This window comes from Microcebus murinus, chromosome 5, assembly GCF_040939455.1.
Source record: "Microcebus murinus isolate Inina chromosome 5, M.murinus_Inina_mat1.0, whole genome shotgun sequence".
Lineage (NCBI taxonomy): Eukaryota > Metazoa > Chordata > Mammalia > Primates > Cheirogaleidae > Microcebus > Microcebus murinus.
Window position 1 is genome coordinate 15,108,928 of NC_134108.1, and position 72,089 is coordinate 15,181,016.

Here is a 72,089-nt window from a genome sequence, read left to right on the forward strand (position 1 = left end):
AAAAACTATAGACAGTTTAATCTTGCTCTACTTAGGCAAGACGAATTATTAGTGGGTGAATCAACTCTCAGTGTGAATTAGACTCATTGTGAAAGTTGCCTTCGACTTTCGTGGGCGTGCCATCTGTGTAGTTTCGTTACACACAGAAGGGTTCATGCTCCAGGTTTAACGCTCTGCTCTCACAGATGTGGAAAGCCTTATTTTTGAACAAGGGACCCTGCACACTATGCAGCTGCTCCTGCTTTTAGGTCGTTATTAAGAAGAGAAAGTTTCCAAATGGTAATTTAGTAGCTTTTGCTTTCTGTCTAATCATTTGTTAATTTGCATGGCAGCTGAAACCCTCTTCCATAGGAGGCTGGGGTTTTAGAAACTCTCTTTCATCCCTCTTAATTGTGGTGGGCAGGGTCACGGGAGTTGGGCTAGTCTCAGTGGCTTTCACAGCCAATGGAAATATAATATAATTTTCCCTCTTCCAGCCCCAGTCCGTTGAGAACCCAGCAGTGGGTTTATGGCCACCTCTCTGAGCCTGCTTTTCTATACCTCCATCCTCTTCCTAGAAATAAAACAAATGGTGAGAATTTGCTACTTTTGGGGATGCGGTAAGTTCAGCCAACATAAGCCTGCATTTGTGGCCACAATTTGAAAAGAAAATCCAAAAAAGTGAAGAAATATGAACATGGTAGGCTATGCTCCGGCCCCAAGGACGGTTGGTTGGTTTGAGACGTGGGTGGCTGGGACAGGAGACGGCCACCAGCGGGACTGAGTCCACGTGAGATGGCTGCTCCTCCCCTGGATCGGAGAAGGATGTGGGATTGAGCTCATGAATATTTAATTTGTACTTTTTAATGGTTTGGTTTTCATCATCTTTGTTACTTAAAAAGAATTCTGACTTCATTCCCTCCCAAAATATAAATAAAGGCAAAAAGGTGCTGAGAGAGCATTTCAGATGGCTTCCTCATCATATTGCTTGTTTTAAAACCCAGCACTAAATGCGCCCTGGGTATCCTTGAGGTTAAGAAGATGCTCTGAAGTGCCCCATCCTTCCTCACCACCCTCCCCAGTTCCTGTGCTCTGCGGGGTCCAGGCTTCTCTTACTGGAAGAATGTCTGAGAGATCAATTACCACAAGAACAGGGCTAGTCAGACATCTTTAGTCTTCTCCCGAGATATTGAGTGTAATTATCTAGAGAGTTCATCAAGTGGACAATAGTTATGCTAATTCTCCTGGAACAGGGACAATTGGTGAGAGATAATTATTAGCCTGTCTGCCAAACTAGTGACTCACGGGCACAAGTCCATGCCCAGAGTCACAGGGGAGCCACACAGAAGTGACACAGAACGAATCAAGAATAAGCACCTCTGGAATAAGCCACAGATGGTGGTAACTATGGAAGAAAAGGCGATATTTAACCATCTAAACCCGCCCCAGGTGACCTAGCCCTCCTTTTGCCCCAGTAGATCAATCACAGCTGACATTTATATGGTACTGCACTGATTATAAAGTGCCTTGCAGGTACATTATCATATTAATATTCTCATATTCCTGATCCAAGAAAATGCAAAAGGCTGACTTCTCACTGCAGATATTCATTATGGGTTTGAAAAATAAATAGCGAAGATAAGACCTTTAGTCATATATATGGCGCTTGCAAGAATGACGCTGGCATGACAGCAGCACCCGCATCCTCTGCAAAAGCACCCGACACGCAGAGCTTCTGCGTCCTTCTAGCTCCTTTCTGGGTTTTCTGCTCCTCCACCTCCCAGCCTCTATCCTGGCAAGCTGTTCCACGGCCTGCCCACCACTTCTCCCCTCCAGATCTCAGTCAGTATTCCCTTCCTGGTGCTTTCCCTTCCCCAGCTTTCGAGAGCTCCCACTAAGGCGGGCGTGACTAAGCAAGGCCCACATGCACCCTCAGCTGCGGCCCCTCTGCTGCCTCGGCCTCACCTCTCGCCTTCTCTGCCTGCGCCTCCTTGCCCTGAGCACCTGCTCAGAGGGGACAGTCCTCCCCACAAACCATCTGTGGTCTTTTGCCCCATGCTCTGCCTGGAGCACCCCTGCTGCATGGGTCAAAGGGCGGCACACTTTTGCTGTCAAGGGCCAGATAGTAACTGCGTGAGGCAACTCGCAAAAGCAGCCACAAACATACATGCACAAGCGAGCATGCTGTTCCAAAACAGCTGCGTGCACAGAAATTGAAATTGGAATCAACCTTCTCTTGGTTTTCTTTTCAATCCTCTAAGAATGTGAGAAGTACTCTGTACTCATGGGCTGGATAAGAGCAGGCACAGGCTGGCTTTGGCCCATGGGATGTAGTTTGCCAGCCCTGACCTAGTCTATAGCTCGTCCTTCACTGCCATGACAAATGTCCCCTTCTTTTAGAAACTTCTCCAGATGTTGGGTGTGTTGGGCAAAAGGCCCTACATCATAGATAGGGCCAGAGCATACTCTGTGGGACCCAGGGGTAGGAGCTGTCATGAATGGGATTAGGGGTCCAGGAAGCTGCCTTGTCCCTTCCACCACGAGAGGACATAGTGAGAAGGTGCCATCCATAAATCAGAAAGCTGTCCTCACCAGACACAGAATTGCCGGCCCCTTGACCTTAGACTTCCCAGCCTCCAGAGCAGTGAGGAATCAATTTCTGTTGTTTATAAGCCGTGCAGTCTATGGTGTTACATTACAACAGCCAAAACAGAGCACGACAGCATGAAATGCACCTGGAGACACGTGGACACTCTGGGAAGGGCATCGGCCCTCCCAGGGTGGGCATGTGAAGAGGAGGGCGTTCCCTGCCGTGGGTTCCTCTAAGGGTCAGGGCAGTATTCCTGCCTCAGCATAACCAGCATTACCCCAAAGCTGCAGGCTCAGAGTGGCCCATGGGGCCTGGGGCTCTGCATTTAAAGCAGGTAGCCCAGGTGATTCTTCTACTCATCCCAGTTGAGAACCACGCCGCCCTGCTTGAACACAGACTACTCAGTGATCTTTTGAGACTGATTCAGGCTGCATCAAAGTGGGGGAGATTGGGGGAACAGCTGTCCAGCACCCACATAGCTGTAGCAGGGAGTGAAGATAGCCCAAGGGCTCCCAGAGCTCCCAGACAACACACCCTAGCATGTGGCATCAGCAGTGCAGTAGACCAGGGTGCATCAATGCAGGGGAGCTGAGCCGCAGTGGCAGTGGCTAGAGCAGTGGCAAGACCCACGTGGGAGGCAAAACCCAAGAAGTTGAGGTATGGGGTGACAGGGGGTGGTCACTAGGCCAGCAGATATAGCACAGGCCTAACGTGCCAGTTAAGCAGTCTGGAAAGGTACATCTCACAGGGTCAGATGCACAGACTCTGAGTCAGCCTCTCTGGGTCTGAGTCCCAGTTCCGCCTCTTGCTAGCTGGGTGGCCTTGGGCAGGTTACTTGTCTCTCTTTGCCTTGGTGCCTCATCAGTAAAATAGTGATAATAACAGTTCCTACCATTGGCCCGTGAGGAGGATGAAGTGAGTTAATACCCGTGAATGAATGAGAACAGTATCTACATCATGATACCATTATCATTATTATCATCAAAAATCCACGAGCCAGCAGGACCTAAGGGACGTTTATGTTAACAAGGTAGTTAGTAACAAAGTACTTAGTAAACAGTTGTTGAACTGCATGGAACTGACTTTAAGCTGCAACCCAAGCCCCTCACTGCCCAGCATGTACATGATCCAAAACTGACTCAACCCTCCTCCTGGGATCTCAACCCTTCAAAGAGCACAGTTGGCTTCAGGGAGGCTTAAGAGCCAGCAGGAATGAAACACATCCAGTTTTCAAAATGAAACACATCCAGTTAGTATTAAAATTGATTTTAAATACTAACTCTGCCATGTAGAGTATAGCCAACCTGTTTATACTCTCCAAGACTTCGTTTTCCCATCTGGAAACATGGGAATAACTTCCAGCAGAAGATTTAAATGAGTGACATTCATTCATTCAAGAGTAAATGATCTCTTCTCCTCAAAAAGAAAAGCAAGCTAGCTAAGGTTATTTATACACTAATGAACTTACCTGGTTGGGTTGGTGCATTTTTATGAGCGTTAAAAAAGCAAAATCTCTTTGAATCAAATATGTTTCTAACTGGTGGGATAGAATCACTGGGTCCCCTCCTCTGCCTTTTGCCTACTGTCAACCCAGCACCCCACACCCTACAATAGAACAGAGTGGATGGATATACTGTGTTAGTTTGTTGTTCCTATAGTATAAATTACTCCTTAATTTAGTGGCTTAAAACAACAATAACTATTTATTATATCACACCTTTCTGTGGCTCAGGAAACTGGGAGCAGCTTAGCCGAGTGGTTCTGGCTCAGGATCTCTCAGGAGGTTGTAGTTGAAAGGTCATGTAGGGCTGCAGCCATCTGAAGGCCTGACACTAGAGGATTTGATTCCAAGATGGCGCACCCTCATGGCTGGCAAGTAGGTGCTGCCTGTTGGAAAGAGACCTCATTTTCTTATCATGCAGACCGCTCCCTAAGGCTTATTGAGTGTCCTGACAACATAGCAACTGGCCTCTCCCAAGAGCATGTCACCCAAGAGAGAGCAAGGGAAGCCACAATGGCTTTAATGACCTACACTCAGAAATCACACTCCCTCATTTTCACAGTATCCTATTGGTTGCACAAGTCAACCTTATTCAAGGTGGGAGGGGAGTGTGCAGGGGTGAACACCAGGCACAGGAATTCCTGGGGGCCACCTTGTAGGCTGGCCACCACATAAACAAAAGACTTAAAGCCTGGTTTCTTAAGGACTAGACTAAATCAACTTTTAAAATATGCTGTTTCATTGAAAAACTCCCTTGGTCAAGACTTCACCAAGATTCCTTTGTCTAGACAAATGCTGGAGAGAGAAAGCTATTTCCCAAGACCAGATTTTGCTTATTCCTCGTGGGGTGTGGTATGCATGGGAAGATTCTGTTGGAGGAATTTACTGTCTTCTCAAACTATTGCTGGTATGTGTGTGTATGGTAGACACCAGAATATTTTACACCAATACCCAGGTTCTCTTCTTCCTGGGATAGGTTCTTGGGACTAAGTCTCACCAACGGAATGTAAGCAGAAATCTCCAAACTGAGAGAATTAAGAGAAATGTGACTTATTCATCCCCCCCTTTTTTTTTTGATCACCAATTGATGGGATGCAAAGTATTGGTGGAGGAAACCAAGGTGCTAGAAGATAACTGAGCAATCAGCTAGAAAGAGCCTGGATCCCTGAAAGGGTGTGTGGAGCAGAGTTCCCTCCCTGCCTCCTGAGAGATCCACGTTGAATTGTGAAGAGAGTAATAAATAGATCTTTACGGTGTTAAGCCACTGAAACTTTTGGTTTTTTGTTACTGCAGCCAGCATTACTTGCTAAGGGGAATACCAAGTATAAATGATATTTAAATCTTTGTTATCCTGGGATTCAATTTAATTATTACAAAACTGAATCTATGTTTACTTTCTTTAATATTCATGTTTTCTCATAGAACATACCGTTTTTTTAAAGAATAATAAGAGTGCCAAAGTCCTAGAACATAGTTTTAAGGTGCAAATCTATAATGTCACAACTTATTACAAGACATCCGGGTCAAAAGAACAGAGAAGATGGTGCAGTATAAAAATAAAAAGTTAATGAGGGTTATAAAAATATAATACTATAAATTGATCCAATGTATTAAAAAATTAAAGGCACTATACCTCTTAATATAATAAATATCAAAGTCCCACAAGGTATTTAATTAATAAATATCAAAGTACCACAAGGTTCTTTTTATATTCCAAAGACTGGGAAGAAAAGAAAGAGAGAAAGAAAGAGAGAAAGAGAGAAAGAGAGAGAGAGAAAGAGAGAGAGAGAGAGAGGGGAAAAGAAGAGAGAGAGAGAGAGGGAGGGAGGGAAAGGAAGAAAGGGAGGGGGAGAGAGGGAGAGAGGGAGAGAAAGAAAGCAAGGAGGAGAGGAGAGGGGAGGGGAGGAGAGGGGAGGGGAGGGGAGGAGAGGGGAGGGGAGGGAAGGGGAGGAGAGGAGAGGAGAGGAGGACATCATTAACCATATAATTCCAGAATTAGAGGTTGTCTCTACAGACCATAGTAACACACTTAGAAATACTAAAGTCTCCCCGGCACATCCAGGGCTGTTTCTCAAACCCTTTCTGTAAAAAACTAGATCACACCCTTGTTTCGTAATGTAGACTACTTGTTTTTGTCCTTCCCCTGAGGGAACTGAGTGCCATAAGGGAGTTGAGGAACGCATGGCCGGTGTGTGGATTCCCACCCCACCCACCTGCCACGCTCAGGTATGCTGCCCTTTCCTTGGCATGGGGCACTCCAGCGCTGCCACCGCCTCGGTGGGGCCTCTCCACGTTCCCTGCGACCTCAAACCCAAGCATCTCTTCGTGCAGCTGCAGGGGCCCAGCGCCCGGGAGCTCCCAGCCGCCACCTGGGCTTCAGAGCTCTCTGGTTGTCCTGGCTTCAAGCTTCCACTCAAGGAGCCCCCTGCTGGCCACACATTTGTGGCATGGTGGCCACAGGATAAATAAATCTCATTTTTCTCCTGGCTGCTAAATATCTTCCACTATTTTCGTTTGTTGATTCTGGACTTGTTCCAAACTTCTCCCAGGGGCCTGAGTGTGTCGGAGGTAGAAGGGACATTGGTGGGGACCCAGGGTGGGCCGGGAGGTGGTGTATGGGCAGTGACTATGCACACAGTGCTATTTACAGCCTCACTAACCTGCCTGGTCTTGCTGCCGCGGCCTCTGACTGTGAGTAAAATGTTTCCCCTATTTTTCTAAAGAGAGAGAGAGAAAGAGAGAGAGAGGGAGATGACAAATAAACCTGAATAAAGAAAATAAATTTTACTTTGTGTCTTGGGACATTTCCTTCCCTAACATCTTTCTAAAAACTGGAGTTCCCTAATGCAATGCATAAGAAAATGAGTGACATCTTTTAAGGGGCTAGGAAATGTATGTGCTGTAAAACAATTTCCCGTGCGTTAGAGATGAGTCATTTTCCTCTATCAGTGTGTGTACAAAAGACAAGAGACTGGGGCCGCTGATGTAACTGTGTGAAAAATAAAGAAATGGGTAGCAAAGGGATAGTCAAAATACTTGAATTGAAAACAAAGAGAAGTGAGCCTTTTTACAGTCTGGCTCCAGTCACCGAGCGGTTGATTTGGATGACTAACTCTAACACATCTGTATTACATGATCTGGAAGACATAAATTACTAACACATAGCAAACTTCTGGGGAGGGGAATGTAAACTATAGTTCTTTAAGTATCTGATGAAGTTATCTAGCAAGACTCATTTTCCTCCTCCCTGCTGAAGTCATGATCACATCCAGCAGGACTGTGCCACCTAGTGGTTTCACAGTCACTGCCTCGGGTTGGAAGTGAATTCAGCAGGGATGGGTGCTTTGAATTTCCCGTCAATTACGACAAAAGGAGATTCAGAGTATTTCCATAGCATCCACGCATAGCTATTTCCAAATTACCTAAGCCGATCATGGATTGAAAGTTCGTGAACTTCACATGAATGCCTCATTTCAAACCGCTGATTTTATCATCTAAGAGCATCCGCTCAATGTCAAAATGGGTATCGTGGCTGTAGACCAGACACCAACAGGTTCCGTGGACTCTGCCGTCACTTCCCTCCAGAAGTTTATCTGCAGAGGAGAGAAGTTGCAGACTTCTCCTCCCCTCTGTCTGTAAGGTGCCAAGAGATAGGAGAGTACCAGGAGTAACTAATAAGGCTACCGAAGAAGAACCTCAAACTCAATAGCCACCTTCGAATAACCAAGGGCTGATGTTCTTCACACAGCAACAATATTGACCTCCCCAAACTTCTTGCTCTGAAATTTTGGTGAAATTTAATATTTTTTCTCTAAAGTTGGAGCATCACCACACCAGCTGTGTGCTCTCCTACTTTACCTGAACTCTCCCACTCTCTGACCTGTGTTTTCGAGGCCACCAGTGCCCATGTGAGGTTGTCCCCAAGCTGCAAAGGTCCCCAGTTCTGTGCACTTCCCTTCTCAGCCACCTACATTCGCAACTGGGGAGCTCATCGTGAAACGCAGCACAAGAGCCAAAAGAAACTCAGGAAAGAAAAACTAAAAGCAATCTCCAGATTAGGAAGAGTCATAGTTTATCTCGCAAGTTGCTTTGAAATAACTGCATATTTCATGCAGATCTATATAGACATATGAATGTGGAGAATAGTAAAACAGTTAGGTCTGGGAGGAAGGACACCTGGGCCAAAATCCTCTGTAGCCTTTGGAAAAGTTGGAACAATTGAAATGTGTCATAATTTTTCACAACGTATTCTACTCTTGAAACAAAAATATTCCAAACCATTGGTATTTTAATGCTACTTTTTATTGAGATATAATTCATGTAACATAAAATCCACCACTTTAAAGGGTACAGTTGAGAGGTCTTTAGTATATTCACAAAGTTGTGTAACTATCATCTCAAACTAACGTTAGAACATTTTCCTTACCCGCCTTCCCCAAAAAACCCCATGTCCATAGCAGTCACTCCCTACATTCTCTGTCTTGCTCCAGCTCCAGCAACCACAAATCTACTTTCTATCCTATGGATTTGCCTATTCTGGACAATTTACACAAGGGAATCATAGGATATGTGGCCTTTGGTGTCTGGCTTCTTTCACATAGCATAACGTTCTCAAAGTTCACCCATCTTGTAGCATTACAGTACTTGATTCCTTTTTATGACCGAATGATATCCCATCATATGGATTTACTACACTTTATACATTCATCAGTTGATAGACACTTCTGTTGTTTCTATTTTATCACTCTTATGAATAATCCTGCTATGAACATTCACATACAAATTTTTATATAAACATATGTTTTCAAAATGCTCTTGAGTATATATGCAGGAGTGGAATTTCTAGATCACTGGGTAATTAATTCTATGTTTAAAATTCTATTTGATAATTCTTTAACTCTTTGAAGAACTGCCAGGTGGTTTTCAACAGTGTCTGCACCATTTTACATTCCCACCAGCAATGTACAAGGGCTCCGATTTCTCTATATCCTTGCCAACACTTGTTATTTTCTGTTTTTTAAAATTATTCCTATTGTAGCCATCTTAGTGGATGTAAGATGGTCATTGATTTTATTTTAAAGAGGGGATAGAAAAGACTTCTCTATGTTCAAAACAACTACATACTTCTACCTTACCTAGCCCAGAGGTAAGAGGTGAGCCTGTTTGCTTGTGTATTTTGCTACAGGGGCATATATAAGAACAGAGAGTCTTAGCGATTTCTCCCACTGAGGCGAGAAAGTTACCTCCAAGTTACCCGACAGTTCATCATTTCATTCAGTTCATCCCATGACAGCAAACTCTTTTCTTCACAAGGCCGGCCATTTTATTTACAATTTCTAGAATGCCCTTCTTGACATTTATAGTTTGTCATCTTATAACTTCCTATAAAGTTAGAGACCACATGACAAATCTTAAACTATACCAAGTCACCATGTCCACCTACCATGTCCTTGTCCTCAGTGCTTCTCTCCATTAAGCAGACTACCTTCAGGCATTTATCTTTCCTATATAGCCATGGTTTCCATTCCTTCACCATCTCTGATGTCTTCCTCTAGATGTTAAATTGTGTCAGTACCCTTCTACACAAGTATTCCTCAAATATTAATAGAAGCAAATGTGAACTGGCCAGTTAGGAATACAATGAGACCATTATTTGGCCATGATAATGTGTTTCTCTTAATAATACAGTCTAATACAGTCTTTTGCAACTATGTAATATATTAGCTCAAATTGTGCTTGCACCAATCAGCTAAAGTCTACAACTTTTTCAGATGTCCTGCTATTACCCTGCTCCTCTTGGGTAGCTGGTTTTTGAAGCTTATGGGACTTTATATTTATTCCTACTAAATCTCATTTTTAAGATATTACTCTACAATTCCAGCCTTTTAGAATCTTTCGTACTCACCTCACTGTCTCAGCTTTCTGTCAGTCCTGGGTTAGAAAGGCATTTTTACTGATCTTTGACCAATGCATTACTATGAACTATACAGAAAGCCTCCTGGCCAGGGTAGCACCTGCTCTCGTAGCAGCACCTTAGACAGCGAAGACAGAATATGTGTTCACTTGTCTGTCTCTCTATTAGACTGAAACCTCACTGTCCTTGGTAAGTGCTAGTCACTTAATAAATGTTTGTTGAACTGCATTGAATAATCTGCCTTTAAACTGCCAATTTAGAGCTTTGCTGATATCTCTTGGTAAAAATCCCACTCTTTAGCTATGTTAAGCCATGGTCAAAGAAAAAAAAGCAAAGCCATTCATTGATACTTTCTGCACGGCTAACAGTTCACTTCCTGATCCATCTTCCTTCATCTTCCAATTTCTCATAAAAATAGCTTATATTTTTCAGACATTTTTATGTGCCAGGATCTATGCTACACATTTTATAGAAATTATCTTATCCCATCCTTACAGCAAACCTATAAATACAACTTCTATTCCCATTCTAGGGATGAGGAAACTGAGGCACAGGGAACTTAGGTAAATCATCCAGGGTCACATGGCTCATCCCTAGCAGAGTCAGAATCTGAACCAAGTCAGTCTGGTCCAGTGCCAGAAAACCTTTTATCAAGTCATGATTGTGCCCTAGACAAAGATATGAAATACTGTTTGTGATTGTTCTGCAGATAGCACCCATTGCGTTAGCCACCTCCCAAAGATTTCTGCTGGTGATTGACACCTTTCATTCAAAAATGACTCACACCAGAGTAGTTGCCTTGGGGAAAGAAGGGAATGAGTTAAAAGCAAGAAGGGACTAATGAGGCCTTACCTATTCATTTATATGCTTTGTTACTTTTATTTTTAAAAGGATGCAATATTACAAAATGTAATTATTCATTAATCCCATGTGCTGGATTCATGTGTGTTATGTTCTCTACACCCGCCTACATTTTTCAAGTTACCAAAATAATATATCAAAAAGAAAATCCACAGATATGTGAACATTTTGATACATGTGAAATTGCAGATGTGACCACCCTGTATGACTTAGCTAAATTCTCATCTTACCGCAGCGATTTAACATATGGCAGTAAAAATGTAATAAAAATCACTTTGGAATAGTTACAATACTCTTCATAGTTTCTTCTAGAACAGCAGTCCCCAACCTTTTTGGCACCAGGGACCGATTTCATGCAAGACAATTTTTCCACGGACTGGGACAGAGTGGGGATGGTTTGGGGATGATTGCAACGCATTACATTTATTGTGCAGCCAATCCTCTCTGCTAATGATGATCTGTATTTGCAGCTGCTCCCCAGCGCTAGCATCACTGCCTCAGCTCCACCTCAGACCATCAGGCTTTAGATTCTCATAAGGAGCGTGCAACCTAGATTTCTTGCATGTGCAGTTTCTCCTAGGAGAATCTAATGCCGCTGATCTGACAAGAAGCAGAGCATATTCAGTGATGCAAGTGAGGGGGAGTGGCTGTGAATATGGATGAGTACACTATCTCTCCCTGATGAAAAGAGTGCCTTGAAAATCAAAACCAAGACGCAGAAGCCATTATGAATACATGTTTTTTTTTTCTATTTCCATACTTGATTAGATGATGAAAGTCAACCTTCTGATTTTTTTTAATCCAGCAATTTTTATTTGGAGCAAATTTACTCAAAAACGTCTGCCCCATGGTCAAGTCACCTGGATTAGACCTTATTAGGTTGGCTTTTTGGAAAGTATTTTATAGAGTACAATTACTATATTACAATTATAGTTGTTAGGTATTTAAGATATACTCTGTGTGATTGCTGTTATTTTCTCCCAAGAAGCCAATGATCAGATTAATTGCAATTTGAGACTACAGATCATTGGAAAAAGCTGTCTTTTGATTTTCAGAGATTATTGAATTATTTTTCTTTCATTAGGGTGGCTATTTATTTCTCTTGCTGTCCTTCAAACCAGAGCATGATGACACTGACCCTATTTTATAGGCATATACTTTGGGTTTTTTTTTTTTTTTAGGAATAAGAATAGTTTGCATTGAATCTCCAGTATTTCTGTCCCTACTGTGACTGTCACAACTAATATATAAATGGTGCTTTATAGCTACAAAATACAAATGATCTCATTTGATTCTTAAATGAGCAGTAAGAGTAGGCACGGCTGGTATTACCCAAAGGGAAGGAAAACAAGAGTTTTCTTCCGACTCCTGACACAGGAGGCTTCGACCACCCAACCTGGCTGACGACATCTATCCTTAAGATAGCCAGTTTTTCTGTAACTGAAGAATCCTGGCTCATGTTGGCTCAACAGTTTTTAATCTGTATTTGCTTCTTAATTTTCAGGTATGATAAAGACTCCTCACTTCAAGGCTTCATCTTATAAATTAATAATTGCAAATGAGAAACAGTGAACCCCACACATAATTTACTACATTGAAGAAAGCCAGCGAGCTGTCACAGTCTCTCCCTTCTAACCTTGGCTTTGAAAATGATAGATCTGGTCATTGGCTGGCATGTGTTCCAGTTTACTTTTTGTAATCGATCATAGAAATATGGCTTATAAAAAGGAAAATGACATTTTAAATCATATCTATTTGAATGTAAGGCTTGGAGCAGTTTTAATGCCTCAGTACGATTTATCACGTTGAAGTGAGCCATTTATCTCAGTGGCTGTGATCTACAGCTTCTTCTACAACTAGAGTGCCACATGTCATATCAAAGTGGACTAAGTCTGCAGTTTTATGTGATGAAGAACAAACATCGAAGTATTCTTTAGAAAAGCCTTTCCACATTCCAAATTCAGACTATTTTCAAGAGATCTTATGTTCAGATAACTTAATGAAATGCGATCATCTTGAATTAAAGTCTACATATTTATATCCAAGAGTGTTAGGAAAAGGGAAATATCTCATTAGAAGCAGACTTCCTTATTGTCTTTAGCTCTCCTGTTTTATCTGCTTTTTGTCTTTTAAATAACTTTCAATAGTGTCAGCTGCCTTAAATCTTTATTGAAAGTAGGCATACTAAAAAAATAAGAGAGATTTATGTGTTTAACGAATCACATCAAGTATGGACTTGGCCATTAAAACAAGTGTTTGGATACGAATTAAGCTACCATCTATTAACTTTGATTTTCATGTCTTATATTAGTTTTAATTAGTGGACATCCTGCTTCCCTTAAGCTGTATTTTCTCTCTGGCTTCTCCCCCACACTTTTCCCTTTATAAGGTCACTGCCAGAGTTCATGCCTGCTCCGGTTTAGTTTCTGCCTCTGAGCTAGGAAACTCTGAGTTTTGCTTTCAACGTGGAAAAAAAATCATGCATGGATGAAAACTGGCATAAGTTAAATCATTTCATTCCCTTAGTCCTTAATTAAGAGAATCACAGAAGTGTTAATTTAATTACATTTAAACACCTAATTGAAAATCAGAAGGGCCTTAGCTTCTAAGTACACAAAGAGTCTGTGATAAAAGTTTCGCAAGGCCCCATTTCAATTTGATGAACTGAATCCTTAATGCTTGGGGAAGGGGGTTCCATATATTCGATAGAGTCCTTTTCTATTTTAATGGTTAATATGTTGAGTCCAAGGCCATATATCCTTGTGAGATCACTAGCCCAATTTTTATTTCTTCGGAAATTAATACTATAATTTTGAATGATAAAGAAGACAGACCACACAGGAACCAAAGGAAGAGGTGGCTTGAGAAAGCAACCTGCAGAGGCGGGTCCAACCTGCCGACCAAACAGTGAGGCAGACGTGCTCTGAACTCTTCAAGCACTCTGGCCTGGTGCTGGGTGGCCGCGTGCCCAGCCGGTGACAGGCCCCTGATTCTGCAGGTGTAGCACATTGACCCTGATTCGTGCTGGTGCAGCAGCTGAGCTGGGCAGTCTTTGAAATGACCCTTTTGAGACAAAAGAGGGGCTTATTTTGTCTTTCCTACTTCCTGCTTCTGGTTTAGTTGGGTCCTGGCCAGATGACATTTGGCAGGGTGCCAAGACAGCACTTTGACTCCCACTGGTGGAAATAGTGTGTGTTTGATTAAAGGCTAAAAATTGATGATATTTGATCTCCGAGTCTAAATATTGCCACAGGAGGAGCACTGCTGAAGCAGTCTGTCTTCACTGGAAGGTGGCTGATGCCCAGGAACACTGAGGAATCTTCTCCGGGTCCGAGCTCTCGCACTGTTTGCCAGGCGCTGTTGTAAGGCTCGTAAATGCATTAACTCCATAACCCTCACACTGGCCCTCTGAAGCAGGCCCTGCTGTTATTGTCTCCGCCTTTCTACAGACCAGAATACTCGATGTAGATGTCGAAACACTTGCCCAAGGTCACACAGTCGGAGCAGAGCCGGGTTGTCTACCCGGCCACCGCGTCCCACTGCGCCTTGAGTGAAACGGGACGTTCGTCGCAGTTCACGTGCATGCTTTGAGATCGGGGAGGAAAAAGGTGTCATTCCTTGTTGCTCTCAGGGCTACCAAGGCACTGTATTTTTAAATTTTTATTTTAAATGAGCTATTTTCTTTTCCACATATACTAGTAAGCTTCAGGAAAAAAAATTTCCCTTCTTTTAAAAGAAGTTTACCTTAAAAACAGGGAAAGAAGTAAGAAAGGAGGAAGGAAAGGAGGGAGGTTGGTTCAGCCACAGGGAAGCATTGGTGGGAGGAAGAGAAAAATCAGAGTATGCCTCCCGTCTCTCCCTGCCCTGGGCAGTGTCCCTGGCTGGGCTGCACCCCCAGCGCCAGCCTCACCTGGCAAGCTGTCTGTGTTCCTCCAGGTGCTCCCAGACACTGGGCTCTGACGGGGACCCCCTCTCCCAACCCTCCAGCAATGGGGGAGGCCAGTGACATGAAAAACCAGAGACAGGACAGTAAGGCCCAATCACCCCTTGCCTCACTGTCCCATCTCTGGCTTTTCAATATCCCCATCACCTATGCAATTAATTTCTTGTTTTAAATTATCCTTCTGGAAATAATTAGAATGGCATCTCTTTACCTGGCTAGGTCTTGTCTGATATGCCCTATAATCCCTTTCTTAGAGTGCAGCAACATGGGGGCCTTCACTCCTTCTAAGAGCAGAGCATGGGCTTAGAAATAGCCTTTCAATCCCTTTTTCAGTCCAGAGCTTTACAGAAGCACAGTGTTTAGTCAGCCCAATGCTGCTAGTTTGTGACCAAAAATTCAATGATAAGCCCAGAGTGCCAAAGAGGGAAGAGGTTGTACTGAGTTTAACCCCTTCCTGCCACCCTACTTTGCACACTCTCCTTACACTCACACATACTCCCACACTCCCCTTAATTATGTGCGTTGCGTTGTAGCTTGCTTATCTACCTCCCTCAGGGGTGGGGAACCTGCACACACGTGGCCTTCTAGGTGCTTAAGTGTGGCCTTTTGAATAAATCCAAATTTTATCGAACAAATCATTTTGTTTTTATTAATACATTTTGTTCATCGTTCATATTTTTATTTTATCTTTAAAATGAATGCATTTAAAATACCAAAGAATAAAATAAGTTTCAACAAAATGATCCTCCCAAATTAACTGGCACTATTAGAACATTAGTAAGCCATAAGGGCTAAGTTGACGGCTGCTACACTCATGATTTAGTTCTAACCTCCCCCACCCAATGGGCACCATTACTGCAGGAGGCTGATTGCCGAGGATTTATGGGGGTCGAGTACGCCAGTCTGTTATTAGCTTTTGACAATGGTGCACTGTGCTTCTGTTTGAAGTGGAATTCGTGACTAGTTGCACAGCTCGACAGTATTTTTAAATTCTGTCTGCCTAATAGCCCATCATGCCAAAGAAGACCAAGAGAACGCTGAAGAAAGAAAACAGAGTTTTTAATGAGGATTGGGAATTGCAATATTATCTTCTTTCTGCTAAGGATAAGATAATTTGCTTGCTTTGTGAAACTGCAATATCATCATTAAAGAAATTCAATGCTCATCAGCATTATGACACTCATAAGGGCCACAGATATTTTAAATTAGAGGGAGAGGCAGGAAAGGTTGTATTGCAAAGATGAAAAGTAAAAGCAAAGACAATTCTTTCAAGCAGCAATAAGATCTGGAAATAATGCCACTGAAGCAACTTATAAAGTAGCTTATCTACTCAGGGAGAAAAGGGAAGCCATTCAATGATGTAGAAATTGTGAAAGAATGCATTGTCGAAGTTGTAGGGTGCTTAGACTCCAATAATATTTCAAAGTACAAACAACTGCCTCTTTCGAGGAGAACCATATCTGATCAGCAGCATGAATTAGCCTTCAAATTAACAGAACAACTTCATGCAGTACTTCAAAAGGAAAATATTAATATATATTGTTCTATTGCTTTGGATGAATCAACTGATACTACTGACTTGACTAAAATTTTGTACTTCATTCTGATCATAACAGAAGATTTTCTTTTCTATGAAGAGTTATTCACTTTGGCCATTCTTGCAAACAGAACACAAGGAGTAGATATTTTTAACAACTTTCAAGATAAATGTCATGAAGTTGGAATGAATTTGATAAATTTAGTGAGTATATGTACAGATGGTGCACCTTCTATGAAAGGAAAACATGAAGGGTTTATTGCGCAAATAAAAAGTATTAACAGGCCGGGCGCTGTGGCTCACGCCTGTAATCCTAGCTCTTGGGAGGCCGAGGCGGGCAGATTGCTCAAGGTCAGGAGTTCAAAACCAGCCTGAGCAAGAGCGAGACCCCGTCTCTACTATAAATAGAAAGAAATTAATTGGCCAACTGATATATATATAAAAAAATTAGCCGGACATGGTGGCGCATGCCTGTAGTCCCAGCTACCCGGGAGGCTGAGGCAGAAGGATCACTTGAGCCCAGGAGTTTGAGGTTGCTGTGAGCTAGGCTGACGCCACGGCACTCACTCTAGCCTGGGCAACAAAGCGAGACTCTGTCTCAAAAAAAAAAAAATAAAATAAAAAGTATTAACAGATCCAGATGCTCTCATTTCTTTTCATTGTATCTTGCATCAGCAAAATCTCCGTGCTAAGCCCATTACTTTAAGTGACACTTTGCAACAAGTTGTAAGTATTGTTAACTATATTGATGCAAATGCAACATGGCATCATCAATTTCAACATGCTAAAATTGAACAACAAGATATTCAGTGTGGATACGCCATATCATTCTAAAGTGCTATCATAGGGCCAGGTGTTAGCCAAAATTTTATCTCTGCTAGAACAAATAGTTAGATTTTATGAAGAACTGAATCAACAATGTGAATTATTGAAAGACGATTTCTATAGGAATGCAGCATTTCTGTGTGATATCACGTCAAATCAAAATGACTTGAATATTTTTTGCAAGGTAAAACCAAGTCTATATATAATATGTGGCAAAAATGCAAGCATTCTGAAAAAAAGCTCTCTTTTTTCAAAAGGAAATTTTGGATGAACATTTCCCCCAGTTAGCAAAGATCATTGATGAGCAGGATGATATATGCAAATAATTTGAAGAATACAGAGCTATTATAGACCTATTAATTGGAGAATACAATGAAATGTTCACTGACCTTGAGAATCATGACATCACGCTCAAATTAGTATTTCAGCCTCACCTAGTTGATATCACCAAGGCACCTAAAGAATTACAGATGGAATTGATTGAGCTCTCAGTAGATAACACTTTAAAGCCATTGTTTGATGCTAAGAACGGTCCAATTGATATATGGAAAAATGCAGCAGAATATCCATGGTTTTGGCAACATGCCTGAAAAATGCTTTCTTGCTTTTCCACCACTTACTGCTGCGAATCTACATTCTTCTACCTAACCCAAATCAGGACACCCTTAAGGTCACAAATGACTGAAACTCATCTAGAGGATCAACTAAAACTGGGGACTTCCATGCTACACGCAAATATTCAAATGCTTTCCAACAAAAAGCAGACACAACAAAGTTATTAAAAGGTTAGTTAACTTTAAAACTAACAAATAGTTTTCATTTTTTGAAATTATTAAGTACATAGCAGTTAGATTTTTACAAAATAATGTACATTTTTAAGTATATCTAATTGAAGTTTCTTAAATGTGTCCTTCCAACATGGAAATGTTCCCCACCCCTGATCTAGCTACTAAATCAGAGAGGCTTGGGCACCCTTTTTTCCTAAGAGTTTCCCACCAAAATTGCAGAAAAGATTTTGGGGAAGTCTTGCAACCATCCAGCAATATCATTCAAATTGCAGGGATTCTCTACAATGGTATTTCTACAGCCAATACTTAGCATGGCCCTACCATGTGCAGGCCCTGTGCAAGGTGGCCAGAGGACACAGAGCTGAGTCAGACTGGTCCTGCTCTCTGAGACTGAGAGTCTAGTAGGGGGCTTGACCCACAGCAGGCAGCAGGTGCTGCAGGAGAGGACCCCATGGGTGCTCAGAGGAGAGAGATGAGCCCAGCCTTGGTCTTTCCTTACTCAAGCCTGATTGGAGACATTGGGGAGACTTCGTCAACAAAGTAACATAAAGTTGGGCTTAAAGGATGGGAACATAAAGCTGGGAGAAAGGCATGGGAGGGTATGCTGGGTCTGAATTGGGGGACAAGCAGGGGAACCATGGGGCACATGATTGAATGGGCCCCCTGAGGGAGCAGATTGACCAAGTGCTGGGTAGCCCCCTACTAGATTCGTGGGCTTACTCATTGTTTTTTTTTTTTTTTTTTTTTGAGACAGAGTCTTGCTCTGTTGCCTGGGCTAGAGTGCCGTGGCATCAGCCTAGCTCACAGCAACCTCAAAGTCTTGGGCTCAAGCGATCCTCCTGCCTCAGCCTCCCGAGTAGCTGGGACTACAGACATGCGCCACCATGCCTGGCTAATTTTTTCTATATATTTTTAGTTGTCCAATGAATTTCTTTCTATTTTTAGTAGAGACGGGGTCTTGCTCTTGCTCAGGCTAGTCTTGAACTCCTGACCTTGAGCGATCCGCCCACCTTGGCCTCCCAGAGTGCTGAGATTACAGGCGTGAGCCACCGCGCCTGGCCGTCACTTTTGCATTCTTTCTGTACACACGCTCAGTCTAGCTTCTCTCTCTCCCTCCAGGTATCTGACCTGGCCATGCTGATGCTCGGGGATGAGGAGGCGCCATCACAGCCTCTGTGAGCTCACGTCCCAGCTACTCTCTGCTCCCGCCCGCCCATTCTTTCCTCCTCTCCCCTTTCTCCAACTGCCCTTCCTCAAGCCCACTTTGGGGGTTTCACTTTCATCCCTTTGGCGGCCCTGCCGTGTGCTTGCTGGCTAAATGATTTGTACATTTCAGGCTGGATCCAAGACAGGGTGGGCTGAAAACCAAATGCAAATCAGCTAGAAAGAAAGGCCAGGATAAACACAAACTAAAGACCTCAAACCAACGGATTCCAAGCCTGTCTGTGCTGTCCCACTGCGGCCCTTCTTGGCTCAAAGGAATCTCCCGGGCTGCTCTCACAAGGATGTGTGGGGAGTTGGGGAAAAGGCCTCTTTGCATTTTAAATTAAAGATTGACATGATCTCAGGGCTTTGTACAGGGAGCCTCTGGCGGGTCAGCAGAGTGGCCGCGTCCCCTGCCATTCCCACCCTGCTGGGGTTCTCCTGCCACCACGGCTCTGTCACCACAGCAGCTCTAGCCCTGCAGTCTTAGGCAGATCTGCACCTGCTGAAGAAGCTTCTGGAACTGCAACCCACATCTGCATATGGGAGTGTGTGTCTGCCCTACACCAGCTCAGACACCCTGTGAAGGGCCCCGGTTACTCAGTGTGAACTCATGCAAGACTTTCTTCCTGGGGACTGGACCTTTGGAACCATAGCTCAGGGGATCCTTTTTACAATAATTGCTCCCTTAGTCATGTTTTAGGGAGCCAGCAGCCTGGGCTCAAGTCCCACTTGGTCACTAAGATAGTTTTGTGACCCTAGACAAGTCACAGCATTCCTCTCGGCCTCCATCTCTTCAGCCATTCAAGAAATATTCATGCCGCAGCCACTGTTCTGGGTACTAGGAACACAGAGGTGAGCATGGTTGACAAGAGGTCTTAGAATTTACCATCTGGTTAGGGGAGATACTGAATAAATGCGTTTTTAAATATCAGGAGGAAAAGAACCTTTGGAGAACAGTAAGTCTCTGGCCTTATTCTCCTAAGGTTCCTATTTTCATGCCTTGAACTGTCTAGTTGGGGGACATTCGAAGATACTCTAACGAAATAAGTGTGGTATCTGCTGCCTCCAGTAAATCTCTAAACTTAATGATAGGCGTTTTTGGATAAATCGTTACTAGAACTGAAGGAAATGCTTATTTACGTGTGGCATTTGCATTCAGATTTGACTGTGTTCTTTTGTTTCTCCACTTTTTACTTTGAAAAATTTCAAACACAAATTTAAAATAAGGGTGTAATGAAAACTGTGTATGTGCCCCTGACATTTTCCCATATTAAGGTGCTGTCTCTCTCGGAACACACAGTCACATGCACACACACCTTCTTTTTCTTCGAAGTTGTAGATATTATGTTTCTCCCCTCAATACTTTAGCATGCCTCACTCACATAACTATAATATCACCCAATAGCAAATCCACATTCAAAGTTCCCTAGTTGTCTTTTTTTTTTTTTTTTAAGACAGAGTCTCTCTCTGTTGCCAAGGCTAGAGTGCCGTCCTAGCTCACAGCAACCTCAAACTCCTGGGCTCAGGAGATCCTCCTGTCTCAACCTCAAAAGTAGCTGGGACTACAGGCATGTGCCACCATGCCTGGCTAATTTTTTGTTTCTATTTTTAGTTGCCCAGTTAATTCTTTCTATTTTTAGTAGAGACAGGGTCTCGCTCTTGCTCAGGCTGGTCTTGAACTCCAGAGCTCAAGCGATCCTCCCACCTTGGCCTCCCAGAGTGCTAGGATTACATGCATGAGCCACCACACCAAGCTCCCAGTTGTCTTTTATAGCTGTTTTTTCCTAAACCAAAGTCCAATCAAGGATCACACTTTGCCTTTGGTTATGTCTCTGGTTACCTGGAGTGGAGCTTCTCAAACTTGAAGGTGCACGCGAATCACCTGGGGATGTTGTGAAGATGCAGATTGTGATTCCAGGGGTTCGAGTGGGGCCCAAGAGTCTTGATTCTAACAAACTTCCAGGTGATGGCAATGATGCTTCTGGTGCAGGACCACACCTCGAACAGCAAGGATAAAACAGACAGTCTTTGTCCTATTTTTCCCCCCTCATGACACTGATTCCTTAGAGAGTCTGGGACCATTTCTTGTAGAATGACTCACATTCTGATTATTCCACCACGTCCTTGACTTTTTCTCTCTCCTCTGTATTCACTGCGCACTGGAAGTTAGGCATAGAGACTTGCTTAGTTTCCGTTGAGGCATTTTTGGCAAGTGTACTTCACAGTGCATCCCAGCAGGAGGCGCTGGATGCTGGTCATCCTACCAAGGCTGTGCTAGGGCTGTACCACCTGGTTAAGGTGATGATGGCCAGATCTATTGTCATTTTTTAAATAAAATTTTTTTTAAAAATGCCTGCAAACAGAAATCAATAACCTAACTGCGTATCAAATAGATAACATTAACTACACAGAGAAAAAAATGATTTCAAGTTCTCTGACAGGGTGAAGCCAACTCCCTCTGGGCCAGCTCCCCTGAGGCATGGTCCGGCTGCTCTGAAGAGGAGGGTGTCTCTCACCTGCCCCTGTTACCTTTGCCCCCTGGATCCCAAAGCCAAACTGCCTTACAGTGACAACGGTGTCTACACCAACCACCACAATAAGGCACCTTCCGTTTATGAATTCTAACTGTGCACCAAGCAGCATGCCAAACCCTCTAAGGCAAGGGCAATGGACTGAAGGTTTATGTCCCTTAAATTCATATGTTGAAACCCTAACCCCTAATGCGATGGTGTTAGGAGGTGGGGTCTTTGGAAGGTAATTAGGTCATGAGGGTGGAACCCTCATGAATGGGATTAGTGCCCTTATAAATGAAAGGGCCCCCAGAGAGCTCTCTAACCCTTCTCCCATTACACGAGGACACAGTAGGGCAGCAGTCTGCAGCCCACACGAGGGCCTTCACCAGAACCCAACCAGGCTGGCACCTGATCTCGAACTTTCAGCCACCACAACTGTGAAAAATAAATTTCTGTTGTTTATAAGTGTAAAAAGAAACCAAAGTCTCAGGGCCAAGCCCCGCCCTCCCCCCAACTCTTCATGCAAAAGAGAAGGTAAAGGCCTCAGGCACCTGTGAAGAATGGGCCCCACAGATCACGCATGAAGAAAGCTCCTTGCCCACCTCCCATAAACAAGGACATACAAATTATAACTATGTCTAGCACCTACAGCTAAAGCCTACTCAATGCTACACTAATGATGAAATACACATTTACTTTACAGGTAACAACCTGAGACAAGACAGAATCAGACACTCTTCCACCTACCCAGGGACATCTGCAAAACCGATGCTTCCTTCACTCCCCTTTCTCTTCTAATTCCCCTTATTTTATGTAAAATGTAGATTTCTGGGGACTCACAGGAATGTCACCACTTTGCTGGATCAGTCCCTCCCCGACACACACCTTTTCTCCTTCTCTGTTGCCTTTGAAATGCTGACATTTCCAACTTCCCCTTCGGAAAAACAGCCATAGCTTGTCTGCGGTTCATGTTTTTCCTGGACATGTCCTCGACTTCGGCTTAATAAACCTCCATCGATTGAGATTTTGCCTCGGCCATTTACTTGGATCCACACAAGCCACTCAGCCTATGGAAATTTGCTACAGCAGCCCGAGTAAGACAGCAAGTATGATTAGCCCTATTTTACACATCAGATAAGAGCCTTAGTTAAGTCACTAGCTCAAGGTCACCATGGATGGAAGGATTTTCCCTGTAGGTGCCTGGCAGATCAGGAATGAAAACCAGGCTGGGTGCCGCCAAAGCGCATGTGCTGGGCTCTCCTCCCCCCACCCCGCCCCGCCCCCAGTCTCGCGGCCGCACCTGGTGGAGGTGACTGACTGACAGCTGAGGCTTCCGCGCCTCTTCTCTCCCTGACCGGTGCATGGAACGGTCTCCCGCACCTGCTGGGCTGAGGCCTTCGTCACCAGGTCAGAATATGTACGGAGGAGGCCGGACGCTAGAAAGCCCAGCTGGGTTCATAACGGGGAAGGCGAGAGAGGAAAAAAAAAGGACACAGGAAGTAGAAAGGAGCTCGGGATACAAGAGGGCCAGTGGGATGTCTGTGGCAGAACTTTGAGACGATTAACGGATGGGGACGGCGTGCACTTTGCAAGCAGCTGTGGTGCCTTGGTAGATGCACATGGAGAGAGAGAAAGACGGAAAGAGGGTTTGGAGTTTTGTGACCTTCCTGGGCTGCATTCTCAAAAGAAAGCAGCAAAGATATGAGCTGCTGATCAGTTGTGATTGGATAGGCAAAACTGTCTGACGTCTCCTTGAAGGCAATCCCGTACCTTAGACTGGATGAAATGGCTGGGCTTTAGAGAGATCTGGAGAGATCCTCCGGGAGCAGCTATTTTGTTTGGTCCCAGCCCCCTCTCTCCAGGAACTTCAGTGAGAGTCCATGGACCTGGTGTGGGAGGGCAGAGTCTAGAGACCACAGTCAGATTTGCCCCCTTTTCTAACACTGATCTGTCGTCATTGGATTTTACTTTACGGCCTCATATATGTCTTTCAATCAGTTTTGTTTTGTAGACAGGGTCTCGCTCTCTTGCCTGGGCTAGAGTGCAATAGCATCATCATAGCTCCCTGCAACCTCAAACTCCTGGGCTCAAGCGATCTTCCTGCCTCAGCCTCCAGAATAGCTGGGACTACAGGCTTGCGACACCACGCCTGGCTAATTTTTCTACTCTTTGTAGAGACCAGGTCTTGCTGTATTGCTCAGGCTGGTCTCAAACTCCTGGCCTCAATTGATCCTCCCACCTGAGCCTCCCAGAGTGCTAGAATTACAGGTGTGAGCCACCATGCCGGCTTCAATGAGCTTTTAAAATTGTTATTCTGACTAAAGAACTTCTGTAGAGGGCCCAGGGAGAGGCTCCCAGGACACAATCCGATGCATCTGGAACACAGCTCAGGTGCAAGAGAGACAACAGATTCATTTCATTTACATTTTAAAGCTATTTAGTGCATTAAGGGCAAGACTCTTAAAGGATGTCTTTTTGGGAGGGAGGGCCAAATGTGCGTAGCATATAGTGATGCTATACACCTATGCTCATTTTGCAGGTGAAGAAAATGAGGCTTAGAAAGATAAAACTGTCCGCAGCCACCCAGCCAGCGAGTACCAGGACAGCAAGCTCAATTCAGGTCTGTCTGTGGCCTGTTATCTCAATTCAGAATTATTATCGATTGCATCCCCCAACGAGAAAGCCTGCTGTGCCCTCCCCATACCAATGCCTGGATGCTTTTGCTCAGCACCTGTGAACAGTCAGGGCTGTGTTTCTAAGTGCAGTGATCCAAAGGTGGCCAGATCTTTGCAATGTATTGACTGAGGGCCACTAACTCACATGGCAGCCTTGACTCTCTCTTTCCTCTCGAGTGGCTCTGCAGCTGGTGGCGGTACCCAGGCCTTTACAATGGCCTGACCCCCTCTCTGCCCCCAGGCCCAACTCCTCTCCCTGGGGCTTCTAAAGAGGAGGCAAAGATTTCTTCTCCACCCCGACCCTCCCCAGTAGGGCGGAGTGAAATGCTAGCAAAGAATTCCCTGGGCTCAGTTTTTAGACTTAAGAAATAGAGAAGTTTATAAATGTAGCTTCAGTTTCCTTCCACTGCAATGCCGAAGTGTGTTTGTTATTCTGATGCGTGGAACTCAGGGCATCTTTGTCCTGTGAAACCAAATGATGTGTAGCGGTCAGGGTCCCACTGCAGCCCACGTAAATGACAAAGCCACAGTGCAGCTAAAACGACACCCGTTTACAATGAAAAGTTGGGGACTAATACCTTTCCCATACTAATTAAAAAAAAAAAGAATAAAAATAAAATATAAGTAAGAAAGTCTGTATTTATTAAAGTATGTAGATTTGAAGAAAAGAATGTTTAGAGAAAACTAAAGACATAGATGGAACATTTTGGAGACTCCAAAAGAGACTTCTGGGTGTTTCAGCGGACCTCAGAGGCTGAAGGCACCGGTTCTTGTAATGTCTAATCAACTTCAAGGCAAAGAAAGGCCTTCTCTTCCTCTGAAACACGGTTGTCACCAGCTCTTGCTCTTGTCAACGACACCAAAGGCTTTTCTTGCATTGTGTGACTCACAGATGGAATGAAAAGACGCAAGAGAGATTTTTCTCAAGGGATCTGAGGAAAAAAAAAAAAAAAAAGAAGGGAAAAGAGTGGAAGGGGATGAAGGGGAGAGCAGAGTTGCTTGACGGAAGCTCCCCGAGCTGTCAGTGTGCCCGTGGGTACAAGGCCTCCGGGAGGCAGAGTTACGATGGCACCTGTGACCCGTCAGTCCCAGACAGCTGTACTATCACGCAGAGAAAAGCCAAAAGCGTGTTTCGTGGGTAAAGGAGAAAAGAAGGGAAATACAGTCAGCTGTTTGGAAAACAGTTGTCTTTAACCACTTGGGGACCGCGCTCACCGGCCGCGAACCCTTGCCCACAGCCGCCGGCACTCACAGTCCGCACGGTAGCGTGTGCTGTGCGTTGACGATGAGTCCGTTTGCTCTTGTGTGATGGGGAAAGCTTTAAAGCACTGAAAGCTTGTTTTACTTTACAGGCAGCTTTACTTGTAATGTAAATCAGAATCGGTAACATATACATATATGTTTTCATTACGTTATTTTTAAATGTTCACAAAATGAAAAATTAGGAAAGTCATATCCCAGCTGTCGGCTAAAGTCGCTGTGCGCGTTCGTCTGTGGCTGTCGACTGTAGTCGACGCTCGTACCAAAGTGGTTAAGAAAAAGGAAGCGAGCCCTAGTTGTAATGTTTTCCGGCTGCTGTGGTGTAAGCTCACCCACCACGTGCAATTTCAGGCTATAAATGTTTAATACTTAAACTAACTGGCTTGCAAAATTCTCAAATATTTAACAGCTTCCAGGAACTACCCTCCAGCTCCAACACAGCACTGGACAGTGCAACCGCGCGCTCACACGCTCAGATGACGCCAGCCGGACCCCTGCCACCCGAGCATGCCCTGTCCTGGGCTGTGAGGGTGACGTTTTAGTTACTTTGATGGTTACTTATTTGAAACTGGCAAAATATCCCTGAAGTTCAGTTACAAATTATATCTCAAAAGCACACCCTTTCTCTAGAAGCTGCCAGAAATCAGGGGGCAGGAGGCCATTTGGTTAGTCCGAATTGAAATTCAAGAGTCCTCACATAGCTGAACTCTTGGGGCTACATTACATTTTCTGATGACTCCTTCCTCGATATGAGTTTTTAAAAAATAAAAGAAAAAAGTCAGCAGTGATTTTCTAGAATGATTTTTAAGACCGGGGCATGTTCTTTGTGAAGCGTTAATGCATTTCCAAAGTGGGTAAGAAAGAAACAGGACTTATCCGATTGGACACCCCGTGAAGTGGAGTAGGGGGGGCACAGCCGCCGGGAGGAGCCTGGGCACCGTCCTCACACAGCTCCCTGAAGGCTCCTGCCTACACTGTCACCATGATCTGGTCCAGAGGTTTCCGTTTGAGGTCGGGCACCGTGGCGTCTTTGCTGGGGTACCCCACGGGGAGCAGCATCAGCAGTTTTTCATGTGCAGGGCGGCCCAGGAGCACTCTCAGACGAGGGCCACAGTTGAGAGGCGTGGTAGTGACAGTCACCAGTCCCGCATTCTAAAACAGGAGAGGAAGGGACACGTTGTGGAGCCAGCTGGCAACATCCCAGCTCTGCCTCCAGCCTGGGGACCGTCATCCTTAGCACACCTGATCAGCTCATCATTTCCCCAAGGTTGGGCAGCACAGAGGCTGCCGGCCCAGGTGATGGGTACCGTGAACCTCACCTGTGCCCCAACCTCCCCACTCACTGACTTCTTTTAACCAAGCAGTGGGAATCTTCTGGAAGCAGAAAAATGCTAGTCTTATTTTTCATTGATGCTAAAGAAATAGGAATGGTTATTTTATGGCAAGAAATTGGGGGAATCCAGCTATACCAAAGCAATGGCAAAAACAACAGGCAGTTCCTTTTAGCGAAGGGGTCAACCTGTATCCTGGTACGAGACCAAGATGATAAGAGCAGCCCCCCAAAGCAGGGTTCCAGCCCAAATTCTATTATAATTTTCTTACTAAATATTCTTTCCTGAATTCTGGTTATCTGCCTAGAATCTATGGGTTATAATCAATATCTGTAATATTGGCATTTGAACCTATATATGTGTGTGTGTGTGTGTGTGTGTGTATACAGTCATGTGTCAGTTAACAATGGGAATAGGTTCTACGAAATACATCATTAGGTGATTTCTTCATTGTGTGAACACAATAGAGTGTACAAACCCAGAGGGTACAGCCTACTACACACCTATGTGGTTTAGCCTGTTGCTCCTGGGCTACACACCTATACACATGTCATTGTACTGAATACTGTAGGCAATTACAAATGCAATGATAAGTATTTGTGTAGCTAAATATAGAAAGGGTACAGTAAAAATACTGCATAAAAGATTAAAATGGCCTAACTGTATAGGGCACTTATCATGAGTGGAGCTTGCAGGCCTAGACGTTGCTCTGGGTGAATCAGTGAGTGAGTGGTGAGTGAATGTGAAGGCCTAGGACATTCCTGTACACTATAAACACTGTACACTTAGGCTACACTCAATTTATTTAAAAAATTTTCTTTATTATTCATTCTTTATCCCATTATTATTCTATTATTATTATACTTTATTAACATGATAAATTAACCTTAGCTTACTGTAACTTTTTACTTTAGAAACTTTTAATTTTTTTTAACTTTTTGACTCTTCTGTAATAACACTTAGCTTGAAACACAAACACATTGTACAGTTGTGCGAAAATATTTTTTCTTTAAATCCTCATTCTATAAGCTTTTTTATTTTTACATTTATTTAATCTTTTGCCTCTTACACTTTTTTTTTTGCTAAAAACAAAGACACAAATATGCACATTAGTCTAGGCCTACATAGGGTGAGGACCATAAATATCACTGTCTTCCACCTCCACATCTCGTCCCACTGGAAGGTCTTCAGAAGCAAAAACGCAAACAGAGCTATCATCTCCCGCGTGATAACAATGCCTTCTTCTGGATAGCTCCCAAAGGACCTGCCTCCTGCCTGAGGCTGCTTTATAGTTAACTGTCTTCTAAAAAGTAGAAAGAGTACTTGCTAAATAATGATAAAAAGTATAGTAAATACATAAACCAGTAACATAGTAGTTTATAATGATTATCAAGTATTATATACTGTACATAATTGAATGTGCTATACTTTTACACGAACTGGCAGCACACTAGGTTTGTTTACACCATTACCAACACACACACGTGAGTAATGCCTTGTACTACAACATTAGGATGGCTACAAAGTCAGCAAGTAATAGGAATTTTTCAGGTCCATTATAATCTTATGGGACCACCATCATATATGCAGTCTATCATTGACTGAAATGTCATTATGTAGCACATGACTATATATCTATATCTATATCTATATCTATATCTATATCTATATCTATATCTATATCTATATCTATATCTATATCTATATCTATATCTATATCTATATGAAACTGAGTGACTTAATATGGTCTCTTGCTGAAGGTCTCTCATACTGCATCATTCTATGCCTTGATTCCTAAAGATTTTATAATGCTAAGTGTCTGTTCTCAAGAACACATGCATGGAAAAGTCTATTGATTTCCTCTTTCTATCATCAGCTTAAATTGTCTCTCCTTTATTATGGCATTTCTCTTCCTTTATTGTATCTTCACATGGTATTTAAATTCGGAATGGATAAATCTTGAACTTTCCATTGAGAAAATATTTACATCTTAATTTGATGTCATTTTATATTTTGGTCCTTTGTTTAGACATAGCTTTTACCCCATACTGAATTTTATATATCTTTGGCAATAGACATTCCTGAATATACAAAATATATTAAGCAATTTCTCCTAGTAATATTAACCTGATTTCTATTAGTATTTTATCTTTCAATCTCTCTTGATTTGAGTGCTTTGGTCTTATTACAGGTCAGGAGGTTTTTTTTACCTGAAATCCTCAGACCCCCAAAGGACCAAGGATTGAATTCAGCAGGTTTGTGAACTTGGGTGGGGAAAAAATGCATCTTTATATCCATAAACATCTAACTGAAATTTAGCAGTGTTTTCCATTATGAAGGAAGGCGACAAACCACAGTAGTATTAGCAATATCTCTGACTTTGTCACCAATAAAATTCACAGATATTTTCATAGCAGTTCACAGTTGTTATAGGTATCTTAAAAATATCATTACATTCATCACCACTTAAAATAATAGACTTAGATCTTGGTCATTAGATATTGCTAGATCTTTCTAGATCTTCCTGCTGCTAGATCTTGGTAATTAATGTATTAATAAGGTCTTGCCTATTTTATTTTAAACAACTACAACCACCAGGAGTTTCTACAACTACAGAATCGACGTGGAAGCAGAGCCTGATGCCCAGTGAAAATGCCAGTGCCCCATGATGGGGGACTCAGTGGCCAGGGGGTGCCCCATCCACCTCTCTTCAAGCCTCCAAACAGTGAACATCTCAGTAAAAACAGTGCATGGCTTCCAGACACTTCCCCAGCTGCCCCTCTTCAGGTTTTCCAATGAAATCACCACCACTAAGCCTGAGAAGAAGTTCTGGAAGTCGCCTCTACCTGTTATATGTGCCTCACCAGTGACCAAGCTCCAGATGAGGGCTCCATGAAGATTTTTCTCTCCTCCCTCACAAATCATGAGCTGCCCACAGAATTGTGGGCACAGCCTTGTGGAACGCTAGAGGGCAGCAAACTCAACGGTAAAGAGAAACGGACTGAGCCTGCCAGCTTCACGGGGCAGAGAACATGTGGTGCACTGAGTTCACTCAGGGCTTAAACTGCTTCTTCAGTGACCCTAGAATAGACGGGGTGTCCTGAGGTCTCATGCTACACAGTGATTCCTTTATCCGATTGCAGACTCAGTAAGGAAATCAAACGCCAGCTCTTTCAGGACAATTTTTCATACAATCTGAAAACATTTCTGTTGCGTAACGATGACTATATTTTTTGCAAGGTGTTATTCGGCACACATATTTTTCTTTGAGATAGTGAATAAGCTCATTTATTTGTTAATCAATTTTCCCTTGAAAGTATGATCCCTCCCTCTTATAATCTCGTTCGCTGTATTTATTCTATGTGTTTACTGTCTGTCTGACCCCCTAGCCAGCCCCCAGCCCCCACCAGAATGTACGGTTCATGAGACCAACTACCCCCAGTGCCTCTCAGTAACTGCCACGTAGGAGCTGCTCGAAAAATACTTGTTGAGTGAATGCATTGAGTAGTTTGAAAGGTATATACTTCAATCCCGCTCTGTGTCATGTTAGCACCCTAGCTGACTTGTAGATGGAAATTTTTTTAAGCTCACTGTCATCCTCCTAATGCAATACCATGCAAATTTCTCAGTCTAGGAGCTCCAGGAAAGAGTTCTCCTTGTGGCTTTTTAATCATTCCTTCAGCTCAGATAGCAACAGCAAACACATAGAGGGAGTTAGTCTCCATGACTTTCAGGCTTGGCAATTTCTCATGCGCGGTCTGCCAAAACCCTTAGAACTTGTTGTAACAGATGAAGTCAACCTCAACCGCAATGTTTCTAACCCTGAAATGATGTTACAAGTGCACTTTCAGGAAGAATTTCAGCTTGTTGAACCACTGTGCTCAGCGGTGTGGGTTTCCAGAGTCAGTTCTCACATTGGAGTTACCTTACGTAGGAATTCAGCTTTTAGATAAAACAATTTCCAAATGTTCCTGAATTTAAAACTTAGCTGAAATGTTCTAACAAGGTCGCCCTTTAACTCTCAAATATCACTTCTCCTTTTTGGGGCCTCGCCGGAGGGGCACCGTACCTGCAGGGCGGCCAACAGGATGCCACAAGCGATGGAAACACTGATCTCATTGTAGTAATGGACCTTTTTCTTGCCATTTGCAGCAAAACCATGTACTTGTTTGAAAATGAGAATCAAAACAGGGGCGGTGTCCAAGTATTCTTTAATCCAGTTGGTTCTGCGGACAGAAAAGAGATCCAGGAGGTTATTTGTTCTTATTTTGGGTTCTATTTTTACTATCTTAGCTTATTTATGATGAAAATAAAAACACGTTTCCTTGTCTTTTTTACTAAATTGAAAAAGTGCAGAATTTTTGTTTGTGTCTTGTTCATCTTTTTCTGTTTAAGGAGCTTAGGAAATTTCACCCCAAAATACAACTCCTTGGTATAAAGTATATTTTGAATGAGAGGCCCTCAGAGATCAACAGGCCTTTGGAAGGGGCTTTCCCTCTATCTGCAGAACCAGACAGACCCATCCAAAACACTGTTGACTTCCCTTCCCCTTTCCTGTCATTTCAATACATTGTAGGAAAGAAGATCAAAAACGCAACCAGACCTGGCCCGAACCATTTAAACATAACAACTGTCTCTCAGGTTAATTTACAAGCCAATCTGTTTTCCCATCCATTCATCCTCCCTAGCAGCCATTCATTGCCTCTAAACAGAATTACCTATGTGCCTCATCTCCCCTCTCCTCTAAAAGGAGGGCATAAAAATTTCTGGACCCCACTGGGATACTGAGTAATCACTCTGTGATTCTCTGCATGAGTGCAGTAAATAAACTTCTTTCTCTTATTAATCTGCCTTAATTGTGAGTTGACCTTTTGGTGAATTTGGGGGGAAAGGGGAAGTTTCCCCTCACCCCCAGACCATCCAAGATCATTCCATTCAATAAACATGTATTAATAAGTGCCTGGTACAGCAAGGGATATGAAATGCTGAAAGATACAAGGGTGGATCCTGTGACTCGGAGTGCACTAAGACAATATTCAGTAAAATGACACCTGGCACGTGCTGTCAAAGAAGTATAAACCAAGTGCACGGGGAGCCCCTCAAAACTGAAATGTTAATCCTGACTATGAAGATTGGAAGAAAATTCCCAGAAATGGCCTCAAGGCACTGAAGGCCAGGGCAGAAAAAGGGGATTGGGGAAGGCGCCCCAGGCAGAGCCAAGAGAAGAGCTGGAGCACAGGAGGTTAAACAGAAATCGCAGGTGGGCAGATGGCAGTGCAGTGTGCCCAGTTATGGAGAAAAGGAGGGGAACTTTAGTGGGAGCTGGAGGCCATTCCTGTGTCATATAAATATGGAGTTGAAATTTTCATTTTCCAGCTTAAAATATCTCTTTCTTGATTCCATTACCCTGTCCCATACATTTTGGCAGAAGTTTCATTCTAGCATAGATACTCAAAAGAGAGATAGTCATACAATTCCATATATTGGAATTTTCCTTAGGATATAGCATTTCATTAATTAGCAAGAGATGGTCACCATTCACTTCATTTCTGGCCTAGTTACGGCTTCGCTGTTGTTGAAGTGCAATAAGCTCACTGTGTATTTTTCCATGGTTCCTCTTAAACTAGCAACATCTACAGGTTACACTTTCAAAGCTACTTTACCATACTTCAGCCAGCTTAGTCACGCTTGACTGCTACTGATTCTTTTCTCCTGATGAAGAAGAAGAAACATTCATGGTTTAGAAGATGCACTTGAGCCAGACAAGCTTGGCCATGTTGGGCGAGCCACTGAACCTAAACTCTGCAGAGGCACAGGCATAGCTAAAAATAATGATAATAACCAGCCACTGTCCCCTCGCTTGCTTTCCTATGATTGCTACTCAGGAGTCACATTGCTGATGGTCATAAAGATTTTTAACTTTCTCCACAAATAACATCAACTTTTCTAAATCTAAGGGTAGTTTTTGAGATATCTTCCAGGCCTGGTATTCAGTAGCTGACCAGTGACCGATACCTAGGAACATACTCAACTGGTCTTGTGAACCCCACCCAGGAACTGACTCAGCACAAGAAAACAATGGCTACACCCCTGTGATTCCACTCTGAACCCAGTCAATCAGGAGACCCAGCACATAGATGAGAGCAATTAATTCTGCCACTGCTGAGGAAAGTGTGGGAGGGACAATAGTATTTTGTAAGTACTGTGCACACCTAGAATAATAGCATCTCTCCAAGTATAGTGACTCAATTTTTACCTATCCAGGTTTATCCCATGAATATGCAGTAAGATTTATATACTCACTATTACTACCCCCACACTTGCTCCAGAGCACAGAGATAAGTTACAACTCCATAAGACATCAATCTTGATGAGGCTTAGAGGTCTTAGGAGAAAATTGTCCTCTGGTGCCAAAGAACTAAAAAAGGAATAGTGACAGTTCCTTCATATTAAGAGGCCAAGCCAGACACCCCTAATTTCACCAACTTTTGTACCTCAGTTTCTTCAGGTCTGTAACCCATCGGTGCCCCATTCTCTTCATATAGTTTATTTCTTCTTCCTCCTCTATGATCTTGCGAATCTCATGTTTCATGTCTGGGTCCTTCACAACCACGAAGGTCCAAGGCTCTGTGTGGGCCCCACTTGGGGCTGTTCCTGTCACCCATCAAGTCAAAATGAGAAATTAAAGCTGCAGGGAAGTGTGAGACTGTTAGTTAATAACAAATACAATTAATGCTTGCTCAAAATGAAGTGCTTGGCTGTGGGCTCTGGCGGGCACTGCAGACTCTGTTTTATTCAGTATCCTCTGGGTGTCTCCCGGACAACTTGTCAACGTCAAGACCAGTAGTTCTGGGATCGTGGGAACCTATCCCTGCTTCTCTAGTTATGTGGGAGAAAACGTCCCTAACTAACTGCACCACGACCACTAAGGAGAAAAACCCAGAGTGCAAACTCTGACAGCCAGAATTCTCCAGACTGTCATTCATTTTGATGTTCCTGCAAAAGGATAACCTCAGGAAGCTTATTGGAAAAGGCAAAATGTACATGGTAAAATGGTTTTAAAAGGCAACTAAACTATAAATGTTTTGTGACTATATCAAAACTCTGAGCATGACACTGTGAGGTTTGTGGTCTCACTGGGGACACACAAAAGCCGGGGGGCCCCTGGCCTTGGGCACTCAATATGCACAGCTATGTGCCTTCTACTCCTGGAGGCGTCAGGAGTCCTCAGCCCACACCTCAATCAGTCCCAGTGTCCCAGGACAAAGCTCCATGCTACGTCATCTTTGTCCGAGGAGCTTAAATTCCCTTGAGATTCCAAAGGGCTTGGGCCAGCTTCTGACCTGGGTGTCACCCCTTGGTCCTAGAGAGGGCCTACTGTGCCCAAGGGCAGGCCACAGTGACCACGGGTGGGCTATATCAGAAACGCCTATTCCTTCCTTCCTTATTCCTTTTTAATGTAATAAATTCTACCTCTGGAGGCAGTAAGGCCTGCAGGCTCTCAACGGGGTTCTCATTGGCCACACAGCACTGCCAACACTAGAAGTCTTGATTGGCCCAGAAAATATAAGTCGAAAGCTAAGCATGAGGCCCAGATTTCTGCACAGAGTAATTCTGGTTAATTTTGTGCCTATTTTGTTTGCCTACTAAATATTTGTGTCTCTAAATACAAGAAATAAATTTCTCCCTAATGTTTCAAATTGTGCCAAATTTATCTTAACATCTTATACACACATACATAAATAATAGTACGTACACACATACATAAATAATAAATAAATAATACATAGATAAACAGGAAATTTAGTAACTGCTGTTAGATAAAGGACTCAACAATTTAGTGCATTTATATCCTTAATGGAAATGACATATTTTATCCCTGCTTTCTTTTAAGTTGGACAATAGATTCACAATGAGAATGCAATAATTTCTGCAAATAAACTTAAATATGATTCACATTGAGAAGAGACTCTCAAGTAGGGGGATTTCTTTTATATCCCCTCCCCTTTTTCTGTAGTTATTTACTTTTTTCCTCTCTGTGGAGATATTATTTATATTGGCAACATGTTTTTATTGCTTTAGTTTACTTTGCAAACTCATACAAGTAAATTTTGCTAGTGCATTAGAATACTATAGAGCACCATGGTGTGCAATATAAGAAATTTTCTTCCAAAAAGACAAATGTGTAAGTGTGAGTGTGTGTTTGTGGTGTGTTTTAAGGGGAGGGGAAAGAAAGATATGTTTCTCTTTGGATATATAATGATGTGTTTAGAAATCTTAGTTTTTAGTAAAAGCTCATAAAACTGAATAATTTCAGAAGTTTTGAACTATCATCACATCTGCTTCCAAGATGTTTATAATAGTCAAAACATAGAAAGTAGAAATCATTATGTGTCTGGCAGTCATTCAACACTTGGGTAAGACTTTATAGATAAACATGTCACTCTAGGCTTTATTCACTGTTTGAACTTCAACGTTGCTCCAGTGTTGGAGTCACACCAGCAGGGCAGCTGACGCTCTCAAAGACCCAAAGTGCAATCACAAACCTGCTGCCTTGATGACATTATCAATGACTTCCATTGGGATCTGCTCGTTACTGATGAACCGGACTGACCGTCTCTTATTGAGAAGTTCATAAAATTCCTGGGATCTCTTAGTCATTTCCTTCTCAGGATAGCGGGTGTGGGAGAATGGAATGTGTTCAACATTCTCCTCTGATTCTTGCCACTCATCAGCATCTGCAAAGAAGAATACGAAAGGTAGCAAACTAAGTGAGCTCTCTTGGTCAAAAGATGACCACTGGAGAGGAGATAAAGTTCTCAAAATGTCAGTAGGGTTATGAGCCAAAATAAATAAATAAATAAATAAATAAATAATAAAAAACCCAACTCCCCCCCCAAAAAAACCCAAAAGACCAACACAAAAATTGCATAAAAACAATAAAAATTAAAAAGAATAGATTTATAGAATCCTGATCACTGATCTTGACTATCCTTCAAACTCCAAATATGTTATACTTATTACAAATCAAGAAAAAGAAAGTGTTTTACCTACAAAAAGATGAGGAATTCAAATTTCTGTTAATGGTAGACCAAGTTATTGAAACAATTTCTCATCAGTGGAAAACCACTCAGATCACTAAATTAGATACTTTTAAAAGTTATTTTGAAATCGTAGTAAGAAATTTCCATGCCAACCTGAAAGGAAAATACAAATCTACACAGGTAAATAAGCACACAAGCTACATTTTCCCTGATTGTATTTGCCAGTCCCTACATATTTGAATTTCCATTTTTATATCTTCAGAGATCAAGGATGACAGAAATCAAAGCCCAGGCTTTGGGAAGTCTAATAAGCTGGAACCCCAGGAGGACATCCTTAGGGAAAGAGTGAATGATAAATAAATCAGCCCTCAAGGGCTTATATCATTTTGATGGGTCTTGCCTCAAACTTGAACTTGGAAAAATGTTGTCCTGCCTGAAAGTACCCCAGTTACCTATCAGAAGCAAATACCAATATATAAATCATTTTAAGTACAATTACCAGCAACCCACTAAATGTAATCAGGCACATTAAGAACTGTCTTGAATAAAAAATAGCAGAATCCATTTTTTAAAATAAAGTCAGATGACCAAAGACTTCAAATATTGGAATTATAAGACTCAGAAGATAAAACAACTATGATTATAATGTTTAGAGAAAAAAAAGACAAACTTATATAAATCTGTAGGGTACAGGATAAATTAATAAATTTAAAATTTAAAATAAAAGTTAACATAGAAAATATGAAAAAATAGAACTTCTGGAACTGAAAAAATAATAGAATTAAGAATTTAATGGATGGGCCGGGCGCGGTGGCTCACGCCTGTAATCCTAGCACTCTGGGAGGCCGAGGCGGGCGGATTGCTCAAGGTCAGGAGTTCAAAACCAGCCTGAGCGAGACCCCGTCTCTACCATAAAAATAGAAAGAAATTAATTGGCCAACTAATATATATAATATAAAAATCAGCCGGGCATGGTGGCGCATGCCTGCAGTCCCAGCTACTCGGGAGGCTGAGGCAGGAGGATTGCTTGAGCCCAGGAGTTTGAGGTTGCTGTGAGCTAGGCTGACGCCACGGCACTCACTCTAGCCTAGGTAAGAAAGCGAGACTCTGTCTCAAAAAAAAAAAAAAAAAAAAAAGAATTTAATGGATGGATTTACTAGCAGGTAAGAGTGAGAATGTCTAATATACATTTAATCATTTGATTCAAAGAGAATGTGGCAGAGGCAGTATTTGAAAATATAGTGGCTGAGATTTTCCCAGAACTGATGAAAAATACCAAATCTGCAGATTCCAGAATCCCAGCATACTCTCTTTTTTGGACAAGAACTTTTATTTATTTTGTAATGACATTAAACATAACTGCTGTAAGAGGGGGAAAATATTGTAAGGAGGAGTCATCAAATTTTAGTTCCATAATTGATCTAATAACAATTCAAGTAAATTAGGAGTCACATTAGATTCAAAACTACAGGTTATCTCAGGCTTCTTACTTACAAGTAAACTATATAAACAGTACATTTTTACTTTGAGGCCCAGTAAACTATAAGCATTATTAAAACAAAAAACCCACACATTTTACAATCAAATAATAAAATCTTAAAAGCAACCAAAGGAAAAAATATTACTTCCAGAAGAACTGGAGTAACTGAATTTTTAGTAGCAACAAGAATCATTTCATTGAGTATAAATGCTCCTTATACACATCAAAGATTTTTTTAAGTCCAAATATGTTGTTTATAAGAGACACATCTAAAACATAAGAATATAGAAAGGTTGACACCATGCATCATGGTGGAAAATTTATTCCACGAATCATGTAACTATATTAATACCAGATGAAATAAAAATTGAGGCAAAAAGCAAATACCAGATGAAAGAAAATTTGAGGCAAAAAGCAAAAAGGCATAAAGTGACCCTTATAAAAGGTCATTTCATAATAATACAATTTAATTTGCTGGGAAAGCATAATTTTAAATATGTATGCATTTGTATTACAGGACCTCAAGACAGACTTTCAAGAATAAATATTAAAATCCATAATCACAATGAAAGATCTTAACACATCTTTCTCAGTAATGATAGAATAAGCAGAAGAAAAAAATCAGTAAGGATACAGAAGATTTCAATAAGGTTGTTGACAAAGATGACCAAATGGCCATATATACAACACTTTATCCAACAACTGCAGAAAATGTTTTTTTTTAAATTAGATTCAAAATATTCATAAAAGTTAACCATACATTGGACCAGAAAATAACTCTCAACACATTTTAAAGTTTTAATATATAGTGATCTCTGACTGCAATGTAATTAAGCTATAAATCAGTAATAAAAAGATGACTAAAAAAAAGATACCTTAATGGAAATTAGGAAACATTTCAAATTCAAATATGAAATTATTACATATTGAAAAATCTATGCAATAACACTACAATATTCTGTTTAAAGGAAGATTTAAATACTTAATGCATACATTAGATGGGAAGAACCATAAAAATTAACAAGCTAAAAATCCATTTTAAGAAATCAGGAAAAGAATAAATAAATAAAACTGAAGATAGTAGAAAGAAGTAAATATTAAATATGACATATAAAGGAAAATGACAAGAAACCTCTAAGAGAGAGAAATATCAAAACCAAAGTTGGTTCTCTGTAAAGACTGATTAAACTGATAAGGCTCCTGGCAAGATTGATCAAGAAAATGAAAGCGCAAATGACAAATATCAGAAGTGGAAAAGGTGGCATCACTACAGATGTTACTGTCATTTGACTAATAGTATGAGAATATTATTATGCCAATATATTAGAAAATTCATATAAAAAGACAAATGTCTATTAATAGAAAATGTAACCTGCCCAAACTGACTTCAAAATATAAAAACTGAAAGGTCCTCTAACCATTAAATAAGTTGAATCAGTAGGCAGAGATCTTCCTAAAAGAGAAGGAAACTCCAGGCCCAGATAGTTTCATGAAGGAGTTCTACCAAACATTCACAGAGAAAATATTCCTAAACTTTCCGAAACTCTTCACAACAACAAGAAAAGAGGGAACACTCCCTTACTCATTTATGAAACTATCACAACCTTGATACCAAAACGTAACTAGGACTTTAAAAGAAAGAAAAAACTACAGCTTCAGTTTCCTCATAAACACAGATTACAAAAATCCTAAATAAAATATTAGTAACAGAATTCAGCAATATATAAAAAAACAATAGATCTTGGCCAAGTTTGAATTATCCCAGAAATACAATGTTAATTTAACATTAGAAAAACAATCAACCTTTTTTGCCACAATAACAAGCTAAGGGACATAAACCATAAAATCATTCCAATGCAGAAAAAGCATTTGATAAAATTTGGCATTTATCTCTTAGTCAATTTGGAGTTGGAAAAAAAACTTTCCTAATCTGATAAAGTCTAACTATGGTAAAAAAAAAAAAAAAATACCCACATCCAGCTATATATTAATAGTTAATGACAAAAGTTTGAAATCTTTCCATCAGAGACTGAGAACAGAAGGATATTGAATGTTCTCACCACAATTCTCCATATAAAAGATTATTTTAAAAATCTTTTAGAAAAGAATATAGAAGAATATCTTTATGACCTTAGAGAGGAGAAGGATTTCTTAACAAACAAAAATGTTAGCCATAAGAAAAAGACTGTTAAATTTAGCTATATAAAATTTACCATTATACTTGCCTGCTTTTACCACTTCTGGTTTTCCCTATTCTCCTATTCAAAGAGTTCTGGAAGCTCATTATCTGTAGCTCAAGATCTTAGAGAAGATGAAGATGCAAGAGAAGATTCAATAGTTGAAGCTAAAAATGGTAAAACTGAGGAGGAAGAAAATGAACCCACAGCTATGGAAGCAGATAAAAAGGAAGCTATGTCTAGTAGTGCATTACAAGCCTCACCGAGGGCAGACCCAGTTATCTTGTTATAGAAGGATATTTTCCAGTAAATAACATTGTGAAGTTCCTGGTAGGCTTTACAAATAAGGGATCAGACGACCTTATCATCAAATCCTCAGATACATCATTCCAATATTCTCAGAATTGTTGCTTATATTTAATATGTCCAAAATTTCATAGCTCTTTCTCTGAATACTGAGTGTTTCTCCATTTCTTTCAGGACTATGAAGAAAAGCAAAGAAATAGTTTCCATCAAATTCAAAATAGTAGTTACTTCTATAGAGTAGGAAAAAGATTATGACTGAGAAGGGACATAAAGGGGTTTAGGAGTGAAGAAATTTATATTTCTTGGCCTAGGTGACAATTATATGAGTTTTTGCTTAAAAATGTTCTATGTTTTATATCCTTTTTCAGTAAGTATATTGCATTTCACAATTAAGGATTTTTTCAATGATTAGAAGTTTACAGGGATTAATTACCAAAGGAATTGAGGATAGATCAACTGGCTAGAATCATCAGACAAGACTTTTGAAAAAGGAGAAAAGGTGCTTGACAATCAATGCAGTGAAAGTTCAAGTTCAGTAAAAGTAGGTAAAGTCCAGATAAAGTGGGAACTTAGATCCTCAGAGATGAGTTTTTTGCCATGTTACCATTTTTCAAAGCACGATAGCAAAACCAGTATTTTAAAATTCCTGTTTAAATATCAATGCTTTCAAGAAACATTTGGAGTTCCAAACAATGGATGAGAACTTGAAAATGTAAACAAAACTGGCTGTACATACTTCTACCTTCTGAGCAAAGCAGCATAATTTGTGTCCCTGGAAAATAAATCTCCCTGTTGTCACTTTTCCTCACAAGGCTGATGAGGGAGGAGAGTGTAAAATGTTAACGCTCTAATCATTCCCTGTGTCCCTGGATCCCACGGCCCAGTGTTTTTCAGAACATAGGCACGAGTCTTTGGACGGGACAGGCTGAGCTCCCCTGCAGAACACAGTAAGGCCGTTAGGGTTTGGGGAGAAGAGCCCACAGGCAGGACCGTAAAACAGTGACTCAGAGGACCTTTAGCAGGAAGAAGGGGCTGCCCCAAGTGCTAATATGCTACCCGAGTGGCTGGGAAGTGGCAGAATCCCTGAAAGAAAAAAACCAGACTCGTCTGGCTGATTTCTGCATGTAAACTGGTGTGAGGCAGAAGAAGAAAACACCTGGAAGAAATCAGAAGTCTAAGGGCCTGAACCCCAGAGCCAGAGGGGGCCTCAAGAGCACAAGTTCCCTGAGAATTCTCAGAAATCCTTGAGAGGGCATTTCCTTATGAAGGCTCCCGTGTCACACAGAACTCATGTTTAATAAACTTGCACATTTCCTGCGGTCGATCTGCCTTTTGATACAGAGGCCTCAGCCGTGACCCCAGACTGGGGGGAGAAGAAGCTATTTAGCCTCCCTGCCAAGCAGCGGGGTGAAACTGGCAGAATTTGCTCTCTGAGCCTCCTGGTCTCGGTGTCCAGCATCCAGTGCTGATGGTGACCATCCCCCCCCCAGCAGCTCCCACCAGGCTGGATCTCAGGACAGGACTCCGTCTTCACTCAAGCTCTTTCCCTTTCCTAATCTCCTCTCTCATCTGAACTGACTTGTTCTTTGTCGTAAGACCTTGAGGTCTTCCAGGGATCTTAGCAAACCAAGCTTCTAAATTATCCATGCACAGATATTATGGGTGGGTGGGCCAAAGACAAAGCTGAATGTGTTGCTTCCAACAGGCAAGGAGAACTGTGCTGGCCTCCTGGAGTGCTCTGAGCAGAGTGGAATGCTGGCCTTACATGGGACTTGTGGCAGCCGTGTGCTGGTAAACCAGCCCTTTGGGGGCACGGGGAGCCCTGATTTCACACACTCACACATACCCACTCACATTTCCAGGGGCCTCTGTTGGGGGTGGGCATCACTGCCCAGCTGAGAATCACAGAGGCGCTTCCAGTCGAATCCAGCCCACAAACCCATCCCAGACCAAACTGCTCAAACACGAATTGCCCAAGACTCCCGCACAGACCCCTTCCTACCGGTACCCCATCGCCCCTTCTTTCCGAGGCCAGCCCTACCCTGCCTGCCCTGGACACTGTTCTCGGCCCTCCGGAGGCCTCCCTGAACCCCACTCTCCCTGCCCCTCCCCCTGACAGCTCCCCTCCCCCCACTATCCCATTAATCCTCCCTGGCCTGGTTTGTCCCTTTCCTAACTACCATCTCCACCCCAAGCCTGCTGCGAACCCCTTAGAATCAGGTCCACTGGGTTCGCCTATGTGTTTCTCTCTTTCCTGCATCTCATATTATCAACTGAATTGGACACTCCACTTGTTGAGGAGAGAAGCCACCCTTGTCTCTCTCCCCCAGGGCCTGGCACAGTGAAAAATGGCAAGCCCCTAGGTAGATGCCACTTTGCGGATTTCAGAGTTCTTGACCAAAGCCGCCCACTCACCCCCGCCCACGGCCGGCCTGAGAGGAGACCCTCCGGGAAGATTCCAACAGCCAGAACAGGATCGGAGCCAGAGAGAACTTGGGCCCCTCAATGGCTTTTCACTGTGCACCAAAAATAAAGGGAACTGGTGCCAGCAGGTGACAGACTGATCACCTGAGGAGATGATCTGTCTCTGTCACCCGCTGGTTAGTTGACACAATAGAGGTCGATGATGAAACTGCCCCACCCCCATCAACACCACAACCACCACGCTTTGCTGCAGAACCTTTACCTTCCGCTGCCTGGTGGAGCTCAGTGCTGTCTCTTAAGTCTTCATCCACCCAGGGTCGAGACTCGGTCCTGGCTCCAGGCTCCCCCGTCTTCCTCTGGATGTTTCTGTCAGCATTTTTAAAGATCCACACAACCAAAATGCAGAGAACCGCTACCAAGACTGGAGTCAGGAAAAACATGGTTAGGAGTCTGATCCCAAAGCGCTCCCCACACCCGGCGTTTAAACAAACAGAGACAGGGATGGGAAATGCCGGGACTCAGAAGAAAGTGAGAGAGAGGTGTGCCGGGCAGAGAACAAAGTGCAGGACACTCCAGCTCTAGGAGGACTTGCACAGGAGCAAAGATCACAGTCACGTGCGTGGGGGATGGGTTGGGGGTTTGGCCATGCACCGCGCACTCGCTTTTTAAAAGTGTGTGCTTGATCAATACATTCTCAGGCAACAATCGCTAGATCTGAGTAAACACCAATGTGCTAGGTCTTGCCGGCAGGGCCAAAAGGCACTGAATCTTCCTGCTGTATCACTTTTCTCTGGCAGCAATGTGTCTTCAACTTGCATGAAACTGCTGAAAGAAAATTTCCAAGAAAGGTATAACCTGCACTTTAAATGGCATGTTTGTGAAACTCTGCCCTGAGGTTTTACTTGTTTTTTCAATGATGCCTGAGCCAACATATGCAGAAAAAAAAAAAAATCATGTTTTACAGTAAAGAAAAACTTTGATCCAGAAAAAGTGATACAGAAGCATTAAAATGACTGTTTGATTAATTGTATAATAACTTCAGTAGGCCTTTCTTTTTTCAAATGTCTTAGTTTGGGATGCTATAATAAAAATACCATAGACTGGGTGGCTTAAATGACAAAAATTTTTTTCTCAAAGTTCTGAAAGCTGGGAAGTTCAAGATCCAGGTGCTGACCAATTTGACTTCTAGTGAGAGCTCTCCTCCTAGTTTGCAGACTGGCAGCTGCTTGCTGTCACCTCACATGGTAGATGCTGAAGAAAGAGTTCAACAGTCTCTTCTCCCTGGTAAGGCCTCTCATCTCATTTATGAGGGCTCCACGTCATCACCTAATCACCTCCTAAAGGCCCCACCTCCAAACCTCAAAATACCATCACACTGGGGGCTGGGGCTGCAACATGAGAATTTGAGGGGGACATAAGCATTCAGTTCACAACAGCAAGGGACCAAGTACGTATAACACGATGCCATTTGAGTAAAACAAAGTGGAGAATACTATACACTTATATGTGCTTATATATTCATAACATCTTCTGGAAGGATATACTGTAAATCTTAAACAGTAGTTATATCAGGACTTCTCTTTACTAGTTTTGCAATTGCTTGTTTATTTCAAAATAAAGAATTAAAAACAAAACTGGTTACTGGTTTGGGGTGGGTGTGGCAACTAGATAGGTGAGGCAAGGGTGCGAGAAAGATTCTTTATTGTGATGAACATATTACCTATTCAAAAAATTAAATACATGTCATTTTGAAGGTTTTATTATATATCGTAATATTCTTTTTTGCCATAGACAACTATTTTTTAAACGTATGTCGTAGTGGTTCTAACTGCAGAGAACTGTGTGGAAGACGCAGACCCAGTTTGCTAGGGAAGAAGGGCCTGCCGGGTGGTGCCGCCTGCTGTGTCCCAGCCCTGGTGCAGGGAAGTGCTCTCCAGGCTCCTGCTGAAAGGGCATCAGAGGTGGCACCTCTTGTCCATGGGATCCAACCCCACACCTGACCCCACGCAACTGGCCCATGTGACAGACAGCAGCCCATGCTGGGACCCCGTTTATCTCTTCATTCCACTTAAAAAAATAAAACAGAATGAATAAGCTACTCGGTAGCAAGAGAGGAGCAGAACAAGCGTGCAGAGAGCGCAAGACCTGCAAGGCCGCAACACCGCACAGCCGGCGGGGAGACGCGGGGTGGGGGGTCAGGGGCTGCAACAGCCTCAGTTCCTGGTAAGTCCCAGGTTGGCCCAGTCTCAGGCCACATCTCCTTATCCTCACAGGATCAGAGGGAGCCTCTGTCCCTGAAACCACAAGAGCCCAACTCATATCAGTGCCAGCAGCAGGATTGGACCCAGAGGAAATGGAGCGTTAGGAGCTGGTTATAGCACAGTGGTGGCTGGGGGCATGGGAAGCACCCCCATGTCAGGTGGACACCAACAGCGGTGGTGGGTAGTGGATGCTTGGCTAATTAGGGTGCTGCTTGGATCTCTTGGGTTTCAGACCACGTGTCCAGCAAAATGAGTCTTTAGGGGATTCTGAAGCCATCAGAGGATAAGAAACATGAGACAACCATCCTGGATGGATGCGTTCCATCACGTTTGGCAACTTGCAGTAAGAAAAGAAATGACTCTTACTCTGGATTGCTTGGCTGGTTCAAGGCAAAGAGGAAAAGGAAGGTGATCATTTGTTCCCTCCCTCATTCATTCAACATATATTTTTGAGGAGTGGTGTGAAAGGCCTTGCATTAGGGGCTGGAAACAAAACAGGGCAGAACCAACAGCATGTGCCTTCATGGAGCCACAAGCCAAAGGGGAGACAAACAGAACAGAATCTCACGCATTAACGCCACATTTCAACTTCTGTAAGAACAGCTGGAGGCTGAAAAGAGGGTGACCTGGCCTTGCTGGCGAGATGGGGGCTCTCCCAGAGGAAGGAGTGGCTGAGCTGAGGTCGGAGCTGTGAGTGGGAGTCAGAGAGGAGGAGAGAGCCTTCTAGGCAGAGGGCACAGTGTGGGCAAAGGCCTGTGCATGGGAGGGAGCTCAGCATTTCTGGAGGGCAGGGCCAGGGCTTTCAGTGAGCCAGAGCTGAAGGAAAGTGCTAGATGATGCAGGTCTCTGTAGGTCATGCTAATACTTTTTTTTTTTCCTTTACGTAAATGGAATATGGAGAGGGCATGGTGACAGGTCAAGAACTGGGGACACCGATCGAGTGCTTACTCTGTGGTTCCGGGTTCTCTCCTTAGCACTTTACACACATTTGCTCACATGTGCCTCACAACAACCCACAGCATAGATCCCCCTGTCATCATTGTTTCTCAAAGGAAGAAAATGAAGCACAAATAGGTTAAGGCATATGCCCCGGTGAGTGTTACAGCAATGGGCCAGCAACAGCCCTGTGTGTTCCTCTGGAATGCCCCCCTTGCACAGCAGGTGGAGCCCTTGGCCAGAGCCTGCCGGTGCCAAACCAGCCCGGCTGGGGAGCGGGCAGTGGAGGTGTAGGTCTCTACCCCGATCAAGAGGTACCAGCTTTTCATGGCTCACACTTGGCATAGGAAGAATACAGAAAAGGGGGTTAAAAATATGTACAGCACAGAGGAAAAGGACTCGGCAGCTACTACCAGGAAAGGGTGGCAGGAGCAGGTGGTGGACAGGGGCCGGGGCAGGTAATGGTGACGCCGGGAAGGGAGATGCACAAGCTCCAGGGCTTTGTGCCCAAGCCGCCTTTTATCCCCGAGAACCTGCAGGTCTCAGTGAGTGCCGCCTCCCCCGGGCCCTTGTCCTTGGATTTGAGACAGGTCCCCTTCCCTTCCATGTGGATTCCTGCAATGCTCACCCTAGCTGGGCCCAGCGGGTCTTCACACTTCTATATACCCAACACTGTCTCCGTGGCCAGGGGGCCAATCCCAGTCAGGTCAAGACAGCAAATTCTTCACGGTCACCACCAAGCCTGATAGTAAAAGCTTCTCGCTTCATTATTCATTTCAGATCCACTCTCTGTTTTAATCATGTAATTTCCACTGATGACAAGAAAATTTAATTTTACTATCGAGACAATTCTACCCCTTCCAATTCAATGCAGAGACAGAACTTTCTCTCTCTTGCCCTTCCCTGGGTGCCCACAGAGTGCCCTGGTGTTGGGGAAGAGGCCTGGAGTGTCGTGGGTGTGGGCCTGTCCTGGTGGATCCCACTGAGGGGTACAGTCTTACACAACAGGCACCATGCAGGCGACACTTACACTGAAACATCCTCAGCCTCCCACCCCTCTGTATCCTCCGACCCCAGACCACAGGGCCCTTCTGGCTGGCCCATGGTCAACCGAGCTGCGTGCCCTCCATTATAAAATCTCTGCGGGTATTTATTCTCCAGTGATTTTGGAAGGGAGTGGGTATTGCCTCTCTTAGTCTTCTCTGTCACCTTCTGCCTTATATGTGCCTCTGTTGTTTGGATTTTTTTTTCAACTAGCATGTACTTCTTTTGTATTTTTTATTGTGGTAAAATGCATATAAAACTTGTCATTTTAACCATTTTAAGTAGACAGTTTAGTGGCATCAATTATAATCACAATATTGTGCAACCATCACCACTATTTCCAAACCTTTTCCACTACCACTATGCCAGACAAACTCTGTACCCATTACACAAATAACTCCCCATTCCCCACTCCCCAGGTAACCTCCAAACTACCTTCTGTCTCTATGAGTCTTATGACTCTAAGTGCCTCATATAATGTGGGATCGTACAGTATTTGTCCTTTTGTGACTTATTTCACTTGGCATGATACACTCAAGGTTAACCCACGTGGTAGCCTGTGTCATAACTCTGTTTCTTTATGACTCAGCATGGGCTACATACCAAATAAATACTCTGTGGTGTTTTTAAAAAGTGTTACCATAGAGTGTGATGAGAGCTATGAGAATGTGAAAGTTGTCAGGATCAAAATGGAGTCACTTGTGCTAAAAGAAAGAAAATCCCTGCAGATAGAGCTGGGGAAGGCCTGCAGGGAGAATTCTCGTGCACACATGCCTGACAACAAGGACTCGCACAAAGGACTCTGCAAAAACCACAGCACTGCACAAAGGCTGTTACAACCTTACACAAAAGTACTTCTGGGAGGACATCGGTCCAGCAACTGCACCTCCAACCTCAGACTGGCATCACCCTTGTTACCTGCCGATCCTTGTAGCCAAGGATTGTTATCTCAAAACAATTATGTCATCGTCCTCATTTTGCCTTTAAAAACCTTTGTCTTCCTTTAACTCCCTGAATAGCACATAGTTTGCTATGGCATGTGTATTCCCACTGCAATGCCCTATCCCCCCAAACATCATTTTCTTTTAGAGAGCATCTCTCTATGTGTCACTTAGGTTATTAATAGATGTGCACACACAGGGTCCATGATTCGGTCTGAGATGGCACAAGGCCCATGGAGGAGATGAAGCTTTTACTGGGTGTTGATGAATTCATTGGCTCCTGGGACAATGATGCTCAATGTGACAGTCCGAAAGGAGCTTGTGCCGGAATGTGATGGCCACACCGTTGCCCTCCTCGAGAAAGTTGTGCGCCCCTCCCCTTTCCCGACACGAAAAGAAAAAAAAAATCAGCTGAAGTAAGCAGTGCGGTGACAGGGCTGCTTTTCCCAAATCTGCATGTCCTACCGAATGCTCCTGATCTCACTTTGGAACTAACTGGCGGCGACTGCATTGTGAACACCACTACCCCAGAAGACACATGGCCCCAGGGCTCACAGACGATTTTTAACTCTCCATGCTGATGTTAAATGTGATGATCCCTGCATCCATTTTCCTTCCTGCTTTCCTAACATCCTACGTGTGTATTTGCAGCAGTAGCCAAAGGAACTGAAAGAGAAGTTTTCAGGAAAGAGACTTCCTGAGGCCTTGAGTGCGCTATAACAGTCCTAACAGGTCACACAAGCAAGCCGTTATCAAACATTTCTGCCAAGCAAGTGCTATATTAAGTGGCCAAGTTCAAAGCTTGATATAGGATGTGCCTGAACCTTACTAACCGTCTTATCTCAGTTCAGATGTGAGGTTGGAAAAACACAGAAGGAATTCATAAATCTTGTTAAACCTAATTGGCCTCCCCTATAAACAACCCACCCTCACTAATAGCAACCCATGGAAGCGTTGTCTGATGCCAGTTTCCATCCTGTATTACTATGGGCGGCCCCCATGTTAACCCTTTATCCACACTACCGCACTGAATTTTCAGGATGAGGCACCTTGTAAGAAACTCCACTGCCCCGCAAAGAAAAGTAAAGGAAGAGCTACCTCCACGGCTGGCCGGCCGAGGCAGGGTGAATGAACTAGAGAGGGAGTCCTCACAGTGTGATCCTGGAGTGGCAGCAGCAGCAGCACCTGAGAACTTCACAGAAATGCAAATTCCCAGGTCCCACCCCAGGCCTACTAGATCAGAAACTCCAGTGGCAGCGCCCTGCAAGCTGTGTTTCAACAACCTTCCAGGGGGGCTGGATGCTGGCTACAATTTGAGAACCACTGCGGGAGGAGGGAAGTCTCTCTTCTCACATTCCCTGCTTTATTCCAAATTCAGATTCTGCAAACCAAGTTCCTACACCAACCAGAAGAGCAAAGTATTCTAAACATCAAACATTCATTGAAAATTTTTTTACATGCTATCTGGCAGCACAGTATATCTTGCACATAAAAAACTCCCAGTAAATACAAATTCACAGTTTTAAGAATGGAAGTGAGGTTTTTAAAACTATAGTAAGAAAGAGTAATCTGGTCACAAAATCAGGTGCTAATAGAGGCTGTAACCAGGAAGGCATGCGGCAATTCAGAGGAGAGCCCGGGGGTCTTATCTGGGAAGAAAATTATCGGACTAAGTTATGGGACTAAGAGTTGTTTGCATAAAATTTGGCGGCAGTGGAAATGATACAGTCCAGACATGGAGCACTATAGAGTGGGAACCAAAGGTTATATACCTGCTTCTCCCAGCAAATCACATATTCCAATCCTAACTTTGTTTCCTTCCTTTCCCTGGGGAAAGAGTTTGGGATCTCACAGGCTTCGTGCCTTATCTAACCCAATGAGCATTTAAGTGGAGCTATGATGGGTTCAGGAAGAGGCTCTTCAAAGAAAGAGTTCTCAAGGAAAAAAGCTTGAATGAAAATATGGGTCTCAGAAAGTTGGGGCCAGTTCCAGAACATTCTTCATCAAGTGAGACTGTTTCTGCTTCTGTCAAAACATTCATTTTGACATTTGAGGATGTCCTAAGTGTTTCTTTTCCTCACCCAGGCAATATGGAAACAGCGCTACTCAGGCCAAGGATTGGGGCTCACAAAAGAAAAATGATAGTAATTACTCAACCATTGTGTTATATTGTCATTAGAAATTAATGCCTTTGTATGAAAGAGCTTAGTCACATGCATTCTAGACAAGAGGACAGAAACCCTGTGGTGATTATTGGTCACAAATGTTTTCATAGAAAAAAGTCATGTTCTAGAGTAATATTATATAACATTTATCAGTATTATATTTATTTTCTATAGAAATTCATAATCATTTCTCTGCACCTAAAGAAATCATCTGAGCTAGTGATTATTTCCCAATCTTATTTCTCCTCTAAGAATAAATTATTGAGACATAACTTTCACAAAACTAGATGGCTCTTGCTAAAAGCATTGGTTGCTTAGTATTTAAGGAGATGCCTGATTGTATTAGTTTCCTAGGGCTGCTGGAACAAAGTGTCACAAACTGGATAGTTTAAAACAACACAGATGTATTCTCTCACAGTTCCGGAGACTGAAGGCCAAAATTGAGCTGAGCCATGCTCCCTGTAAAGACCCGAGGGGAGAATCTGTTCCACGCCCTGCTCTGAGCCCCACTGTTTGGGTGTCGCTGGGTGGTGCAGGAGGGTAGAATAGCTACAGGGAGCAGCTGCCTAGGATGATTTGTGCTTGGAAGCAGCATCAGTCTTGGCAGAGGCAAATTCTGTTTTTCTTAAACACAAACAAACAAACAAACCAGAGCCCGCCACCAGATGGCGGCAGGCACACACTTAAGGGTCCCAGTTTCCGTTTGGGAGAGCAAGTAGACAGGCTTGGCAGGGACAGGCTGGCTGCACAGTCTCACTCAAAATGCAGGAGTCCCAGCCGGGCACGGTGGCTCACGCCTGTAATCCTAGCACGAGTTCGAGACCAGCCTGAGCAAGTGCGAGACCCCCGTCTCTACTAACAATAGAAAGAAATTAATTGACCAACTAAAATATATATATACAAAAAATTAGCCGGGCATGGTGGCGCATGCCTGTAGTCCCAGCTACTCGGGAGGCTGAGGCAGGAGGATTGCTTGAGCCCAGGAGTTTGAGGTTGCTGTGAGCTAGGCTGACGCCACGGCACTCTAGCCGGAGCAACAGAGTGAGACTCTGTCTCAAAAAAAAAAAAAAGAAAATGCAAGAGTCCCTCTCTTGGGTGGCAAGTTCCATGTTTTTGCAGGACATTGAAATGTAAACATACCTGAAAGACGGGGCAGTGATGTTGACAGCGATGTTCAAGTTGAACTGGAGAAGTCGATGAGCCGGCACCCAGAGGGCGCAGGGCTTCGTGGCCGTGGCACTCGCCGTGAGCCCAAGGCCAGGAAACCTTGGCTTCTGTATCTCTCTTGTTATGGGTTAAATTGTGCCTCCCAAAAGATACACTGAAGTCCTAAGCCCAAGTTCCTCAGAATGTGACCTTGTTTTAAAATAGTGTCATGGCAGATGGAACTAAGTAAATGAAGATGAGGTCCTACTGGAGTGGGGTAGGCTCCAAGCCCAGTACGACTGGTGTCCATACCAGACAGGAAGAGGTACAGAGACGCAGGTACACAGGGAAACAGCCAGGTGACCATGGAGCAGACACTGGGGTGATGCAAATATAAGCCAAGGAACACCCAGGGATTGCTGGCTGCTTCCAGAAGCTAGAAGAGGCAAGGAAGGGTCCTCTCTTACAGGTTTCAGAGCGAGCATAGCCCTGCCAACATCTTGCTGTCAGACTTCTCATCTCCAGAACTGTGAGAGTAACTGTTGTTTTAAACCACCCAGCCTGCGGTGCTCTGTTATGGCTGCCCCAGGAAACAAACATGCTCTCAAGAGTCACAATTTGCATAAAGCGTGCACAATTTGCATAAACCCAGGGTTTAGCTTTCTGCTCCAGCTGGCCAACATGCCAAAGGGAAAGAAGGCCAAGGGCAAGAAGGTGGCCCTGGCCCCTGTCGTGGTGAAAAAGCAGGAGGCCAAGAAGGTGGTGAACCCCCTGTTCAAGAAGAGGCCAAAGAACTTTGGTATTGGACAGACATCCAGCCCAAGAGGGACCTCACCCGCTTTGTCAAATGGCCCCGCTACATCGGTTTGCAGAGGCGGAGAGCTCTCCTCTACAAGCGGCTGAAAGTGCCTCCTGCCATTAACCAGTTCACCCAGGCCTTGGACCGCCAAACAGCTACTCAGCTGCTTAAGCTGGCCCACAGGTACAGACCAGAGACAAAGCAAGAGAAGAAGCGGCTGTTGGCCCGGGCTGAGAAGAAAGCTGCCGGCAAAGGGGATGTCCCCACTAAGAGGCCACCTGTCCTTCGAGCAAGGGTCAACACTGTCACCACCTTGGTGGAGAACAAGAAGGCTCAGCTGGTGGTGATCGCACATGACGTGGGTCCCATCGAGCTGGCTGTCTTCCTGCCTGCCCTGTGTCGGAAGATGGGAGTCCCTTACTGCATTATCAAGGGGAAGGCCAGGCTGGGGCGTCTAGTCCACAGGAAGACCTGCACCACTGTCGCCTTCACACAGGTTAACTCGGAAGACAAAGGAGCTCTGGCTAAGCTGGTGGAAGCCATCAGGACCAACTACAACGACAGATACGACGAGATCCGTCGTCACTGGGGAGGCAACGTCCTGGGTCCGAAATCTGTGGCTCGCATCGCCAAGCTGGAAAAGGCAAAGGCAAAAGAACTTGCCACCAAACTGGGCTAAATGTACACTGTTGTCTCCTGTACATAAAAGTAATAAAAGTTATCCTTCAAAAGAAAAGAAAGAAACCCAGGGTTTAAGACACATTGGCCTAGAATGTTACTTAAAAGAAATTGTCCTAAGAAAAATATGTTTTAATGCCAATCTTTATCTGCTTTTCAATCCGGATACTTTCATGTGCTACTTATATCATGTGCTACATTCAAGTGTTCAACCACAAAGGAAGAGGTTAAACACTTCAATCATGTAGCAGAGAAAACCCTGTAAAGGTCAGGGGTTTGGATTCACTGTGTCAGAACAAGCTTCTTCACAGTTTCAAGGGTCACTGGGCAGCAATGATTTCTACCCTTCCCCCTCCCCCTTGTCACTGGCCAGCGATACTGCCCACTCCACTTGTCCATTGGCAGCAGGGAGCTCCCAAGGAAAGGCCTCTCAAAGGATGCAGTTTGTGCCTTCACCGAACAACCTTAATCTGTGTGGGAAGAAGGGCAGGAGAGAGGTCTTACTTCCTTGCTAGCCAGTGTGCCCATGTGAATGACAATGAGTGAGAACCAGGAGCCGTCGCCATGCCAGCAAACAAAATTAATTCAGAGGGTAAATTGTTTCAACAAGCCTGATGGAATTGAACTGTCTATTAACTAAGATGCTCTGGCTCATGACTCTGTCTAATAGAGCATTAACATCAATTTACACCATTCTGCGGTAAAACAGGAATACCAGAGCATTGCTGCAAGCAGGGCTATCCCAGGAGAGGAGGTTGTTGTGGAGTAGAGGTGGAGTACCACGGACTCTGGGAGTTGATGGTGGCGCAGCCTCACCCAAACAAACCCATTTCCTCACGTGGATTTGTTATGGAGCTTGTGAGGCTGGTGGTGGGCCCTCTTCCCCTCCCTAGAGAAAAATAAGAGAGAACAGGCTCACTGACCAGACTCACCAAAAACGACTGCCAGGCACCACCAACCCCTCCTCCTGGAATCTGCAGGTACCACCAGCCCCTCCCGTTTCTCAAGAACAGACAAAGACCATAGTGGGAAAAACCCAGCCCTTCCCGTCAAAAGACCCTAGCCTCCTCAACAGCATAAACACTCACACTCCTTTTAAGCTGATGCTACTTCTGGGACCTCATTCTCCTGAGACCCCTGAACCTTGCCCGGGAGCACTCAATAAAGCCACGTTGTTTGGCCCTACTTTCTCTCTGCCTGTTTCTTTCACTGTCAGAAAACCTTACAGAGTTTATGTGACGTGAACTTTTTTCTTGTTTGTTTTCCCCTTTTAGGGGATTACCATAGAGATCAAAGCAACATTTGAGTAACTGAATCTCATTACTGATGGGCAAAAGTTCACTTTGTAGCGTCAGACACACTGGCAGGAAAGTTACTGAAGGAAGTGTAGAAGTAACATCAAGTCCAAAGTAACCACAACACCCAGAATTCAAACTCTGTAATACCCTCTCATTGCTCACACTCTAAAATGGCTGCTTCCCTAAGACAGAATTACAGGTAAAGTTAATTGTTGTTCTACAAGACATAACTGAGATTCCTGCCATATTGTAATTATACAGGCAGCTTGCCAACAGCTTAGGAAAAAGCCAGAGCTTACCTTCATATTTAGGCAGCCACAAATTACTTAAGGAGATTTATGTGCACTGAGGGATTTAGCTAATTCCCCAGTGATTTTTCAATGTATCTGTACTTATAAGAGAGAAATGAATTCTCACTGGAGGCTGAGTTCTCACAGTGGCTCATGCCTGTAATCCCAGAATTTTGGGAGGCAAAGGGAGGATCGTTTGAGGCCAGGTGTTCGAGACCAGCCAGGGCAACATACTGAGAACCTATCTCTACAAAAAATAGAAATAAAAAAATTAGCCAGGTGTGGTGGTGTGTGCCTGTAGTCCCAGCTACTTGGGAGGCTGAGGGAGGAGGATCACTCAAGTCCAGGAGTTGGAGATTGCAGTGAGCTATGATGGCACCACTGCACTCTAGCCTGGGTAACAAAGTGAGACCCTATCTCAAAACAAAACAAACAAACAACTCCCTGGAAATTATTAACTTATATTCATAATTTCCACATTTTGAGAAGGACTTACTGGGGATCAGCCAGAGGGGAAATTGGGTGGCCACACTTCCCACCAGCAAAGAGAATCACAGAAGTTTAGGAATCCCTCAGGTGACCCCAACTTCCTACCTTCCCTTTGGCAAGTAGCTATCATGGGTTGCAGGATAGTTACCTGCAGATTTGAAACTAACCAGATCTTCTGATTCCCAGGTCAATGTTCTCCCCACTAAGCCCTGGAGTCAGATGACCAGGCATTAAATTTATGCTCAACTGGCTGTTTGACCTTGGCTGTTTCTGGTCAACAAGCTGTTTGACCTTGGGATAAGTCGCTTAACCTCTCTAGTCTTCTTATTCTTATTCTTAAAAGGAAGCCGACAACACCTTTTCTTTCTTCCTGCCTCACAGAGTAGTTGTGAACCTCGAGAGAGATAAATAAAATCAGTCCCCAGAAATTGGCAGACACTTTTACAAAGGGAAGATATTATTGGGTCTTCCCCTCTGTGGGCGGGACTTCCCCTCTGTGGGCGGGACCTCCCTCCTCTGATGATGAATGCCAAGATGGCAGGCGCCAGGGCTCTTATCCGAAAGGGATAGTGAAAAGTACACAAATACACAAACTTTGGGTTTTTCTTTCTCTCTCTCTCTCTCTCTCTCTCTTTTAACACTTTAGTGTGCAGAGTTTGACATGGGTTAGGAATGTCAGGCTGGCACAGTACATACCTCGGAATTGGTTCCATCAGATTTGCTATCAAACCTCCTGAAAAGGAGGTGCCATCTCCCTTTTCCCACTTCTGGTCAGCCCTTACCCCTCACCAACACCTGCCAAAGGGCAAAAGAGAAGGTGTGGGGGACACGTAAGGGCATCTCCTCTGCCGTTGTTCCCATTGCTTATCCTTCTAGCCAGACTTGCATCTTAACCTAAAATGTAAAAGACAGGACAGCTACTCTAATATACTAGTTATCTTCGATTTCAATTTCGTCTCTGTGAAATAGTTCCAATAGTAGTTTCCATTTTCAAAACATGTAAAGTAGCAAAGAAGCATTATTATTTGTGTCATCTTTTATTCCAATGTCAAGTCTGAGATTAAATATACTTAAAGGAGGGGGTAGTCATCTAGCATGTTGCCAAAGTGTCTGCCTTAATATTAATAAATATTTGTTGAAGAAATAAATGAATGAATTGAGAATATTCATGACCAAAAATACTTAGCAGTGAAACTATGCATTTTTTAAAATTTTACTTGAAATCCCAGTATCTTGCACAGCCACTCAGCCCCTCTCATTTCCCTACAAAGATCCCTAAGGCACCTCCTTGGGTCCCCAAAACAATTAGAAAGCTGCAGCTATAGAACCTAATAGAAGCATTAATATTTTTATTCTTATATTTTTGCGGTTACTTTATACTGAGACATCTATTTTTAGAAAAAAATTGTCAATTGGGTTTGTTTAAGGAATATTATTTTGTTTATACCTCACACATTTGCATCAAATTAGAATCTAAATTCCCCAATAATTACCATGTAATTACACACAAATTGTATGCTCTATTTAACATTCCTTGAAGCTGTTCCACCTAGTTGAGCTTTTTAGTGAAAGTAAATATGAGAAAAAACAAAAGGCAACGGGATTCTATCACATAGATATCCTTGGGGCTGAGGAAGGAGGAGAAAGAGGAGGAAAAGGGACAGGATAGTGGGTGGTGAGGATTCCACCAAGAGGGATCCTGATTCCAATTTCCCTACAGAGCCCAGATGGGAAGGGGGCCAGGAGCAGTGAGGGAATGGCCCCAGGAAGGCCAGGCACCCACGACAGGCAGGAAGAGCCATGGGGCCTGGCAGACCATGTGGCCCCATTTGAGCAAGACCAGGGCTGTTTCAAGACAATGGTGGTCTGGGCATCTGTCTACGCCCCTCCCTGCATGCACTGGGGGAGGCCCCTCCCTGGGACTCTAGACCCAGACTTAGGGAAGGCAGAGTGGGACATGTGAAATCTCCAAATTAACTGGGATCTGGTTCCTGTAAATGCTACCAAAATAATACAGAGAGGAGAGAAGGCGGGGGCCTTCGTATACTTTTGTGCTTACATAACCATAGGATACCTCTGGAAGGACAGGCAAAAACCGTTGGCTGTGGTTGTCTTGGGGGAGGGGACATTTGAAAAGAGAGATTAACTTATTCTTTGCTCCACTCTTTGTCCTTTCTGGGCCTATTTTCCCTTTTAAAAATATTATAAGGCACCATGTACCCCTCCTGGTAGCCACTGTCTCAGTTGACACTTAATATTCGTGTGCCTGCTCCCCATCTGAGCCGAAGCTCCATAAACAGAGACTATTTGGTTTTGATATCACTCTATCACTAATAGAGTTCCTGGCACTCAAATAAACAATGAGCTGAATGAATAAATGAATGAATAGATTTAGGCACTCGATAAATAAATGCTGAATGAAAAACGTGTGGCTCTACTCCTTTCTCCTCAGCTCGCTCTCTCTCTGTGAACCCTGTCTGATTTAATTTTTGTATCTACTATCAATGAGATATATGTTTTCTACCAGGTATTAAAATAGCATTATATATTACATCTCTTTAAACATCCCATTTTAGCTACTTGTAGGTGGCTGCCCTCAGGCTTATTGCTAAATTTTTGACTTACCATTTAATTCATTTGTGGTGTTACAGTTAGCCAACACCTTCCAAATCATTTCCTTCTTTTCTTTTAACTAGGCATTTGTTTTAGATGTGAATTATGCATTCCCACTTGAAATCTTGAATCTTTTTTTTTAATGTGTTTTGACCTAGCTTCAGCCTACAGTCTTAGGGTCGCAGGAAATTTGCATGGCATGCAAATTTCAGCCAAAGGAAACCAACTTTTGAGTTGTGTCTGGCAGATCATGCAGTTAAATACAATGAAGGAACCATTTTGTTTAATGACTGGCAGGCCTGTGAGTCACGCTGGTGTAATTAACTAGTTCACTCACCCAGTTGATGAGCCCGAAGTAGTGGCTTCCTGCCAGAAATTTCTTCAGGCCTCCAACCAGATGACTGATGCACAAATGCCAACACTTTTCAGAAACCAAAATGACATCACTAAACTATTTAGGAGACTTTTGGCTAATTTCTAGAAATGGGGCTAGGCTGGATATTTATGGGGGATGGCTCCAAAATTCCTATAGAAGAGAGGAGCAGCAATTTGGTTGGAAGACAGGGCTTGAAGCTGCTTTTGAGTAGAAAATATCAAATGCTGATGTCATATAATACCGAAAACTATTGATGAAGATTGTGAGAGGGAAGGCCAGAGGGTCCCCCAGTTCCCACTTCTCGGCACCAACTGGTATTTGAGTTCTTGTTCTCTCTACTTACTCTTAAACACAAAATGCTGATTTTTTTTCTGGCTATTCCCCACCCCTTCCCAACCCCCGCCCCCTCCTGGAATAATGGTAATTTTTAATAATGGCACTGTTACTTTAAGCCTTCAGAATCAAGACAATCTGTTTAACTCACTTTGTACTTGGCCTAGCACCAGAGGGGAGAGAAAGGTACTTAATAAATACATCTTGATCATAAGAATGTCTCTCTCTCTTCAGTTGTTTTGGTCCAACAAAGCATGGTTGCAAAAAAATTTAAAAGATTCTCCTCTCCTCTTTAGAAATCAACTCAGTAAAACTTCCTGAAGCAAAAAGGTAATATTTTTCATAATTTCCAAAACAGCAGGACAAAATGCAGTGATGAGTTGCCAGGGCTCCAAAGTGAGAAAGCTGTCCCACTCAACAGGGAGGAGGCCATCCTCTGAGGCATTTGCTAATGTTTCAAGATACACTTAGATTTGCAGGTTCCTTTTCCAAGAGGCTCCAGTAAAGAACTGCCCCTGCAATTCAGAAAAATGGCCACAAGGTGGGACAAGTGGGATAATCAGAACCAACTCCAGGCTGCATTTCCATGAAACATTGAAATATGCATTTTATTTTTCCACACTACGATTCCCTATTAGACGATTGACCCTACATGGTCTTATTATTAGACCATGTAGCACTTTATATGCCAAAAGTTTACATAATGGAAAATAAATATGAGCCTTAGGAGTGTGATTGTTTGTGTTCCTCTCTTCCCTGACAGAGAGGAAATCCACTTTGCAGGACTGCCTCTTCCCATCCTTGTCTTCCCAGTGGATTGAAGGCACTACAGGAACCTGCCTGCCCTGAAAGGTGTTTGGCAAATGCTGTGTGATCGAGGTCTTGGCCACCAAGAGGATCCATGTTGCAAATTCTGACATGGTCACACCCTTCCTGGCTAGCTTCTCCCCGAGTTCCTTCCCTTGGAGGACACGTCCTTCTGGACTGACTAGAGTTGGGCACTCCTCCAGGCCTTGGACTCTGGGATCTCTGGCAGCCTAGAAGAATGAAAAGAACATGAACTTGACAGTCAAATAACCTGGAATAGAGTCCCGCCCTGAGGGCCTGGGCAGAGTGACATGGGTGTAAACTCGAGGACAGAGGCTGTGCCTGTGCCTCTTTGACTTTCAGTGTGAAACCCCAGCAGCCACCAGACACACAGAAAAATAAATGAACAAATATGAGACCATTCACTGCGATTGGCCAAATTACAATGCAGGTTGAACTCCCAGCCTTGCAGGGTGACCACCACCGAATTGAGGGCATTGATTAAGAAAGGATAGGATCCTCCTATAGGACAGGGATTGTGGGAAGACTCCAGTGGAGCTGGGAATATTGCCCTCCTAAATCCTAAATTCTGATGAGTCTTCTTGGCCAGTGGAAATCTCCCTACCATCAGCAAAAGAGGCTTCCCCACCCCAGCGGAGAACTGCCCCAACCTCAGAGAATGTGACCTCCCTGCCCCCAGTGGTAGGGGCCTTCCCACATCCTTTGAGGTGATTAATCCTGTGTTGCAATGGTAATGACCTCCCTGAGGCAGTTGCCAAGCAAGACACTGCCGATCCTGCCCAGGACCCTCCCCTGCCACCCCTCTTTGCTTCTGGCTAACTAGACTCAGGTTCCAACCGGCCCCCAAAGGTGAGAGGTGAAGAGTTGACCCATGGGAGGTGCACAACCCTCCAAAAGAACTACTTAATTTTTCCGATTTATACAGACAGAAGTCCGGGGAATGTGTGGGGATGGATATTAAGGGGGTGGGATAATGGCAGAAGGAGCATAAAATTGGATAGGGCTGAGTTTATTGGTGTGGGCCCACTGAGCAGAGATTCTTGTTGCAGCTTGGGCAGTGAGAAAGGCTCCAACAGTTTGCTGGGCTGATAGACAGAGATGTGGGTCCAAAATGGGCCCAACACGAGCAAAGTGGAAATGCCCGATCACCCTCAGTTTAAGGTAGGGGAAGGGATTCAAAGGCTTAGGGGGACCAGAATGTTAGAGTGGATTTGTCATTAAAGACCTACTCACCCACACTGGGAGAGTCCTGAAGACACGCCTGCCACCAATACTTTGTGAGGGGAGTCCAGTCCCCTTCAAGGGCTCTGTGGTTGCCCTTCTCTGTGGAGCAGACCTTAGAGTCAGACTGCAGCCAGGCCACTGGAAAACCGAAATGCAATGGGAGTAGTTAGATCTAGGGGTGTCAAGGCAAATGGCGGCACTCAGCCACCAAAGGCAGGGCAGAGGCAGCTGCCACAACGGATAGCAGAGCCAAAGCAGCATCGGAATAGTCTGACTCACTTCGACTGTTGGTGTTAGCTGGTTAATCACAGTGTTCCTAGAAGTGAAGTAGGCAGGGAGCCTACCAAATTCTTACTTGGTCTGTATAAGCAGGAAAGTTCCACGTCAAGTGAACAAAAGCCTAACTCAAATTATAAAAACAGAGTCAGAGCCCCTCCGTCAATTCCCAGACTTGAGCCAGTTTACAGACCCTTTGAAGGAAGGGAGGCCAGGTCCCCTTGAGGAAGGACCCTGGTATACAACTGAAAACGTATATGGTTAATCTTTCTCCCAGCCTTCCCCAAAGAAACCCGTGGCCTTTTACCAGGGTAACTATGCATGGGGGAAAAGGAAATAATTAGACCTTTTAAGGTCTGCTGGACCCTGGCTCTGAGCTGACATTGATTCCAGGAGACCTAGAGTGTCACTCCAGCCCCCAAGTCAGAGTAGGGGCTTATGGAAGTCGGTTGATCAGTGGAGATTTTGTTTTGTTTTGGTTACCAATGCATTTTTTTTTTTTGCTTACATAGATTAATGGAGTTTTATCTCAGGTCCATCTCGCAGTGGATTAAGTGGCTCCCTAAAGCTATCTCATGTCTATTTCCCCAGCTCCCTCATGCATATTTGGAATAGACAGCAGCTGGCAGAACCCTCCCAGGGGTCCCCTGACCTATGAAGTGAAGGCTAGTATGCTAAAAGGCCAAATGGAAGCCATTAGAACCGTCTCTATGGAGGAAAATAGTAAACAAAAGCAATACTGCAATCTTGGAGGAATTGCAGAGATTGGCACCGCTATCAAGGACTTGACAGATGTGGAGGTGGTGACCCCCACCATAACCCCATTCAATTCTTCTAATTGGTCTGTGTAGAAGACTGATGGGTCTTCTAGAATGACAGTAGATTACCATAAGCTTAACCAACTAATGACTCCAATTGCAGATGTTGTACCAGATGTGCTTTCATTGCTTGAGCAAATTAATACATCCCCTGGTACCTGGTGTGCAGCCATTGATTTGGCAAATGCCCTTTCTCCATCCCTGTCCATGAGGGATGGAGAAGCAGTTTTCTTTCAGCTGGCAAGGCCAGCAAGGCACCTTCACTGTCCTACTTTAGGGGTGTATCAACTCTCCAGCCCTGTATCATAACTTAGTCAGCAGGGACCTTGATTGTATTTCCTCCCTTCAACAAGATGTCACACTGGTCCGTTACATCGATGACATGTTGATTGGACCTAGTGAGTGAGAAGTAGCAACTACACTAGATTTATTGGTGACACATTTGCATGTCAGAGGGTGGGGAATAAATCCAAATAAAATACAGGGGCTTGCTACCTCATGAAATCTCTAGGGGTTCAGTGGTGTGGGCATGTGGAGATACCCCTTCTAAGGTGAGGAATAAATTTTTGTATCCAGGCCCTCCTACAACCAAGAAAGAGACACAATGCCTGGTGGGCGTATTTGGAGTTTGTAGATGACACATTCCACATCGGGTGTGTTACTCCAGCCTATTTACCAAGTGAACCAAAAAAACTGATAATTTTGAGTGAGGCCCAGAGCAGCAGAAGGGTCTGCAACAGGTCCAGGCTGCTGTGCAAGCTGCTCTGCCACTCGGGCGAACAGATCCAGCAGAGCCAATGGTGCTGGAGGTGTCAATGGCAGGCAAGGCTGCTGTTTGGAGCCTCTGGCAGGTCCCTCTAGGTGAATTGCAGCAGGGAACTTTAGAATTTTGGAGCAAGGCTCTGCCATCATCCACAGGTAACTACTCTCTCCTCTTGAAAGACAGCTCTTGGCCTGCCACTAGGCCAAAGTAAAAACTGAACACATGACCATGGGCCATCAGGTTACCATGTGACCTGAACTTCCCATCACGAACTGATGACCCAGCAAGCCATAAGGTGAGGAGTGCACAGAAGCACTCCATCATCCAATGGAGGTGACATGAGATCAGGCACAGAGGAAGAGGACTTGGGCCTAGTTTACTCATGGCTCTGTATAACACAAAAATGCAGCATGAGCCGGGCGCGGTGGCTCACGCCTGTAATCCTAGCACTCTGGAAGGCTGAGGCAGGCGGATTGCTTGAGGTCAGGAGTTCGAAACCAGCCTGAGCAAGAGCAAGACCCCGTCTCTACTATAAATAGAAAGAAATTAATTGGCCAACTAATATATATATAAAATTAGCCGGGCATGGTGGCGCATGCCTATAGTCCCAGCTACTCGGGAGGCTGAGGCAGGAGGATTGCTTGAGCCCAGGAGTTTGGGGTTGCTGTGAGCTAGGCTGACGCCACGGCACTCACTCTAGCCTGGTCAACAAGCGAGACTCTGTCTCAAAAAAAAAAAAAAATGCAGCATGCTTTTCTGGGACATCTATGAAGGACAGTGGTGAAGGAGGTCCTCCCCATGAGCAGAACTCTGGGCAGTGCACATGGTTGCACACTTTGCTTGGAAAGAGAAATGGCCAGAAGTGTGATTCTATACCAAATCATGGGCTCCAACTAGTGGTTTGGCTGGGTAATCAGGGATTTGAAAGGCACATGAAAGGAAAATTGGTGACCAAGAAATCTGGGAAAGAAATATATGACTAGACCTCTCTGAATGGGCCAAAAAATGATGACATTTGTGTCTCATGCAGATGCTCACTAAAAGGTGACCTCAGCAGAGTAAGACATTAGTAATCAGGCAGATTGAATGACCTATTCTGTGGATACCAGCCAACCTCTTTCCCAGTCACCCCTGCCGTCACCCAATGGGCTCATGAACAAAGTGGCCATGGTGGCAGGGATGGAGCTTACGTATGGGTTCAGCAACGTGGACTTCCATTCACCAAGGCTAACCTAGCTGTGGCCACTGATGGGTGCCCAGTCTGCCAGCAGAAAGACCAACACCGAGGCCCCAGTATGGCACCCTTCCCAAGGGTGATCCGCCAGCTGCCAGGTGGCAGGTTGGTTACCCTGGTTTGCTTCCATTATGCAAGAGGCAATATTTTGTTCTTACTGGAATAGACAGTTTCTCTCGATACAGATTTGCCTTCCCTGCATGCAATGCTTCCACCAAAACTACCATCAGTGGACTTACGGTGCCCTTATCCACCATCGTGTCCACACGGTGTTGCTTCTGACCAAGGAACCCACCACACATGAAGAGAGGTGCGGCACAGGGATTACCATGTTCCCCACCGCCTGGAAGCAGCTGGCTTGACAGAATGGTGGAATGGCTTTTAAAACTCAGTTATAGCACCAGGTGGGTGTTAATACCTTGCGGGGCTGGGGCCTGTTGTCCATCTCAAATCCTCCCGCCCCCCACCCCCAGCTGGTGGATGCCTTGGGAAGATGGGACTGAGCTCACTTGAGGAAGGAGTTCAGGAAGGAGTGCAGAACATTCATCATTTCATTGCGACTGCACAGAGCTTCACGCAGAGTAGACACACTCCCCACTGCTGAATAGGCCCTTCGCTTCTCTTCATTCTGATTCTCTTACATATGAAATATTGAACAGCAATACCAACAACAAACCCAGTGTCACAGGGGCATGGTGGAGATCAACTGAGATAATGACAAAGTACTCTGTGTGCTGCAGACTTCCGCGCAAGTGTGGCTTCTCTCACGTCCTGGTGCTTCCAGTTTAGAAAGCAACTTTGCATTGACTGTCTCATTTGACCTTTACAACAATCTTTTGAGCTGAGTAGAATAAGTACAGCTGATTGTCATTATTCATGGTAGTTATGCTCTGTGAAGTCGCTGTAAGCCCTGAATTAGCACATACTGAGCCCTTGCCTCAGGGTTAGGTTCCTGGGAGCATCTGGTCACAATATTTTTGTCAACCGATCAATACTTGTTTTATGTTTCTGTTTAAACACACTTTATTTAATACATCGTTTTGATTCATTAACATGGAACTCACAGCTGACAGCACTGTAACTCATGCCTGGACAGAGCTTACCTAAGACATGTGTTTTCCCCATAAGGCACATCCCAACCTTCTCGTGCTTGGGGACACCAGGCAGCACCTCAGCACTACGCTTGGGGGCCCATTTTAAATAGAAAAATCACCAAAAAAGCAAAATTTAAAATATCAAACTTTGGGGCACTAAATACATACTGTGAAAAAACCTCCTGTCTGCACCAGGAGAGCAGGAACCAGGCGGCAGAGCGCCACTCTCAGACAGCCTGGCCCAGCTGGGAACACACACGGGCAACTCCAGGGTTTCGCTGCTCTGCCCCTGCCCATACTCATGGGCTGTGAAAGCACCTGGAGTGTTGATCTGGGGGTCACAAATAAACATTAGCAAGCAAATGAGTTCATAAAGACAGAATCCACGAATAGTGCAGGCCTCTTAGCCTCATTTCACAGTCATAAAAATTTAGATGTTAAGTGAGTTGTCCCAGGTCATGTCACAAGTGAGTAGCAGGCTAGGGCTTGAGCCACGCTTTTTGGTCCAGCTGTGGTTTCTCCAGCCACACGTCCCTCCTTATCCTCTGGCCACCAGGCCCTGCTCACAGGCCAGCTGTGAAACCCAAGAGTCACCCAAGCTCCTGACCCAAGTTTCCAGGAAAGGAACTTGTGAGTCATCTGAATGCAATATGTGGTAGGTCAAGATGCATTAAAGAAGCCTCAGAGATCATTCTGTTTCCTCTTGGACTTCCCCAGGAAAATACAGGCTGAAGGTGTATATCATACAATCCATGCAAAGAAAAGCAGTTTGCATGCTCATTCTGATTGTCTTGGAATCCTCTTCCCTCCAATTCCTAGTGGAACAGAAGGAAGAAAACTCTAAACACTGCAGTGAGGGACAACAGGCATGGAAAACGGGCATGAGTTCAAAAATAGAAAGGAAAAGTGAATGAACAAGCAAACAGCCCTAACACAGGAGTCTCCCCTAGCCCTCAGGTTCTGGACATTTGTACTCCGGTATTTTCTTTCTGTCCTTTAAAAACATGATCCCCCGGTCACATTTCAAATTGGGAGGAGATGATCATATAGTCAATGGCTTTAACTGCATCCCACACTGGTGCCTCTCAGTATCTGCCCAAATTCCAGACTAGTCTAGGCACGGTCTGTTCAACCTCGCCATGTAGGGGTCTAACAGTCTACTCAGACACGACCACGCTGAACTCCTAGTTTTTTCCCCAAACCTGCCTTTCCTGTAGTTTTCACCATCCCAGAAATATAGCACCTTCCCCCTTTCTTATACCTTATATCCTATTTTCAGCACTTCTCTGCCCCATGCTTGGTCCAAGCCATCATCCCCAGGTAATTGCTTCCTAACTAGTCTTCTCTTTTCTGTCCTGCCCCTCTGATGTATTCTCAGTACCCCAGCCAGTGTGGTTCTTGGAAACATAATTTACATCACAACACTGTCAAAACTCTCGGATGGTTTTCCATCTCACCCAGGGCAAAAGCCCAAATCCCGCAGGTCCCGGCACTGTTCATCTCCAGTTTGCCTCCCGAACCTCATCCTCTCCTCCTCTGTCCTCACCCACTCTGCTCCAGCCACTTGAGCCCTCTTGGCTTTTCCCTGAAAATGCTGGGCCCACTAGCTGTCCCCTGTCACTGAGAGTTTATGCTTCCCTACCACCTATCTACCTGCAGGCTCGCCCCCTCACACCATCCAGTCCCTGCATGAGTGCACCTGTTCACTACAGCCTTGCCTGGCCACCCTATTTGAAGCTGCAACCCGAAACCCTTCCAAGTGTTCACCTCTTCCCCTGCTTTCTTTTCATTCCTAGCTCTCACCGTCATTTGACAGCATATGTTTATTGTCGGTCTCTTCTGCCAGGATGTAAGATGCATGAGAGGAGGAAAGGTTTCTCCACTCTGTTGGCTTTTATTTTATCTGTGGAACTTGGAAGAGTTCCTGGTTCCTTGGAAGCTGAAGGTGCAGTTGGGGCAAGGTGGCTACATGTTCGAGATTAGAAGGACTTACAGAATGACAACACCCATGTCACTCCCTGGCCTGCTCTACCACTGAGCGCCCAGGGTGTGCCCTCCCACCGTAACGCTCCCAGCTGCAACAAGCAGTGGGGAGGGAAGAGAAATGGGGGCTGCAGCTTTGTTCCTCTGGATATGTCATTTATTACTATATATATATATATATATATATATTTTTTTTTTTTTTTTTTGAGACAGTGTCTTGCTCTGTCGCCCAGGCTGGAGTGCAGTGGACTCATCATAGTTCACTGCAACCTCAAACTCCTGGGCTCAAGTGATCCTCCCACCTCAGCCTCCCAAAGTGCTAGGATTACAGATGTAAACCATCTGTGCCTAGCCCCCTCTGGAATGTGCTTCAAATGTGCAAACAAACAATGTAGCAACAAGGACACAGGAAACAGAGGTTGGACATGGCAAGCTGTTTCCATTCTTTGCAACCGCAGAGAAAAGCTGACAAATAAAACAGGGGGGGTTCCCATGGGAATGCCGGAGGCTGGCCATCCCTGGCCCAGTCCTCCCAGCGTAGGAAACAGAGGCTGCTGGGAGGCTGTGCCTGCAGCCAGAGCAGGCCTGGGGGTCTGTGTGCCACTGTAGGCCCAGGCCGCCTGCTCCCCTCTCCTTTTCCCAGCCCCTCCCACCCGCCCTCCCCCAGGCCAGTCCCAGGCCTGTCTCCAGTCTGCCTCAAGCCTCATTCGTTTTGAATTTTCTTGGTTACATGGTACATTCGTTTTGAATTTTCTTGGTTAGATACTACAGGTTGCTTCGCAACAGGAACACGACTCACCTACTGCTACGAACACAAGGAGCAGCTCTGTTCCGCATTTACTTTCAGAGGGTCCCTAAGGGCTAGATAAAGAGGGGCCGCATTGGAAGCAACCCCAGGTGCAGAGGGGATCCACACGCTCTTGCTCACGGTTTACCGTGCCGGTGCGTGTACTTCCTCTTTAGCCGGCCACCTGCCGCTCCATCTGCAGGAACAGCTGCCGCCTGCGGGTAGCCCCTGGCCGGGAGGATGCAGACCAGCTTTGGAGATGCTTCCACTGGGAGGATTCCAAGGACCAGGCATAAGTAGACCCCCGGGCTATGCGAGCTGCAGCTTTGGCGGCCTCTCCACGGTGTATGCTTATTGCTTGTTTTAGATTTAGAGGTGATCATAGGAAGCGTTACATAAGGTCTTAGCACGTCTTCACCTCCAGGTAATGCTTTGTTCACATTCGAGGTCAATACATTGAGTATTGATTGTTGTAGCTGACGTTTCTGAAGGGATTTCCTGTGCGAGATTCCGGGCTAAGTGCCACGCAGGGGGAGTCAAACCCCCCGTGAGAAGAGCACTCTGATCACACCCATTTGGCAGATGAGGAAACTGATGCTTAGAGAAGCCAAGAAACAGGGCCAGCGTCACATGGAGCAGACGCAGCACCTGAAGCCCCCTCCTGCCACCTCCACACTTTCATTTCTTCCTTGGCACTAGGTGTCTTCCAATCCTCCTGAAATGCTCGAAGGAAAATAAACATACGCCTGAGTTCTGCGCGGCCCCCGGGCATATTGCAACTCACAATGACCTGAAACAGGGGAAAGAGGCAGCGCCAGGCCCTGAGCAGATTTGCTTCCGGTTATGACATTTCCGCCTTCAGGAGAATCAGAGACCGCGTATAGATGGAGCGATTGCAGCGTCTGGAAGGAACACGAGCTCTTTACCAACAGTTTTCTTTCAGTGTAAAGGGAGAACAAATAGGTTCTATTTCACTAATTTTTAAATTCCAATTAAGAAAACATTTTTAAATAGAAAGAAAAATCAGCAAAGTATGAAGCATATCTTAATAAACCTAGGGATGGCCCTCACATTGAAAAGAGAAGCTCCCTCATCAGGTAGAACGAGGTCAAGTGGAGAGGATGGGACTTGAGACCTCAGCTGGGGCCTCTGCCGGGGTCTCCTCTGGCCGCGGTGGGCGGTGCCAGGACCCGACGCGGGGACTGCCCGAGCTTCCAGCCCTTGTGGCCACATCTGGACTTTAATCAAGGAGACAGCAGGTGCAAGAGAAAAACCCACTGCAGGGTGGCTGAGATTTGGGAGAAGAATCACCCATTACCTCCTGGTCACACCTGCTGCTGCTGTGTGGGGTTCAGGGGATGTCAGCCCTCCTGGGACAGTTTGCTCCAGAGCTTGTCAGCAGCTCTGAATTGCAGCTTTGATTGTTGCTCAAAGAACAGCTGAAGGAAGCTGCCTTCTCAGGGATCACGACTTTTTCCCTTTTCCCTTCTCAGCTGGCTTTACTGGGACCAAAATCTATGAACCTTGGTTGCATGACACACATAACGAACACCAGCCTTCACGTCGTCCTGTGGGTGCCCATCCATCTCTCTGCACTCCCCGGCTGGGCCTGGGGTTTCTAAATGGCCGAAATTTCCACGTCCTGCCATCTCCAGCATCTAACACTATGCCTGACCCACAGTAGTGCCAATTAATGGGTGTTTAATGGACTAATGGATTAGCACTAAAGTCTAGATTGCCTGAGGAAATGTGGAGCAAATTAACAGAGCTGGAACCGAATGTAGACACAGAAAGGCAAAAAACGCCTTCCAATTCTCACTCTGGCCCAGGGCCGTTCCCACACAGGAGGTGTCCATGCACGGGGACATGGCCGCCGACCCTTCACAGAATGGCCTGTGTTTCCAATGGGCCACGTCACCTCAGCTACACTCTCAATTCAGAGTGTAAAGAGAACGCCCCCCACCCCTTGTCCACACAACCAAGACCCTCTCGCCCCGCCATCTGGGGCACGAAGCTAACTCCAGGGGCCTGTTCAGGTTTCACAGGAAAATGAGAGTTTCTATGGCACCTACATTTTCTTTTTTAAATTAACCTCCCTACTTTAAGCTGGTATAAATGCATCCCAAGGGCTCGTGACGACGGGGAAAATTGCTAAAGGGTTAGATAAATACGGAGTAATCTCATGTTGACATCAGCTGGCATGAAATCTTCAGTGTCTCTGCTTAACCAAGAGGGCACTCAGCAGCCACCCAATTGGGACTAAACCTAAAAATTATCACCAGTCATTAAGTCCTCCTGCATGGAAGTGGCTGAGAAAACATAAATAAATACTCACAGGCAGCACAAACTGTCGTGTAAGCACCTACTTTTGTCATCAATGCAGCATTGCATTATTTGGGACATTTACTCTTAGTCCATAGAGAGAGATGGGTTTGAAATCCTTCTCAAGGATACAAAATAGAACACAGAAAAGGAAACAGAACTATCTTCAACATTTACCCAAAAAGAGATTTGATAAAGAACAGCAAGTATGATTTTCCTTTTAGCAGCTCAAAGAGTACTGGAAGCAGACTTTAAAAAAAAAAATTAGAAAGGTTTATGCCTTTGCATTCTTGAAGTATTATTTATATTTAGTATAGTATATGAAGTATATTGTTTTTAAAATATAAAGCAAGTATATTCTTTTTAAAATATGAGGTTTTCTTGTCTGGGCACAGTGGCTCACGCTTGTAATCCTAGCACACTAAGAGGCCGAGGTGGGCGGATGTTTGAGGTCAGGAGTTCAAGACCAGCCTGAGGAAGAGTGAGACCCCGTCTCTACTAAAAATAGAAAGAAATTAGCTGGACAACTAAAAATACGGAGAAAAAATTATCCGGGCATGGTGGCGCATGCCTGTAGTCCCAGCTACTCGGGAAGCTGAGGCAGGAGGATCGCTTGAGCCCAGGAGTTTGAGGTTGCTGTGAGCTAGGCTGATGCCACAGTACTCTAGCCCAGGCAACAGAGCATGACTCTGTCTCAAAAAAACAAAAAATATGAGGTTTTCTCTATATATCTAACTATGTATGCAGTTATTTTCTTATTAAATAAATTCAGCCCCAAAGTTGCCCTTGCTGTCAAGAGCATCAGGACGTAGCTTGGCCTCTGACCTTCGTCATTCAGTGTGTTCACTGTGCACTGTGCACTGCTTCCCAGGCTGCATGTGGTCAGCCAAGGCGGCCTGAGAACTGGGACCCGAGGATAAGATGAGCCAGCCAGGAGAAGAGTCAAGAACAAAGCCAACCAGACAGAGAAACAGCAGGCTCTAAAGCTTGGAGGGCTCGTGGGGTCCCAGCCAGTGAATGAGAGAGCACTCTGGTCTGGGAGGAAGCTGAAAAGGTGCTTGGGCCAGAGCATGAGTGCATTCAGAGAAGGATGAGAAGGCACTAAAAGATTTAAACAAGGAAGTCACATGGCTGGTTTGCAATTTGGAAAGATCGTTTTCTTTATTGTGATGGTGGTTACACAGATCTACCCATGTGATACAATTGCATAGACACACATACACACAAACACGTGAAATTTGATCAAGCCCGTGGATTGCACCGTGTCAATGTCCTGGTTTCCATACTGTTATATAGTCATGCAAGACACAACCATATTTCCATTGAGGAAAAACTGGGTGAAGAGTACATGAGATCTCCCTGTACATTGTTTTTTGTTGGGATTTTTTTTTTTTTTGCAACTTTCTAGCATCTATAATGATTTCAAGATAAAAAGGTTAAAATTTAAAGAAAGATCATTTTGGCTCAGATGGAGGATGGGTGGGAGGCTTTTGCAGCAGAGGGGGCAAGAAACAGTTGGAACAGAGGTTCTACAGAGGGAGATGAATTTGAAATATATTTTAAAAATAGAACAAATAAGATGTCCCAACAGATTAGATGTTCATGGGGGAGGGAGGAGAAGGAATCAAGGCTAACTCAGAAGTTTATGGTTTAAGCAATTGGATCGATGGTGTCGGTATTCTATAGACTTTTGAGGTTTTCTTCTGAAAATAAAAAAATCTTTGGGAAAAAAGGTTCCAACTGGCTGTCACTTCAAAATAAAAAACCTAAATAAATATCTTGGGAACAATGTATCATTAGCAACATTTGGAACAAAAAAGAGTAGATTTTAGTCCAGGAATTGAATTAAAGTTAGAAATTCGTGTTCTACACACTTGATCTTAGCCAAAAGGCCAAGAAGCGATAGAAATTCGTGTTCTAATTAAGGTTTTCCTATGAATTATGTGACCCTGGATGACGAATTCAATTCCCTCAGAACCTCAGTTTTCTCATCTGCATAAAGAAGGGCCTAAAGCCAGAAATAAAGCCATATACCTATAACCAACTGATCTTTGACAAAGCAGACAAAAACATACACTGGGGAAAGTGCATCCTATTTAATAAATAGTATTGGAAAAATTGGGTAGCCATAAGCAGAAGAATGAAACTGTATCCCTATCTCTCACCATATAAAAAAATTAACTCAAGATGGATTAAAAATTTAAATGTAGAACTTGAAACTGTAAAAATCTAGGAAAAAAAACCTAGGAAAAACTCTTCTGGATATTGCCCTAGGCAAAAAAATTCATGACTAAGACCCCAAAAGCAAATACAACAAAACCAAAAATAAACAAATGAAACTTATTATACTAAAATTATACTAAAATGCTTCTGTACAGCAAAAGAAATTATCAACAGAGTAAACAGAAAACCTACAGAGTGGGAGTAAATATTCACAAACTATGTATCCGACAAATAATTAATATCCGGAATCTATAAGGAACTCAAACAGCTCAGCAAGAAAAAACCAAATAACCTCATTAAAATGTGTCAAAAGCTCTTTCCGTGCTTAGCGCAGCCATGGCCCGAGGTCCCAAGAAGCATCTCAAGCGTGTAGCAGCTCCAAAGCGTTGGATGCTGGATAAGCTGACTGGTGTGTTTGCTCCTCGTCCATCCACCGGTCCCCACAAGCTGAGAGAGTGTCTCCCACTCATCATTTTCCTAAGAAACAGGCTTAAGTATGCCCTGACAGGAGATGAAGTGAAGAAGATCTGCATGCAGCGCTTCATTAAAATCGATGGCAAGGTCCGAACTGATATAACCTACCCTGCTGGATTTATGGATGTCATCAGCATTGACAAGACTGGAGAGAATTTCCGTCTGATTTATGACACCAAGGGCCGCTTTGCTGTTCATCGTATCACACCTGAGGAGGCCAAGTACAAGTTGTGCAAAGTGAGAAAAATCTTTGTGGGCACAAAAGGAATCCCTCATCTGGCGACTCATGATGCTCGTACCATCTGCTATCCTGATCCACTCATCAAAGTGAATGACACCA

At 44.0% G+C, this 72,089-nt stretch overlaps 2 protein-coding genes and 1 pseudogene across 2 annotated transcripts in view; 2 read left to right on the forward strand and 1 right to left on the reverse strand.

Moving 5' to 3' along the window:
* Positions 1 to 24,953: 24,953 nt before the first annotated feature.
* Positions 24,954 to 42,919, reverse strand: IYD (iodotyrosine deiodinase). Its single transcript, XM_012740943.3, has 5 exons — positions 42,617 to 42,919; positions 35,470 to 35,661; positions 33,418 to 33,577; positions 30,993 to 31,149; positions 24,954 to 26,744 (listed from the first exon to the last, which is right to left on the reverse strand). The coding sequence occupies exons 1-5, from the start codon at positions 42,792 to 42,794 to the stop codon at positions 26,562 to 26,564; spliced, it is 870 nt and encodes a 289-aa protein (XP_012596397.2). The 5' UTR covers positions 42,795 to 42,919; the 3' UTR covers positions 24,954 to 26,561.
* An 8,609-nt stretch (positions 42,920 to 51,528) lies between these two features.
* On the forward strand, positions 51,529 to 52,367 carry LOC105858072 (large ribosomal subunit protein eL8 pseudogene; annotated as a pseudogene).
* A 19,227-nt stretch (positions 52,368 to 71,594) lies between these two features.
* The window catches only part of LOC105858057 (small ribosomal subunit protein eS4, X isoform-like), an 880-nt gene continuing 385 nt past the window's right edge, over positions 71,595 to 72,089 (forward strand). The window contains exon 1 of the mRNA XM_076002868.1: positions 71,595 to 72,089. This exon is cut by the window's right edge and continues 385 nt beyond it. Within this exon, the coding sequence (XP_075858983.1) occupies positions 71,612 to 72,089 (478 nt within the window). The 5' untranslated portion in view covers positions 71,595 to 71,611.

Coding starts and splice junctions, on each gene's coding strand:
- IYD (XM_012740943.3), bottom strand. CDS start 42,794: ATGTTTTTCCTGACTCCAGTCTTGGTAGCGGTTCTCTGCATTTTGGTT. Junction 35,662..42,616: donor GCTCCACCAGGCAGCGGAAG/GTAAAGGTTCTG, acceptor TCTTCTTTGCAG/ATGCTGATGAGTGGCAAGAA. Junction 26,745..30,992: donor TCCTGTTGGCCGCCCTGCAG/GTACGGTGCCCC, acceptor CTCCTGTTTTAG/AATGCGGGACTGGTGACTGT.